The sequence below is a fragment of the Thunnus albacares genome, chromosome 20 (genome assembly GCF_914725855.1).
Source record: "Thunnus albacares chromosome 20, fThuAlb1.1, whole genome shotgun sequence".
Classification (NCBI taxonomy): Eukaryota; Metazoa; Chordata; class Actinopteri; order Scombriformes; family Scombridae; genus Thunnus; species Thunnus albacares.
This window is the reverse complement of record NC_058125.1, coordinates 6885729-6945856: the sequence shown is the minus strand read 5'-3', so window position 1 is coordinate 6945856 and position 60128 is coordinate 6885729. Positions and strand designations below refer to the sequence as shown.

Below are 60128 nucleotides of genomic sequence, written 5' to 3'. Positions count from 1 at the left end.
CTTAACAACAGTCCTCAACAGTCCTTAACAGTCTTGGATGTGTAAAGAGTCCTTCAGGCTGCTACAACAAGCCACCCTTTGCGTTAGCTAACGCAAGGAGCTATCTACTGCTCGTTCTCTACTGCTGCTACTCTGCTTTACAGTGGAGAGAATTGAAGATGAAATCTGGAAACTATCATTGGACCAACGCAATATATTATTGCATTCTGGTTGTTGATTGGTTAGGGAGGATGTCCTCCCTTGGAGCGTCATTTTATGTGTCTTGGCCAATCATAGATTGGCATGAAAAAAAAATGACGTACATTAAATTGATATAAGAGACCACACCCTGAGGAGGACAGCAGGAGCCTGTCCTCCTCTGTCCCCCACTGCCCCCCCCCACCACTTCACACACACTGCTCTGTCTTCTCCTGCACTGCACGTGTCGCTGTTGAATCATTTTAACTAGAATTTAAAAAAAACAAACAAAAAAAAACTTTATAAATAATACTGAGATTTGGTAATGGTTTATTTCAACCAAATATTCTTTTTTATATTTTGATCTCCCTCTTGCCTCTCAAGAAATAGAGGAGGAGCAACCTCCTCTGCCTCTATGGACCAGCCTCCACTGAAACAGACAAATAAAAAAACCATTTAACTACATAGCCAACTTAGCCAGAGTAGAAGCACAAAAATAAAGGAAAATGACCAAATCAACAAAATCTAAGTCAACAAAATCAGGCAGTTTAGTTGCTGCTACTGCAGTAGTTACGGTGGACTAGAGATGCTTGTTTGGCTTTGACTAGGCTGCCATAATTAGTATAGTAACAGTGCGACTGAATTTTAAAAGGTGGATGGCTTGACCGCAGTCAAAGTGCTCCGCTTCTGAAAGTCATGGAAGGACACCATGTGGAGGACGTAACAAAGCCGCATCAGAGCCGGATTGCATCCTCCACCTCTGTTGCTGTTATATCTTTAAATATTTTAACAGATTCCTAAAACAAAATACAGATTTCAGTTTTTGTCAAGTAAAGCCTTTTATTTTTCGATTACGATTTTACCGTGAAACTACATTTATATGAAAATCAAAGACTGACATAAACTGTAGTTAGTCTCTATTACAGCAATAGCCTACCAATCATTGTTCTGCAGAGCTTTAATGTTTGGAAGGGGAGCTTTCCAAGCCTCAGGCTGAATTTAGCTCAAAGATCACAAGTCCCCATTCAGCAGAGCATTTTTTTTGTTGCAGCACCAGGATTTGCTCCATCAAGTAAGCCCAGGTAGTTTATCTGTAAGAAATAAAATCATGGAAAACAGTAGTTACTAACCATTCATTACAATGATTGGATGCAGTGTGTAATCATGAAAGGGCAAGTGGCAACCAGGAATGCAGACAAAATATAAGCATTAAGGAAGAAATGGTCATAAAGAAAGGAGCGGGTAATAGATCAACTCTGACAGTGTGTTAAAACCATTAAAGGGGGATATACATTTATCAACACAGTCGAATCTTTTTTCTTAAGGGCCTTTATTTCAATTAGACAGAAACAGGTAAAGTGCAAAAATGTTACAGATTGAAAAGAAATTGCCCAGACAGCACAAATATATAGCACCAATGTTGATGCACTGTATGGGGAAAAGTAAGTGCTACGCAGTGTAGCACTTGTGTGCTCATTGGCCAGACATTGCTTACTGCAGCTTCACCGATGTTTCACCTCCCTCTGCGCATTCTTCATCAGTACAGCCCGATGGGGGAATGCTGTATATCCTACACATTGCCCACATATATTTGCACTGTAGCGCACCGTTATATAACCTTTGTCAATATGGTAATATTCATTATAGACCTATATCATATATTATGCCTGATAGGCTTAAATGGAGTGTGAAACACATAGCCTAAATGAATTAACCTGTATTATTTCAATCAATCAATCAATCAATCAATCAATCAATAAATCATGTCCAACAGGACAAAATCATAAACAATATATGAAGAAATTAAGGCCTCCTTGGGTGCAGTCTGTCACTCACCAGACGTTGCCACTCCTGACACACTGCCTCTGCCTCTAATGTCAGGGTCCTGCTGCGTGCTGCTGATGCTTTGAATATAATGATTTTTGGGTCAAATTGGGCATCAGCAACCTATAGATCAGCACAGTTTCAGAATTATGTTAGTATTTTTTTAAAACCTTTGTTTTACGCAGTACTGCTGTAATTATACAAACAGAAGCCATTTCCACTTACTGACTTACTTCCATTTGATGGCCGGGAGACTGGTTTCTTACGGTTAATTTACAAGCATTGCTGGAGATAGGTAATAAAGGTTATAGGGAGATAGGTTAATTTATCTAAAACTTGCAACCTAAGTTAACATTTCTGTGGATGTACATGGAGAGAGTTCTGTAGGATTTTTTCTGTGACGTTTGTGTTTTATCTAGGATTCACATGCAGTGTTAAGCTAGCAAGCCAGCGTATTCACGTAGCAGGTAACATTAGCTTAGTGTTGAGTTTGAATGTAACAGTTAGAGGGAGTACACATGGAAAGCAGGTAAATGGGTTTCAAAATCATGCCATTTTCATAGAGGTGTAATAACTAATGTCATATTCTGTAACGTAACCATGTGTATTTCTTGCCTCGACAAAGTTAGCTAGCTAAATATAGTTGGCTGTCAAGTAACGTTAATGAGGATCTCAGCACCAGGCTGCCAGGTTTCATGTCACTTCAAACTATCTGTCTGTTAAAAATGTTTTGAAATGTGTGAACCACACAGAAGCTAATTTGTGTAGGATAATGTGTACAATTCATAAACTTAATTAGACGTATAGCTACGTTAGGATTTAGGGAGTGCAGGAAAGTCAATTCACAGTCAAGGTGCTGAATGTCTGCTCAAAGTGTGTTTGAGGGACATGTATAATCAGATGCGTGATGATTTAGCCTACTCACAATTGTTCATTGTGTGTAAAATCTATTTTTTAGTTAATTGATTATTCATTCATGTTGCCATGTTACCGTTGATTGTTTATAGGCTATTTAGCCTAATTTGCCTGTTGCCTTACTCTGTTTTCATGAATGGGAGACTAAAAGAGAAATATATATTTGCAATATCATGTTAGAAATAAAAAAAAAGCTTTAAAGGTTACCTCAAGTATCGAAAAAGGAGCACAAACAGTTGCTTTAAATTAAGAGGCAGAGTCACTTGTGTTGATTAACTGTGATCCTTCCATAATATTGGAAGAGAGACTGAAGCAGAGACTGTTTATGTGTAGTGACACAATAACAAACCGTACCTGTAAAACACAATCGGCATGCAGAGGGTAAAGGAGAAGAGAGAAAGACAGTCACGCTGGTGTGATTTCGTGTGTGTGTGTCTGACTGCAGTGGGGGTTGAAATGTGTGAGTCTGTGTGTGCAGATTCAAGTGTTTAGAAACGGGTTTGTATCAGGGGCGTTGTTTCAGCAAAAGCCGAGGTATGGTAATGTGACATGACGTCATAGAAATACTCAGTGATGATGGAATTTGAAAAATTTGCACTTACCTAAAACTTTATTTAACAGCCGAGTCCCTTTTACTGGCCAGGTATATCCACACGTTCTGATAAATAAAGGCTAGTCTCAATTAGATGCTGGATCTAAAGTAATTGTTTTTGCAGTTACCATGGATGCAGTTTTTTTTTTGTTTTTAATCATCAGTCAGTAATGAGCAAAATTCTGAAACGCAGCAGTGAGACATATCTCCATTTTCTTTCTCACTAAATCCATTTCAGTTCAAAGGGCTTTATTGGCAATAAAGTTTCAAAGCATCAAAATACAATTGTCCAAATGACAGTACACAATAACAGTAACATTCAGAACATTCTCTCTACCTCTCCCCAGCTGATTTAGCTTGATGCACAACTTAGTGGCTCCTTTTCTGTAGCTCTCCCTCCGTCCTCTCTTGTAAAACCTCCATTCATCCCAGCTACTCTCTCTCTCTCTCTCTCTCTCTCTCTCTCTATTTGATTTGTTCTGCACAGATGATCAGTTTTAAGGTAACACAAGTGAAATCAGTTTATTTTTTTTCTTTCTTTAAAAAAAAAAAAAAAAAAAAGATTCCAAGGTACGGCAACTGCCATACTTGCCACACCCCAATTGATGCCTATGGTTTGTATTTATTTGGCTACAGAAGCTTGAAGCTGTGTGGGCACAGCCACATTGTGTTCTCGGTTGTAGGCAAAGGGGGATTTATATTGAATTATTTAAGTAAAATATTGGCTGTAGAATGACTAAGTTTCTAGTGAGGGTTTATGTTATTGATTGGTTTATAATGGCTGGCATGGATGGCTTTAAGACTGATAATTGAAATTTTCAGTGTGGTTAATGCACCCATCTTCTAAAAGCCTCTCAATTTAGTTCTAGTTCCAAATGAAAAGACCCAGAGAGCAACGTAGTGTTTAAAGGCCTCAAAGAGCTCTTACATTCAAATGACATTATCGTGTGTGTGTGTGTGTGTGTGTGTGTGTGTGTGTACGTGTGCACAGTGCACTAGTCAGAGTTGGCAGATGGAAAAGGTAGCACAAACAGGTTTCTTTAAATTAAGAAGCAGAGTCACTTGTGTTGAATAACTGTGATTGTTCCTCAATATCCTTCCTTAATAGAGACTGATGCAGTTTCCACCTGCCGCTCTTGCTTGAACTTGCTGTGTAGGTGTGACAGAATGCATTTGTATGTGTGTTTTAAACGTGTGTGTTTGTGAGTGTATAGGTGGATGTGCTTTCCTATTGTAACCCTGCTGATTGGATTGTGTTTGACAGATATGGAGTCTGGAGAGCAGCTGACCTCCCCTGCAGCCTCTTCCACCCTCTCCTCCTCCTCTTCTTTTTCCTCTTTGTCATCCCCTGCTCCCCACTCTTAAGAGCAGCCTGGCCCCAAGACCCTGAGCGCTTGAATCCACCTTCAGCACCTCTGATAAGAAACACTTTTTTTCACTTTGTCAACGCTCCATCGATCCTCCATCATCTCCCAAAAACCATATTAACAGAGGAAAAATACCAGGATGCAGTGCAAACAGTTCTCATGTAGCTAGCCATGAAAATATGCCAAATATGGTCACCTTCTTGTCTATGAAAAATTTGTTTCCTCCAGTATTAATTATAGTTATTTTGCAGCCTGTGTGAATGCTCCTCTTTCCCTGGTAAGTTTTTTTTTCCTGACAGCTTGGGTTGCAATTGAAAAGCTATTGCATTAATGAATCCAAAACAATTAGGGGGCTCTTTTGTGTGAGAAACACACACATGCTTCGCCAAGTGTGGGGAAGGAGTAGAAAGAATAAAGTAGGAAAAGCTGCACATGACAGTTCTTTGTTAAAACCTTTATAGTTTCTGTATGTCGATGTTGTACAGCACGTGTGCTGGGTTCTACTTGCTTTTATGTTCTTGGTTATCTGATTATCCGTGTGTTTTGGAAGGAGGCAGAAAAGGAAGTGATTGGATAGGAGCTGCGGGGCTGCAAACCTTGATGTTTCAAATTTTGAGAGGCATGTGCTGAGTCCATGGACCAGTCTCGGTTACGTAATTGCAGAGGTTTGCGGGCACGCGGGTGTTTGCAGAGCCTGCCACAAGAAGCATGCAGTCTGTTTAATAGTGATTGTTTCTTCATTTCGGCAGAGCAGCTTGTGTTTGTGTCTTAAATTGTTGACAGTTGGTCTGATGAAGCAAAGAGTTCAGTGATACCGTTAAAAATCCAATAATTTGGCTGATAAAATGAGGTTCATATGGGGGGCCTATGAACCAGTGATTTGAATCACTGACATTTAGGGGAGCAGCCCTAGTAATGACCAGAGGGTCAGTAGACCATCTAGCTTACAGGGGGAGGTGGGATGGGTTCTGGGATGATCTTATGAACTCTTTACGTGCCTATCTGTTTATTCCTATCTGTTGGTGGCACCTATAAGTTGTTTGATGTCCACCTAGATCATATTCTTCATTTATGTTTGAAATCTGTAATTTTGTCAACCTGATTGTTCGTATTATAAATCTACTACATGCTTGAACATCTTTTGCAGATTGTAAAGCCCCCCCGAGAGGCTATTTTCATATAATTTATGTCTATACATGGGTTTTCTAGGGTGTTTGTTCACATACAACCATCAGATATGACCCGTTCTGAATGTAGATGTGCACTTTGGGGGTACCCTTACCCTAAAATGACAAGCAAAGTCAATCAAATTAGGTTACCATTTATTATCATTGAATTTTCTGCACATACAAATTTGTCTTAGTAATATGTTTTTCCATGAAAACCATGATGCATATCAGCACACAGATTGAAACCTTAAATGAGACCAAGCTTGAAACATGCCTTGACTGTAGGCCTACATGTAATCTTTACTCCATGCCCTCATCCAAATGTAGTGCCAACGTATTCGCGCTCACACGTCTGCACTCTGAACAGGCTATCAAGTCCTTGATGACGGCATTTGCAGTGCATAGTGCCGCAACCCAATTGCAGTGCACGAGCTTCAGCAAGGATTGAGGAGCAGGCTCCTGGTCGGAATGGATGAGAATGAGGCATGAGTCTTGGATCCTCCAGCCACATTCCTTGCTGAAAGAAGTGTAACAGAAGAATGAGGAGGTCAGTGTCATCTCCAACATGGACAGTTCTTTGTATCAATGCTGCTGTCACTGCCATTTAAACTACAATCACATACATCTCCCTGAGCATTGTGAATGACAAACCCTGCAAGTTTTAGTCCCTCCCCCACAAAGTTTTTGAAATGTTGTTATTAATAATAATAATGATGATATTCATAATAATAAACTGTATTTACATAGCACCTTTCAAACACTGTTACAAAGTACTTTACAATAAAACATAACACATTAAAAACACAAAGAGAGGAAAACAAAAATGCCATAGAATATTTATGAAATCACAGAAAAAAGGGTAGAGTTGTCAAAGTAAAGCAGGGAATTGTGATTTAATTGGATGTACTTTCAAAAATAACTGAAAAATAACCTGTTGAAAATAACTGCTGTTGACCCTACAGTGGTTTGTCTCCTACCACAAATGGTCATTATCTTTGTCATTTGAGAATCATCTGAACACTGTCGAGGAAGGGTTGTGCAAGATAGTCAGCATGGCCAGGTATTGTTTATAAAAGAAACAAAATTTGCTGTGAGCAAATTTGTGCCCTTTTTGTTAGGGTGTAGCCTCTCTTTTATACAAGTCTGTCCTATTCCAAAATATATCGAAGTGATCAGTAAAGCTGAAACTGGCAGCAGAACACAGCACCTGAAGCCACTGATTAAAACCAAAAAGCAGACTAAAACCTTCACCCCCTTTTTTCAGAGTTTGAAAGGATCACGTTGTCATTGTTTGACAGAAATTCCTGCTTTTTCAACCTCGGTGATATGGTTGATGTGAATGAAACCTTCCAGCCAGTCTTTGTATTCCTCCCTTTAATGGGCACCATCCTTTGTAGATAGCTGGCTGCTGTACCCATCAGACACAATCACCACTGATTGCTCCGTATGTCTTTCCTTTCTCCCAGGATAGTCAGTGGAGGAAGATATACAGGACGTCTCTTTCCGGCACATCGTCATGAGACACAGAGTTCCATATTGCTTTTGCAATTTGGGGTTTGTTTGCTGGGAGAAGCACCATTTTTGTTTCGAAGAGGGCAGCTGGATACCCACAGAATTTGTACTTCAGCTAACTTGTCTGCTTGTTTCCCAGCAATCACTAGTCTCTGAAATGAGAGCTGCAGATCGATATGGACAACTTCTTCATTGACCAGTTTGACTGTGGATTTGGAGTCCATGGTGACTGCATGTGGTTTCCTCTTGAGCATACTGTATAATCTGTCATCTTTTCCCCTACCACGTCCTTTAAGACCCTTCTACCGGCCTATTTTGAATGGTCCACATTCACCGCATTATGGACTGTCACACCAGTGTCATAAGTGTTGAAGGTGTTCATACCCAGCAAACAGATTTTGCAACTCTACAAACTAAGAATTTTGATAGTTTCGGCATTGTCTTTTGCATGTCTTGATGTGGAAAGGTCCTTTTACTGTTCACTAGTTTCATAATTTACCACTGTCAGTTCTTGCAATACAGGTATAAGACATTAGTATATTCTCTGAAAAAAATGTTTTATTAGAAAGATTGACCCCAAAAAAGACACGAAATATGTTGGAAAGGTGGGTGTACATAGGCCCTCCAATATTAACACCATTTTACCCAGACCACGTCACTTTAAAATGTTGAAACTTTGCTTTTGACCTTGAAAAAAGTTCCACTAAATCCATGAAGGTATACTTTTAATATCCACTTACATCCGCTGGGCTAACTGCTGTTTTTTAATTTCACTGGTATATTCTGTAGTTACATCACTATGACTAGTATTTTAAATATTTTTTATGATCACATGATCTGCTTAATGAGGTAGCTTAAGCATAGGCTATAAGGAGGAAAAGTAAGGAAAGACCGGGATATGATGATAGGGGGCAACGAGACAATGATATCATCGTCCATGGAGATGTTTCACTGTGGACATCGTCATATGCCAATTCAGCAGACATTGCTCAACCCTAGTATGATCATCACAAACAAATTGGCAGAGGAGGTAAGAAGAGACAACAATTTTATAAATAATATTTTAATATTAGTTATAATGATATAAATACCATGTAATGGTTGTATAATACACACAATGTAATACTAAAGATGTAATGTTATGATACAGTGTGTCACAAACTGACTCAGGGACTGTGAAATGGAGGGAGTCCATGCAAGAGATACACTTAAATGCAGTTTATTAAAACTGAGACAGTAACACAAATGAACAATGGGATGTGGAAATCAGCAATGTCTGCCGTTAGAGCAATGCATGGATGTGTGTCGTGAGCTGCGGAGGTGTTGAATGTGCAAACCAAGAGGAGATGATGCAGGATGAATGTCAGCTGTTGGAAGGGAGATACAGAGTGAGTACATGGGCCAATATTTACAGTGTTGAAGGCCCTGCTGATGACCCATGTCAATCAGTTTCCTGGCCAGGACACCCTCCAAGATTGTGGGAGGTGTGTCACAAGTGCATATGATGTATTGCAACATAATTATTTGCTTTTGTCAACCAAGAAATTCTTCTGCCAACAGTTTTATAAATGTGACCTTCAGAGAACCACACATTTTATTAAAAAGAGTCCCACGAAAACAACCTTTAGAGAAGGCTCAAGGAACATTCACTGAAGATTGCAAAATGTAACCTTCAGAGAACCTTTAGAGAATGTTTCCTGAAGGTTAGGCTACCTGTTTGCTGGGTACTCTGTTTACTAGCTTCGAGCTTAGCCTAGCTTAGCAGTTAGCTTTGTGCATACGCAGTCAAAGCAGCCTTGTTAAAGTGATGATGTGTGATGACTATTCCACAGCTGCAGATAGGATGTCTGTACTAGAAAGATACATCTGTGAGTTAGAGCAGCTTTTTTCAGGAAGCGGTACGACATGACGGGCACTCCAAATAGCCTTAGCCCTAGCCTTCTTTCTGGGGCCTCCCTGACCTGCTGAAAGTGGACAGCCTTCACCCTACTGGGAACAGTGCTACTATTTTATCTAGAAATATAGACAGGTGTCCACGTTTAGTTTGACACTTGGGACTTATCATTTGGCAGGACGCAGATGATTAAAGAGCATGCTAGGTTTAAAGCTAGTGCAAATGTGGACTCAACTAGTACAGTTGTGTCCAGATGTCTCCCTCTCTCTCTTTCTTCCCCTTGGTTTTGTTGTATTTGGTTTGTCTTTAGTTTAATTTTTCTCTTAGTTAAGTAAAATAAGCTTTAAATCTTAATTCATAATGCATATGTTGTCACCCATGTCCTCAAACTGTCAGTATACTGAGAAACATAGTGTGTTTGTTTTTCTGCTGTGTCTGGATGTGCTACTTTGTTCTACCACTTCATATCTTTGCCAAAACTTAATTTACATGTGCCTGGTATAAACTTGACACATTGATTTATATTAAGAACAGACATCAGGGCCTGATTGATTTGTCGTCACTGATATATATAGTATATGATCCAAAAGTGAAATTGATGTTTGCTCTGAGATGTTTCTGGTGGTAACGATACTGTTTTCTGGTTTGAGGTTCAAAAAAGGTTTTTTTTTTCAAAAATCTGATCGGAATCTGTGGAATGAGCCTTTTTTCAAATTTGAATATAAATTTAAGGGAATCTCTGCAGACAAAAACAATATCCAGGTGCCTATGTCCTCTGCCTCTATTATGCATGCTTGGGCATATCCACAGACAGACAGATGGAGTTGAAAATGAGTGTGAAGCACAATACACTCTGAAACACATCTGAAAATTTCAAGTGATGAGACAGCTTCTACATGCACCATTATTATCTAATAAAAGTTTGTCTGCCACTGTAAGGCTGTGTTCAGACCAAATCAGGCAGTGTGGCGAAAATGCCAGTCCTCCCATTCATTTGACTGGGGGTAGTGCTTTTAGGCTGTGGGCGTTTTGGCCACAAAGTTGATCCAGAGTCAACTTTTGGAGAACCACAACCCAGTGTCACACTGCAGTGGCCAATCACAGCAGGCAGTCAGACTGATCAGAGCTATACAACCGTGCTATGAAGGAGTACATTATTGTACATTAGTACAAAGACATTACTAGGAGGAGGGGAGGACATTTCTCTTCATTTGATAATCTTAAAAGTAAAGTCAGGATTTACTGTCGGCTTTCCGACTCATTTTAAAAAACACCAGAAAAAAGAGAGAGAGAAAACTGAGAGCACCAGCGAGCTAGAGAAAGAAAGAGAGAGCAGCTGTGGTCGAGCGAGCAAGACAGTGAATGAAGAGAGGGAGCACTGGTAGCAAGAAAGCTGATGAATCAGATCAATAAACGTTATTTTCTGATTGTTTCACAGTGGTTATGTTCTAGAGCACAAACACGCCCACATGCCCACACACCTCTGTTCTACAATGCAGCGGAGCGCCTCACTAACTGATTTAGTCTGAATACGGCCTAACTATTAACAAGACACCAGTCCTCTTCTCTGCATATTTTCCAATTAATGAAAATTAAGGGGCGCTGAGCAGTGAGACAGAGCAGCCAATAGCAGAAAACTAAATTACAGATATTTCTATCTCATCTCCAAGACACTCAAACAGAAACCAAATGCCTCATAAAGAAATAATTATTCCCTGTCATTCTCAATGAGCTGTGATTAGCTATATTCCATGCTCCTACGCATTTCATTTGTTCCTCATTAGATGTCTTGTATAGATTTGACCATTATATCATATATCAGCCTTTACAGCTTCCTTGGAATAAAGGTAATTATAGCGGCATATGGCAACTGTGCTAGTCATCAATGTAGTCATGGGGAAAAGGATGATTCAAAACGTAAGTTAGTAGAGTTTATAATAGAGTTAAGTCTTAAACAGTTCATACTAACTTTAAGTTTTGCTTTGGTACTTTACCGCAAAATAAGTACCAGAGAAATGTGGAAAAAGTCTATCATTCTCCTGTTGAATCTATTTATTTTATATTACTGAATTTTCTTGTTCTGTATATTTAACAAGACTGAGTCTACAGCCATGCTAGCATCTCTGTGATGCTGTACTTAGGCGCAGCAGTGCTTTGAGCTAAATGCTTACATCAGCATGCTAATATGCTCCCAGTGACTATGCTAGCATACTGATGCTAGATGCTGAGCAGGTGTAATGTTTACCATCTTCACTGTCTCAGTTTACCATGTTAGCATGCTAATATTTGCTAATTAGCACTAAACACAAAGTTCAGAATTCTGACATTTTCAAAACTAAATGTGATTAGTTTTTCAAGTATTTGATCATAAACCAAAGTATTGGGCAAATTTAAATTTAAATTTTGACCTGATGATTATGCTAGATGGAAAATTAAGGGATCATCATGAACATCTGAACCAAATTTAATGCCCATCTATCCAAGAGACATTGAGACATTTTATTGAAAACCGCAAATGTGAACTTCATAATGGAAAGTCAGGGGATCACCAAAGACAGTAAGATTCATCCACTGGGCACCATAAATATCTGAACCAAAATTCACAATCCATTTAGTTGTTTGTGAAATATTTCAGTCAAGACCAAAAGTGGTGGAATAACCGACCAGCAGATCAACACTGCCATATCATTAGAGGTTTGTCCCCCCAACCTACAACCAACAGATAGATTACCATAAAATGTTGGTCCCCAGAGGATGAATCCTAGTTTGGAGATTCCCTGACGTTTCCTATAGCGCCACCATGAAGTTGACATTTTTTCTTTTTTAGTGAAATACTGAATTGCTTACCATGAAATTTCATGCAGATATTCATGGTTCAATTATCAAAGTATGTCTTCCTTCTTGGACTCTGACATCAGAGAGGGGCTTTCAGACACTTGACAGACCTGATTCAGACCTTTAATGTAAGTTCTCAAACCTCACATTTGTTTATGTCATTTGGGACTAGACTGCACTGCTGTGCAAAAAAACTTTTTTAAGGGAAGGCAGTTTTAGCTGTAAGAATGCTAAAATATCAGTCTTGGGACAAAAAAATTGCACAAAATGCAGTCATATTCTACCACTGTCTCCTTTGCTGTGCTTCCAAGAAACTGAGTAATCCTCTGTACCACAGCTGGTTCAGACTAACAGAAACAGATGAGTAGTCCTGCTGCTTTGACTGGTGAGAGATTTCCATTGGTTTTGAAGCTCAGTGCTGCCGAGGCTCTATGTGGAGTTATAAATGAACTCATTTATTACTCATCGTGGATAATTTTCTCTTATGGAAATGATGACAGTGAAGAATGGTTGTGTCTTCAATGGTGACAGAACCTAGATAGTGGCTTCACATTGCAAAATTCCATTGCAGTCATGGCTTAAAATTCATTACTCTGAAGTCTCTGTCCCTTCTAAATATGGTCAGCCTTTGTGCTTTAAGATACTGTCTGAACTTTTTTTCCCTAGCTCTTATTTCTTATACATTGTTTGCATTGTATTTATATAGTTATATTTTTATTTTCACAGATGTATACTGATATATCTAGCTTAAAATATTTGTGTCTAGCAATCTTCTTCTGCCCGGAACTTCAGTGAAATGACAAAAATGTGTAAATGCAAAATATCACTTCTCCGCCTTTACAATACCAAAGCACAGAGAACACATCAACACCTTCCTCACTCTGCACAGACAGTCCGACTCTATATTATGGTGAGCTTGATGACAGCTACAGCCAAATTGGATGAAAATCTGCTGTTGGAGTGGTTGCCAGGTGTCTCATTATATTCCCAATGGCTCTCATTCACTGTTAAATGCATTCTCTCCCAGTGAGGGGCGATGAGGGAGATAGATAAGGCGATTTTTCTCCATCATCCTGTCATGAGAGCCAGAGAAAGCCACGGGGGAGGGGGCGCACTCCTGCTGTATCTGCCCTCTCCCTAGCTGCAAAGCATCAGTCATGTCCCTTGAAATGCCCCGGGGCCTCCCCTGGGTGTCAGTCATGTAGTAAGAGTGAGTAAGCATTGATTTACCTGATAGTCCTCCAAAGTATTCAGCTACAGGTGACATTTAGGAAAAGGACTGCCCCTTTTTTGTCTCTTATTATTATGATTTATCACTTAATTTCCTCTTGCATCTTCATTTTCTCATCCTCCACTCATCTGTTTTCATCCTATTCTTATCGGAGTTCAATAAGGCCATCAGGAAATTGATGTTTGGGTTAAATAAGATTACATTTCCCTAAAGTCCTTGAGGGATGCCTGTTTACATCACTGTTGTTAGATACACAAATGAAGGCCATGAGCAAAGAGAGAGTTAGTGAACGTATCTTTCTACACATGTACACTCATACACATGGGCAGTTTTTAAGTGGTGTAGTGGTGTGCATGATCCACTCAAATGTCATGCATGCTCATTTGATAAAATAGGTTTTTATCTTCCAATTCACCAATTATGTGATGGTTTTATTAATGATTTGAGTATCTGCAAATGTTTTCTGGAGAGAAGCTGCATTTCACTATTTTCTGTAAAATCTGTCTTACTGTATGTGTTATCACAAGCTGATACAGAGGTGCATCTGTGTTTACAGGAAGTGACAAATTAAAACTCAACAACAAAATGCATCAATTATTACTAAACTGCAGGGAGTTGAAAAAAGAAATCTTAATAAACCCTAAAACAGTATGTTATACTGTTATACTTTACAATATACCATAGCCATGGAAAATACTTGTTTCTGATTGGTTGGCAGGTGTCCATCTGCCAACCAATCATACATCAAGACACTTCATACAGTACAAACAGTAGCTCCAGTCAGTTTTACCACTGTTCTAAATCAGCGCTCATGGCAGCTCAGCTTATTATATTATTAAACTAACTGTCACTTTAAAGTAAAGGTACTAACCCATGTTTCCCTTGGTTAGTGGCCAAGATAGCCATTTATCTCAACTTCATCAATGACTTTCCAGGAAACCTCATCCAACATCATTGCTTAGATACAGCTTAGATTTTATTTGATTTTGAACAGCAGCTCATTAAATGAGGCAGACTGTGGCGATGATGTCATCTAATTACAAATCCTGTAGCTTCTCCCAGTAGACAGTCAGTAATGAAAGCGGGACAGCAGCCATTCCGACTTTACTAGAGTAGTTTGTATCAAGACTGGAAGCAGGGGGAAACAGCTAGCCTGGCTCTCTCCAAAGTGAAACAATATGTCTACCAATACGCCTAGCAACAGAAAACTGAACAGTGACATATTAGTCATATTATCAAACAACATCCAGCTAACACATACAGAACAACATTAGCATTTATTTGGTGTCATGTATCTGGCCAGCCAGCTAAAAAAGTTGGATACCGAACTCTGTACTTTTAACGGTACTGACTGGATTATGTTGGTAGTACCGAGTACCAATTAATGTTAATTTTGTTAACGAAAACAATGACTAAATATGTTAGTCAACAACCTTTTTTGCCATGACTAAGACGAAACGATGACGAGACGGCACCAAAGACATAAAACACTAACTGTGACTATATAAACATGTAATATTGTTGACGAAAAAAGACAAGACTAAAATGTAGTTTAAAAATGAAAAACTTTAGCACAATTTCTTGTTATTTCATTGTCAAGAAAGAGGAGACAAAATACTCACGGTAGGCGTAGCCTGAGCAGCACGTTAGCAGAGAGCAGCAGCAGCGAGTGCTCCGTCTGTGTGTCTACACTGGAGGCGTTCAAGTGCAGTGTTGAGTGTAGGTCACCCATGTTTGGAAGCACCCAGAGCCCAATACACAATGGCTGTAGTTACAAGCATGAAACAAGCAGGTCACGTTTATGTGTATATAGTGCGAGTGAAACGTGAACCATTACACAGCCTGTCTAGACAGTTGTAGTGATTAGATCCCTATATGTCTAACGTTAAATAAAGTTTGACTAAGCTCCAACTGAGTTATTGAATATCACTGCCTGCTGTCAGAACCACACATGTAATAGCTGACATTAAAATCCTTAGCTGCACCCCGATGGTTCGCTGGTAAGTGCACATACTACATAACATTAGGATAAGTCCCTACTGCAGCAGGTTGATTCGAACCCAGACCCTTTGCTGTATGTCATCCCTTCTCTGTATATCCCATCTGTCCTGTCTCTCTCCATTATACCTGTCTAATAAAGCAAAAATGTCTTAAAAATTATCTTTTAAAAAAATCCTTTTTTTTTTGGATTAAACAAACAGGAACAGAACCAGGCTAAAAGTTATTAAGGTGTGTATGTATGTGTGTGTGTGTGATTTGTGTGTTACAGAGGAACAGAGCTGATGACAGGACAAGGACAAGAGACAAGTTTTTTAAAAGGCAGACACAATATCTTTGTTTTGCCTCCACTGATATAATTATTTAGCCAGTTCATTATATGCAACTTTTTAACTTTCATTTTCATTCATTCATTCGTTCATTCCTCATAAATTAACCCTACAAGTTATAGTATTTTTGAAATGGTTGCTTATGAAATGCAAAATATGATATAAATAGATGATCAAGTGGCCTCTCTCTCTCACATTGTGGTAGGTCACCTGTTGTGGGCTTTTTCTTTTTTTCTTTTTTTTTTTTTTGGAGAGCCAATTCGCTTCTTTTCAAAATAATCTTCCGTGTATGACCCTCTGAGGACACTCTGGCTTTCATCTCTTTCTCAATGTGATGTTCTCGTTTTCTTTCATCTGTTGAAATCTAATTAGCTACTAATACTACAAAAAAAAAAACTTTGAAGGAAAAATTAGCTTTGAAGAATAAGATATGATGTTCAATAAGCATTTAAAACACATAAAAAATGCATAAAGAATAAAGAGTATAACTTATTATTTACAGATCAAAAAAATATTTTTGCAAATGATACCTTAATGATACACATTAAATTGACACATTTCATAATAATTTTTTACTCTTTTTATGTGCAGTGGTGGTAATTATTCATCAAATCATTAAACAGAGGGAAACAGGCTTGAAACTATAATTTTTGTCCTCTTGTGTCCAGCTTACCAGCTGCTTAAAACAGATGTGATGAGTGCATGATTGATCAATGTAAATCTAGCTGGGCTATTTTTTTCTTTTTTCTTTTTTTGATCAAAATCTTGCTGTATGCCATTTCACCACATAGAGTACTGGTGACTTGAAGTGCCTGCACACCTAAAATTCTTCTCAACAGGTGCAAAACTGTGCAGAGCAGTGTGCATGGAGTTCCTCCAATGCAGAGTACTAAATAACTGAAAGTGTTATTTGGCTTAAATGTCCATCTGTCATGAATATCTGGATGAGTATGCCCTCTGTGGACAGCAGCGTACTTTTCTCGCCTATAAAGAAGATAAATCTTACTAGCACAATCACACATTGATGTTACTGTGGCTATAACAATAAATTTACTGCACATAATGAATGAGTGTACAGTTTGTCAATGTCAGTATTGACAATATTTAAAATGTATGACAATCATGCTCTTCCTGCTATGTTGTCAAAATTATGCAGACAAGCTCAGAAGGGTAATTAGCCAAAGTATATGGAAATGACTGTCAATGAAGCAAATGTAACCAACTAGCTTCTGAGAACAGAATGAAATTTATTTTCTCATTTTGGACTCATTTTTATGCCTAACTTGCTTGACAGCACCAACAGTATCTGCTTTATTCTCTAGAGCCTTTCAACTGATTCCCCTTTTAAGTAGCTTCAAAGTCCGGGGGTGGGAGAGGAGGAGAACAAAACTTTTCCAGACTGTATGAAAATGCCACATATTCTGTAGCAACATGGCTAACAATGTTAGCATGTCTGTGCTGTGCTGTGTGTAGCCCATAGACTGTATAAAAATAAGGTGTGTTTCCGGTTTTAACAGCACCATGCTGGGCAGGTGACAGGTGTGTTTACAGTTTGTGTGCTCTGAAAGACATCATATGGATATAAAGTCACACAGTTGATGGACTGTTAGCTAGGCATGTTAATCCTATGGTCCCTACAATTTGTAAACATATGGATGAGACCATATATTTATGATCTCTCTATGCATTTGTTATTACAGAGAGAGTGAAGAACAAAAAAAGGTACCAGTGCTGAATTCCAGGTACTAATGTCAGTTCAAATGTGAACGGTATCCAACTTTAGCTAATGTATGTCCATTATTAATTCTCTCAGCTCTGTTCTGGTCCCCACTGATGCCTGAGAAAAATATCTGGCTCTTTAGCTGCTGTATATTTCAGCTACTGTATAATTGATGCTGTTTGTTTTTTGTTGCTAGAGCTTTTTCCCTGAAATGTGCTTCCTACTGCAGCTGTAAAACAAGTTGACAGAAGTGAGAGTGAATCAGAACGGTAAAGTTGCAGACCAAAACAATAAGCTGAATGATGCTAAAATAGCCCACAGAGCTGAGAGAAACTGCAGAGTCTAGTAATAATTCTCTGTGGGTTCCTTCACATTCCACTAAGTCATTTGATCCATTGTTAACATAAAAATATTGATCACTGCAGCTTTAATGCACAGACAAGATTAATATGGATCTTCTCAACTGACTCTTGGAAAAAGACCAAAACATATACTTACTTTCCAAAATGTTGAATTATTCCTTTAAACTTCATTAACTGACTTTTTGGCCACTTGGGGACAGCAGAAACAAGATGTGAACACAGCATGACACCATCACCTTTTAAGCTGATTAGTTGCAATTGTTAGCAAACAGTTGCTTATTTCCACATCCAGCTTCCACCATATTTACCACATTATCCTGCACTGAAATGCAGGATAATATTGTGGAAAGGCATGGAAAATTGTGAAGAATGGAATGAATTCAGGTTTCCTACAAACATAAAGTACTGTATGTTGATCAGTCCTAAAATAAAAGTGTAATAAAACATACGGTATCCAGGGTATCTCCCTGTGTCCCCCTTCCCAAGACAAAAGGTCAAACAGTAATAAAGACTCAATTTCTCCATGCTATCAGCTCATATGAGAGGTACAGGCCAGTCCGCGTCAAAGACAATGGTGATAATGATGAGGCTTTCATGGTGGGTCCACTGTGACCCTCTGTCTGCTTCATAATAGCGTCATCAGCCTGTTTTGCTATGAAGGGACACACAGAGGCTATACCTCATAGACAGCTTTTATCATACAAACTGTTATTGTCCATGGCATACGTGTGTTGGCGCATATACAACACTCAAGAGGCAGAGATAATAGTGTCTGATATTGTTTTCTGTCTTTCTACAGTTTTTCTTTTTTTGGCATATGAAATCATGTTACAGCTCAATTTCCTTTTCTTGTTCTCTCAGGTGCAACATCTTTGCATTTTGTCATAGAAACTCTCAGGAAGGGCAATTATAGGTAAGGCTCTTTACTCCCACAGCACTCCACTTCTGGTTGCCAAAGGAAACCTGCACTCTTCAGTTCAAGGAGGAAGATGCAAACAAACACAGCAGAGTGAAACATGCTATTTCCCCTCATTGTCATTTCCTCTTAGCAAAGCACTTCTCTAAGTCCACTTTCACTGAGAAAGGACCAAAGACCCTGAAGCACCTCTTGATACCATAAACCTTCATGGCAGAGAGAAATGAACAAGTGCCCTTCTTTCAACAGGTACATCAAGAATTCATTGAAAAAGCTGAACCTGACGTATGTCTTTCATGTAAGATTTATGAACCTCAGATCAAGATAATACAGAATCGGCATCTCTAACATTATGACAAAGCCCTCTGCCACAAGTGGCACAAACCAGGACAATAGTTCAAATGTCAAATATAAAACTTATAATGTCATATCTTCTCTATCTCAAATGTTAAAGGGACTTTTGATCCTGAGCTCTAGATCAAAGGAGAATTTCTTTTAAGTTCACTGATAGGAACACAGTGGTTGCATTTCAATGAAATCCGCAGTAGGGGGAGTAAATGAGCAGCCCTACCTTGACCTGACCTGTCCAGAGACAGCTGTTATCCTGCTGAATTTGGACAGTACTGTGCACAAGATGGAAAGCAAAAAAATAAAGGAAAAGGTTGGTGCTGAGAAATTATGTGTTAAAAAGAAAATAATTCTGGAGCAGGATGCTGCCAAGTGAGCTTAATTATTAAGATATATTTCATGAAGGTGGACAGTGAAAGTACAAATGTTGTCAAAATGCTAAAATAATGAACATAATTCAATTGTTACATTTTAAATTGGATAAATGCTTCCTCACTTTTTCATTTTATCTTTTACAGCCCAGCTTAGCCATTACATTCTGTCAAATAAATGTAGGCTAAAGATGAAACTTTGTGAAAGTGGCTATAATATTTTGACAATAACCTCATAGGGGATTTAAGCAAATGAACAGACAGGGAGATACAGTTTGTTGTTGTGGCAGCTATCAGGAGAGGGCAGGATGAAGCAGAGAGACATACAATTTTCTCAACATTTTCTTTAGGTTACAGACATTGTGACAGACATTGTTTTTACTTAAGACTATAATCTTTAGCTGGTTTTTCAGTTGAATGATGTTCACTGGAGTCTCCACTGGATGCCTGGCGACCTCACGGTTACGACAAGACTGCAGGAAGTCACTGCTCCCAGCCAAAACATAGTCCCACACACACTGTAACCCCCTGCAAAACAAGTTGTCATTCTTACACTTACTAAACAACAAGACAATGAGATGTAACATGTTAGTTGGTTTGCTGTAGAAGTGATGGTATGTAGATTTATCTAGGCTACCTTTGGACAGAATCAGGCTTTTTCCCTGTTTTCAGTCTTTACACTAAACTAAGCTAATCTAACGGTCTCCCAGCTGTAGCTTCATATTTAATGGATATGCATGAGACTGGTATTGATCTAGGCAAGAAAGCAAATAAGTGTATTTCCCAAAGGACGTTTATTATAGGCCTAAGCTCTGATACACACACAAAATCTCTAAAAATCATTAGCCAGCTCCCAAAACAAACCAGAGTGTGTGGTATGAATGTGTTTGAACCTGCAGCTGTCTTTGTCTACGTTTGTCTTTCAAGACTAGACTAATCTTTCAGGTGTAACAGGGGCTGGTTTTGTTGGTAGAAAACCTTTTTATCTCCAAATCCTACTTCAACAGGAATTTTATTTTTAGAAGTGTAGTTGCTTTATTAGAAAAGACTGATGGATTTTGGAGGCCAAATTGAAGGCCATCAGTATAAGAAATATTCTACTTCCTTAGGCGATTTTAAAAAGCAAACTGTTCCAGCTGGGATTTGTAGTGCTTTTATAGCAACTATATTTCTCACTCTCATTCTCTCTCATGCACAACCTACTTCACATTGCAAACACTTCTGTAGAAATCCTCTTTCCTGTCATCTACTTGCAATTCCAACTGCTAGGACACACTTCTCAATTATGCACAAATGATGTAATGGACTCCAATGAAACAGCTTACTTGAACCTTTCACCTCTTTACAGTGAGATGTTCTCAAACGACACTTATTTACATGAATAGAGAGTAACAGTTTTAATAGGAGTGGGTAGGAGTAGCTGGATTAAAATGCCACTGAGCAAAGGGAGGCAAAGTAATGTGATCAAATGTAATTAAGAAAGCAGTAGTGCTTTGAATCAAAAAGACAGAATCAATCTAACTAACTGAATCACAGAGGAGATGGTGTGGGTCAGCACTTTTATTCTTTCTTCTTGTACATACAGTAGTATATCTTACTGAATAAATATCATTGGCTAAATAACTACAGTTTTTTTGTAGCCAGAGGAAAATAAACAAATGTATTACCTACAAAATACAACCTGAGGATCCTACAGTGAGATAAAGATACAGAATCCTTATTATCATAAAGAATTGTCATACCATGCTTTGGAAAGACAGTGTCATACAATAAAAATACTTTCATTCAGTCAGTGCACAGCTCCTGCAACATATACAACAGTTGTTTTTGCCTAAAACTCAACATGGACAGATGCTTTTGGGGATAGAGGGTGATTCTGACTATTTGTCATGAAATATATATATACACACACACACACACACACACACACACACACACACACACACATGTATATATATATACACATATATATATATATGTTATTATCTTCATCAAAAGGTTCTTTAATATAAAATAGCCTAATGGATATCTCCTGCCTCTTGGTTCATTTTAAGAAATAATCAAGTGGCATATAGGCCGATGAGGAAATATACAGAAGCCATGGCAGATGGCATGCAGAAGGCTTGCAAAGGGTTGTCAGCTGGCAGCTGTTGAGTTTAAATGTGTCATCTTCTCCTGGGTGTCACATCTGTCATTCATTTTTGATATTATGCTGATTTACATTTGAGCTCAGAGACTAGAGCAAGCAAAAAGCAATGACAGTGGCGACATCTACTGGCTTTTTTGCAGAGCTGCATTTATAAATCAAGTACATGACCACCAACATTTGAGGAGGTGGTTAAATCATGTTGCTAGGAGCACTTTGGTATTGATTAATATGGTTCAAGTATAGTCCAGTTGATGCATAAATAACAAATACCACCACAAATTATAAAGGCCTGTCATCCTGGGAAATTACATGAGTAGACACTCAAGCTGCCAGGGTTAAGGAAATATCCCTGCTTGTGTCCCTGAATGGGAAAACATGTAAAACATGTATTTTTATCTACTCAGTGCAGGAGTGTAGAGTTACAGTGGGCAACCATTTGATACATTCAATTCAAATGATTTCACACTCTGCTACAAACATCTCTATTATTGTTAAGACATTCAGGGTGGGTATGCCTAAGTGTTATGCAGCTTTGTTATACAGTAATTCAAAATCGGGATCAAAACTTTGGCAGAGAACTAGAATGACAGCGGTATGCAGTGATAAAAAGTGCATTGATTAGTGATTGGTTCCCAAATACATGAATCAAAGAATCCAAAGTGGATGTTTCTCTCTAGGTAGTGGGTGAATGGATAAACGTTAATCATGTTACGTTTTTTATTATTGAGCCTGACAAGTGTATAATTTATGGATGACACAAAATCAAAGAGGTGCCGTACTCTACTTCTACTTTACTTTTATTTAAGTATATTTCTGTAGTAGAATTTTTTATAATGAAGATTTGTACGGCAGTTTTTTGGAAAGTTTGACACAGTTACGGAGAATTTCTGTTTCATTCAGCTTTGAATCTTTTTTTTCCTTGAAAAGTAATCTATAGAGGGAAAAGATTGTCATCACTTGACAAGAGCATCAATGAACTGTCTGGACCCCCTTCCCTCCTTCATAGTGATCATATGGTAAGTAATTAACAGAGTCTCTTAAAAGATGACTCTCAGTTATACTTGAGTACTTAAAGTCCAGATACATTACTTCTGCATGAGCAGGACATCCTAATACTCATGAAACCAGAATTAAATTGAATTATCAGTCATTACGCAGAGATCATCTTTCACAAATAAAACTTCAGATTACAACTCTGAAAGCGCATAAAGTGACCACAAAGGCACTGCCTGTGTCACTTATACTCTTACTGGACAATATCAAATTTCAGTCCCCATTCTTAAGACCAGGGTCAGGATCTTGCGTTAGATTAGTGAAGGAGCAGGCTTTACCCAGCTGGTAGTGATCCTTTATGGGCTCATCCAACTGCCCGTCCGGCCTCTCCTCCTTCCCTCCATTCTTTCTATCAAATTCTGCAGTGATCTCAGCCAGCGTTTTGCCTTTTGTCTCTGGTAAGGTGAGCCACAAAAACACAGCAGACACCACACACACAGCCAAGAATGGCAGGAAGCAGAAGTTCCCCAGGCTGTTGACGATGAAGGGGAACAACATTCCCACCAAGAACAGGTTGATCCACATGAGCGATCCAGCAACCATGTATGCTGCCGGCCGAGCCGACTGGTCAAAGATCTCAGCCGGTAAGATCCCTGTCACGCCTGCAGGGCCCAAGCCAAAGCTAAGGATGTAAGCGAACACACATGCCATGCTGAGGTAGGGCATCCCCGCGACCTCACGGCTTTGGAGTGTGAGAGCTACAGTAAAGACTACAGTCCAGCAAGACATAAGACTGTATCCTCCAACAAGAAGATACTTGCGGCCCACTCGTTCAATCAGGAGGTTACTCATTATAGACGCAGTTAGCTCACTTGCCCCAGTGCCAATAGTGACGTACTGGATTTTCTCTGGAGGGATCCCTGCCTCGAGAAAGATGTAGGAAGCATAGAAGTAGATAGAGTCATTGCCACAGAGCATCATGGCACTACTAGCAGCCATGACCGTTCTGAGCTGGAATCGCAGGCCACGATCCTTAAAGAGAGACCACGGTGTCTTGGCAGATGGTGCACATCCAGAATTTAAGGCTGTGGATTCTTGCTGCTGCTGCTCCTGAAGCATCTCCTCCATCTCCAAGACAGGAGCCTCCCCACCACGGAGTCTCCCAAGCGCACGGACACATGCCTCCCTGTCTCCCCGGTCAATGAGAAGGTATCTGGGGCTTTCAGGGAACCAGGGTAGGGTGAGCAGCTGGATCAACCCTGGCAAAGAGTTACTAGCTAGTAAGTAGGGCCAGAGAGGCTCTGTTCCCAACAGCTCAGTGAGTCCCACAACCTGACCCAAGAAAATCCCAAATGCAGTGAAAACGGCGGATGAAAACGCCACAGCACCTCGAAGGTGTTTGGGGGCGCTTTCCCCAAAGTACATAGGCTGGACGTTCATACTGACACCTGAGTTAATCCCCACTAGAAATCGAGCGAAGATGATCATCTCAAATGATTTTGCCACCCTGCTCATTAGCACAAACACAGCACCAACAAACAGAAAGGAGTTGTTCAGAAGCAGCGAGTTCTTCCTCCCAAAGCGGACTGCCATAGGCCCTGCTAGCAGGGCCCCTAGCAAACCTCCCAGTGAGAAGGCTGATACGATAATAGTCCATGCTAGGGTCACCTGGGGTGTGTCCAAGCCTGTGCCCCAGCGCTCCATATAGGTATCATTAATGAAACCCTGGATGTGGTTGGTGGGAGCGTTAATGACTGAGATGTTGTACCCATACTGGAAGGTGCCTCCGATGGCAGCAGAGCACACAGTCAAAGCAAGAGTTCTGGCACTGCTGGAGGGTTTGCTGGTGTCCTCTGGCTCAGTTTCTCCTGTGGAGTTCATCTGAAGCATGGCAGTCAGACCCTCAGGAAAAGCAAACGATTGTGACCTTCCCTCTGTATGTGTGCCTGTCACCTGTCACTCCTTAAGAGCACTACAGTTAGCTATTGCTAGCTTAAACTGAAAATAAAATATGGTATATTGGAAATGTCTTTGCTCATTTGAAACCAAATTACTTGAAAAGGTAGAGAAATTGATATTCCACTGATAAACGGCTTTTTATTATGGTTAAATGTATTCCCTCAGTAAGAATTGTCAGGCAACTTGCCAATCAGTGATCCAGACACTAAACCGAGCAAACTGCATCATATGGCCGTCCTACGCGATTAAAAAGTTCTAACGGTGATATTGTAGGAGTGTTTGTGTGTTCAACTAATACCATTCAACTTTTTAATCAACAGGGCTACATAACTAGCCCGTTTAGTAGAGAACTATTGTCCTGACAGTCCTAAAAAAGGGAAAATTTACCTCAGTTTTTGCCTGTCTCTACCCGTGTGCGTTTGGTGTTTTGATTGGTTTACACCGAACTACAACAATACGTCATCTCTGTGAGACTGTTCCGTCGCGCATAGGTGAAAATATGTAAGTAAACGGCCCCATTTTCATGAGCGTTTGTTATAAGAATAATATGTAAGTGTGGCCAATAAGTAGCAACGAAATAATGTCGTGATAAGTACAGTATTTTGGTTGCAAAGACGCATATTTCACTATCTGCAGAACGTATGAAGCTAATATTAACCCACCAGCTAACGTGCACGAGTGTGTGTCAAGCTAACTAACTGTTAGCATTAAAATGTTTTCAGTGTTAATTCGCTGCGAGTTGACAATATACTTTATTGCTCTGCAAATGTATTTTGATATCTTTGATATCGCGAATGTGTTAAATGTCAGGACTGTTTCATAATAATGTTTTCAAATTAATCTTATGACGTATGATTATGCACAATTAATTATTACAGCCATGGTATTAACATGTTGGACCATCTTGGGTTTCACAGCATGCTCATTCTAGGAAAACAACCCTATCTTTCGTTTATATTTTGTGTTTTAAAATTAGTCGTTTTTGATAGATATTGTATTCTCACTGGCATACACATACATGGCCCAAACATAGGCAGATAAAGAGCTGAAACGATGATTTGATTTATTGATTTTTATGCAATCAGACCTCTACCAAGATACAATAGATACCCACACATCAATTTGTGCATATTGTGAAAGTGTCAGATTTCATCTCGGCTAAGTGATGTCTAGTGTCTTAAAGGCTAACTCGTCTTCTTTACTTCCCCTCCAACAGGGCGCCTTCACCAACAAAGAGGAAGGAGGATGAGAAGAGTAAACAGCGAGGTAAAGAGAAATCAGGAACCTCAAAAGAAGGGGCTGACAAAGACCGGGGCAGAGAGAAGAACCGTTCACGACGCAGTGCTTCCAGTGGGAGCAGCAGGTCAGAGCCTATTCTTACAAAATAATACTAGATGCTGTCATGTTCCATTGAGCTTGTTCCATGTCCCACTTTTCCATATTGCTTTACTTTTCATTCAATGAAAAGAAAATGTGGCCCAATTTCAACAATGGGTCATCGATCTGTTCTGTATTGTCTTTTATGTGCTGACTTGTGCTCCTGTTTATCTTTAGTATTTACTTTGTATAGAGAAAGATAAACACTTTAAGTTCAAAGTCCCAAGTCTCTTCAGCCAGTTCTTCCCATCCTGAAACCTGCTGTCATTTAGGTCCAGCTCCAGCTCCAGCAGCAGCTCAGGTTCCAGCTCGGGCTCTTCCAGCGGCTCCAGTTCCTCTGCCTCTAGCCACTCGGGCTCCTCCAGCTCCCGCTCATCTTCCTCCTCCTCCTCATCGTCCTCGCCGAGCCCCAGCCGGCAGCGCCACAACAACAGACGACGCTCACGCTCAAAGTAAGGAATTGATTTCTATGAAATAGTTCGAAAAATTGAGCTTGTTTCTTTTATCTGACTCCCTCACACACAACATTCAGGAAGTACTATAATTATTATTATAATGAGGAAGTGCAAACTTATTATGCTACTAACTGTAGGTCTAAATCAGCAAAGAAGGATGACCGGGACCGACGACGGAGGAGTCCCACTCCTAAACCCACCAAGGTCTACCTGGGCCGGCTGACCAGAAATGTCATCAAGGTAAATACTCAACAACACTACTGACCTCAGAGCACATTGCTGTAAGGCGACTGCTCAAGAAAATCAGGACTTGTACAGGTTTACAGTGCTTGGTTACAATTTAAACTCGTTTACAGTAGTGGCCTAAACTGCATAACTGACTGATCCAAACATGAAACACATGTAACTTCTGACAAAAGGCCCTAAATAAAGTGTCAAGGATTAGGAAACAACATTTTCTATAAATCAATGTTTTCCTTTTTTTAATTATCTTGTGATCACAGCTCCTCAGGAACCCCAGAACAAATAAAAGTGTATTTGAAATAATGAAAAGTAACAAACAAACATCTTATGAGGGTGCAAACTTGTCACCTTTTAACAAAATTCACAGTTTTGAACTTCCCATTTATTCAATGACTTTGATGGTGGAAAAAAAAACAGCTGTATCCAACCAGATGTTTTTCTTGGCCGATTGTTACACCCACAAGCCAATGGGATTGTTTACAGCATGTGTGCGTGTGACACAGACCAGCGCGGAATATCTAAACACTGAGCATTGCTCAACTTTAGCTCATAGTTGCAATTGACAGATCAAACACTGAAATTCCACATGATGGAAGAAGAGCAGTAAGATTTGTGTTATTGATTAATATAAATCTAGAAGGTTTGCAGGTTGGCAGGTCACAGTTAAAACATATAACAGCACAATAACAAACAGTACAAAACAAAAAACACACAGGACACATAATACAAGATACAAAGCCACACACAATAGCGCATATCATACACCCACAATGTCACAATTTATGCCCTCAAAGCCTGTTGCTCATTGTATAGAAGGGGGCCAATAGAAAAACAATTAGTGACACAGTAAAAGAGATGAAAGATGAAAATATAGGGACTGTTGTGGGATGATTTCAGGTTTCTTGTTTGTCCATGAACATGAATAAAAGTCTAAAAGAAATAAGTCACAAGTGTTTACATGCATGAGCAATTATAAAAGACATAAATAACCCAGCTTTGTTACTTGTGTCATGCAGTAATGTTATATCTTCATTCTGTTGCAATCTATTTATTAGAGTACTTGAAAAATTGTGTAGAGTAGAAAATCACTCCTAACTGGCCAAAAATTCTCAGAGCTTCTTTGAGGATGAGCAGTAAGAGCATTTTATAAACTTTCTTAACTTAAGGAATAACTCCCAACTCTGCCAATATTTAGGAGAGCTACAAATCTCCTCTTTACAACTTCATTACAACAAGTAAAAAATGTTGATAAAGTCTTAAATCTTAATCATTTTTCCCCCTCATGTTGGGAACATAAGGTAACATGAGGACAGAAGAGATACATAGAGAGGTGAACAACAGCACATGGTTTGCAACATGTGCCTGTGCAATATCTGCAAGATGCTGCAATATTATAGGAATTGTAAAATAATGTGGTTGAAAGGGGCTTCACATTAGGCCTAACTACTGTTCTTAATAGGCTACATTTATTTTATGTTGTGACTGAAATCTACCTAAAGCTGTTGGTCCAACTTCCCTCATATTCCACTCACAGTAAAAAGAAATGACACTCTGGATAAAACTCTCATTTGAATACATATAATTGTGTCAAGATGTAGATTGTGTGGAAGGTTTCAAAGCAATCTCTTGTTGTGTCTTTGAAGGAACACATCCAGGAGATCTTCTCCACCTATGGCAAGATCAAGATGATCGACATGCCCATGAACCGCGTCCACCCTCACCTGTCCAAGGGCTACGCTTATGTAGAGTTTGAGACCCCTGAGGAGGCAGAGAAGGCGCTTAAACACATGGACGGAGGTAAGTGTAGTGTAGAGGAGACTAGAGTGGCACTTATATTTATGTCTCAAAATGAATGTGATTATTTTTGATTGTTTTTTTTTTTTTTTTCCCAGGTCAGATTGATGGTCAGGAGATCACAGTCACAGCTGTACTGGCTCCTACAGTGCGCCCTCCACCTCGCAGGCTGTCTCCTCCTCGCCGGATGCCTCCTCCACCTCCGATGTGGCGACGCACTCCACCTCGAATGAGGAGAAGGTAAGCAGCATGTGATGAGCGCCAGTGCTGGAGAAGCAGCGCTGCGTTTCGGAAACAAATAATGTAGATTATCCCAGAGATGCACCGATACCGATAATGATATCGGATATCGGCCCGATACTGACTCAGATAGTGGTGACAATGGGCTGATCTGGTATCGGATACCGTTATTTTAATAAATAACAATTCAGTAAATTTATATTTATGAATTTATTTGTTACATTTTGCCTTACACATAAAAGAATGATCCCAGTCTCTTCCACACTGTGAGGCATACAGTTTATTAATTAAACACTGGTACCGGATCTGTACTTGGTATTGGCCAGTACCCAAAGCCCAGGTATCAGTATCAGGACTGAAGAAGTGGGATCAGTGCAACCCTAGATTATCCCACACATATATTTACTGTTTGTCACAACACAATGACATTCAAACTCTAAAATGTGTATAATTTTTTTTTTTTAAATGTTCAGTAGTAATTTTCACTTTCACTATTTCTTCTTCTGCCTTTGTCTTGCTCTCCCTCTGTAATCTACTGTCCTAGATCTCGGTCTCCACGGCGACGCTCTCCGGTGCGTCGCAGGTCTCGATCACCCGGCCGCCGCCGGCACCGGTCACGCTCCAGTTCCAACTCCTCCCGCTAGAGATCAGGAAACCCCTCCTCCTCCCTTCTGGATCTGTTCGTCTGCTGTGTCCTTTTGTTTAAAACAAACATGAAAGAAATATTTTTATGGTTAACCGTCACACATCCAAACCACTACTGTTTACCCTGGGTAGATTGTTAGAGCCAGTGTTTTATGCTCATTTAAAACTGAGAAAAAGGTGCTATATGTACGAATTGGCCACCTGTCAAATTCATACTTCACATTCCAAACCAATTAGGGGCAGCATATCACCAGAAAGTTGGGATGTCTGTTCCATTACACTACGTGAGCACCGAATCAATAGTGCTTTATCAGTGCTCTGTTAGTTAGCAAACAAAGTTACTAGGACTAAGACTAAGTATGATAGCAATATCAATTCATTGCTAACGTTTGCTTGAATGAATCTAATCTAGAAGAAGTAACGCTACCCTCTCATGTTGGACTGAGGGCAGACTGCATGCTAACAGTGACCTCTTGAGGGACAAAGTGGTATTATGAGACAAAACACCCGGGGCCGGGGCTAGCTGGTTAGCATGCTAACTTCAGTAGACTGTATCTCTACAACATAATAGATAGACGTCTTTGACATAACGTCAAAACTGTTATGTCTTCACATTCTGTTGATAATGTGTTAATTTTTGGATGTTTTATACTAAAATTCTTACATATATCCCATTTAAAGCAGCTGTAAAGGTAAATGGCAGTTTTCTGGTGGAGACTGGAGAAACTCTCCAACTGTACTCCACAAGGCAGCTTCCTACACCCACTGTCAATGTTAAGTAGAGGTTCTTTGTTGAGAATGACAAATATTGGGATTTTCTGACACTATCAGTTGACAAATGGAAATATCTGTTACCTCTTTTTAGTAGTAGCCTAGTTCAATTTTTTGATTCAAAATGGGTAGATTTAGGCAGTCAAATGCCAGAAAAACAAAATATAGTTGAAGACTAAAAATATACTTTGTCAAAAGTTATATAATGTCCTTGCTTTAAAAAATTGCTCACACAAATTTGAGTTCAATCCACTACTGCATCTTGTTTTTATACTGATGGTCTGTCATGTATTTTAGTGTTTGCATGGAGTCATGGAGCAAATCAGCAACTCCTGGGAACACATAAATAACTCTGTTTTCTCATCACTAAACGTTACTTAAAATAATCCTACAGTACAATCCATCTGGCACTACATGTCCACTTTTGGGGCTGTCTAGGGTCATTTTTTTAATTAAATTACAGATTTTAAATGGTGCTAATGGTCATAATTTAGGTCTAAATCAGTCCTTTTTTTAAAAAAAAAAAAACAGTTCCTACTGTAACCGTCCTTTTCAATTTAGAAATCACACAGTGAATCTGATACTATGGCCATAAAGAGTCAAGAGGAGGTTGGACAAAAAGACAGAAATATCACATAATACAGTAGCCCTGCAGTAAATGGCAATCTGGTGATATTTATGCTGTTCATCTTTTGTTTACACTCTCAGAAGCAGGGATGGGATGGGGCTGGAATGCTGTAACAGCTGTTGTCTTAATGGTCTTTCCTTGGACGTGACATATGCTGTCATTTTGCAGCTTTCCCCCTCATCGTATGATAGAATTAGCAGGAGTGTGTGAGTGATGCTGCAGCGTCATGGCTTACAGTAAATCCCAATTACAAAGGCAGCTATACAAGTGAGTCATATTAAGATAAATACCAGATAGAAGTGTGTTTCTGCTTTAATACACTGTAAGTCTAAAAATGACAATGACTGTTGTATTGTCAGATTCTTTAAAAAGAGCCCAAATTACTGGTACATCAGGAATTTCTGTTCTTTTTTCCACCTGCTTTTTGTGTATCACACTGTGATCTCCTGATCCAGACGTTTGCGGTTTTAGATTTGGGAGTGAGAGTTGTGTTTTTTTCTTTCTTTTTTTCTCTGTGGTGGACTGATAAAACCAGCGTGACCTGTGTGTGTCTGTGTAATTATATGCGTTTTCCACAAATCTCATTTTGTATAGCTAGCTAAGTGTGTGGTTCAACTTGCGGCTTGACAATAAAGGTCTTGGTTTGAACTTAAATAAACATTTTTTGTCTGTCATTTCAATATGTCACACCGTTACTGAATCTGTTTTAGGGAGGAACATTGAGCAGCCAGTCACAAAGACACCTGGTGTTGCTTTTATCTCTACATGAGCAATGAGGGGGTGTGTGTTTCCTCCTTTTTGCTACATTTATACCAAAAAATGTTCGTCTAGAAAGTCAGAGATTAACCGCTCTGTGACTGGACAATATAAGAGTTTCATGGTTCATTATTACCAGATCTTTACTGTACACACACGTTGACCATATTGGACCCAGGATGGCTTTCTCTACTGGCTTTGGACTGACTTGCATGTGTTTCATCATGCTGCTTTTTCTACCTGGACAAGGTGAGTGTGGCTTTGACTGCTAGTGAGTAAAGTAGCTTTTGAAGGATAACTGAAGATATGCTTATAAACTGTCTGACCATGAAATAACATGTTTTAAGGCACAAATTGAAGTCAAACATGAATAGCTGATGAGAGGCTTTATTATTAGTTATCACTGTTAATCACATGGTTCTATGTTCTTGGTTACTGTGTGAATTCAAAACTTAAACTGAGGAAAACAAAACATCCTTTAGACATATTGGTTAATGCATTAGCAAGTTGTAAGTTTTGGATGATTTAACCCACATACCATAGTGCCTATTGGTGAGTTCTTATAGATGACAAATGCAGCTAAATGGCATTTGTAAGTCTATGCCGCACTAATTTATTTACAGTATTTTATTACTATACTAATGTTTTTCTGTGTCTGTATGTGCTGCATTGTAGGGCAACGTCAGTGTACCACGAGTAAGCCCCCAAAAGTGGGATACATCCCGTTTGCCTGCTGTACCGAAACCTCAAATGCCACCATCGGGGAGATTGTTGACGCCTGCTTTGAACAGAAGAAAGACCTCTTGCCTTGTAAAGTACATGCTTACATGTAAGGGAAAGTATTCAATGACACACAAGCTTCATTTTCTGTATTTGTGGTGCGTTGTGTTTGATCAGTTTTCCTTACAAAGCTTATCATGAGCAGACGAACCAGATTTAATGTGAAGAACTTTCAGAATCACTTCTAGGAATCACGGTGAAAGTTAATTTAGTTAGTTTAAGAGGACGACATCTATACAATACTGTATATACACGATATTCAGCCTTCATAGACTGTAAACAAAGCTTCTGTTTACAGTTCAGGGCGGCTGTGGCTCAGGAGGTAGAGCAAGTCATCCACTAATTAGAAGATCGACGTTTTGATTCCCAGCTCCTCCAGTCCGCATGTCCTTGGGCAACATACTTTACCCCAAATTGCTCCTGATGACTGTGCCATCAGTGTGTAAATGATTAGATATCCTCAGATGGGCAGGTTGGGACCTTGCATGGTAGCCCCTGTACCCATTCAGCGTATGAATGTGTGTGAATGGGTGAATGTGATTCGCAGTGTGAAAGCGTGGTCTGAAGACTAGAAAGGCGCTATACAAGTACAGTCCATTTACCATTTACTCACATGGGTTGAAAAAATAAATGAAACGTTTGGTTGACCTGTGTGAAATCGGCCCCATTCAACTACATTGCTTTTACATTTCCTATAATATTGCAGCATCTTGCACATATTTTTGAGATACATGTTGCAAACTGAGTGCTGTGGTGCAACACTGTATTGCATCTTCTCTTCTGCTGTCCAGTTCCCCTTTAATTACACCTCCAGTTACCTTATGTTCCCGATATCAGAGTTACTTCTGCAACATCACACAGTCTTGGAAAATGCACCATGTGAACATAATCTATCTATAGTTGAGATTCAGTAGCCTATCCAGCCAGGAGGACCAGGACTGTGTTCATATAAATTTTAGTCCTGCACTGTGGAGCAATGTTTTCAAGAGCAGGTCCTCATTTGACACAATGCACAATCTTCTCACTGGATTTATAGTATTTCACTGATCTACATGTGGAGGTAATGCACTGAAATATTGAAATATGCAGCAATGTACCAGCAAAGGCAGTGAGGAATTAGACTGCTTGCAAGTAAACAGATGTAAACAATGCAGGTTACAATTTCTTTTTTCCTTTTTTTTTTTTTGAAAAATCAGCTTTGGAAATGCTTTATGAGAGAGAAAATACATTCAACACAACATTCAGCTAGTCGGGCTAGCTGTTTCTCCACACCTCCACTGTTTATGCTAAGCTAAGCTAATCATCTCTCAGCTTTTGAACTATACTTAATGCACAGACATGAAGGTGGTATCGATTCTTTTCTTCTAACTCTCAGCAACAAAGTAAGAAACATTAAAATGTCATACTATGCTTTTAAAGTTAATGCTGTTTTCATGGCTTGGGGCAAATTGGTTTCATGAAATATACATTTTTTTCTCTTATCTGTATTTTTAACTCTACAGCTTTGTCACCAAGAGTAACAATTATCGGTGCGTGGACCCTAAAGCCAGCTGGCTCAAGAGAAGACTTGAAATGTTAAAAAAAGTAAGTCTGGAGAACACGTGTTTAAGTTGAAATTTACAACTGAAAGAAACATAAACGAGGAAATCTTGTTGATCTTGATGGTTTTGTATTTCTATATTGATGTTTTCTTTTGTCAGACTGTCCAAAGTCAACAATAATCTTAAGGATGTTGTTCATTTGATAACACATTGTCAGGTGCAGTTTGAGGGAACATACCCAACCTCTACACTATTAACAAGTTTTAATGTGTGTTGTCTTATTTGCATTTAGGAATTTTAGTCTGTGACTTCAAATCAAATGCAGCATATATGTGAAAATCTTAATTTCTATAATGTTGGACTTTTAACTTTCCAAGCTGAAGTGAACTGTTTCTCTCCACAGAGAGGAATAACTTGTGAAGACCTTGTGTAAAGCCTTCATCAACCAAAATGAAGATGATGCATCATGACCTTCTGAGCAGAATGCTGGCGCTAATTTCTGTTAAAGTTTTCTACTAACTAAGATAAAATGTTTTATTTCCTCTATTTCGAAATACATATTTTACTAATGGCTTTGCAGGAATCATGACATCTTATAAACTAATAAAGCAAGCATTGAAAAACGTCTTGGTGCCGTTGCTGTACTGACATGCTGTATTGACAGCTTGGGACAAAAACATCCCTGAAAATCTGTGAAAGATTGTGAAATTGAGGAAAATTTCATAAAACCTCCCACATTTTGGGAAATACACGTATTTACTTTGTTGCTGAGAGTTACTCTCATGTCTGTAGGATTAAGTTACAACCAACACTGCCTAGATTATAGTATAAAGACTGCTGGGAAACAGCTAGCATGGCACATACTCTCCAATGCTGAAAAATCCACCTGCCAACACCTCTAAAGCTCACAAATGAACATGTATCTCATGTTTTTAATTCGTACAAAACAACTATTTTTGATTGTATGGGGAGTTTGTTTGGGTTTTATGTGGAGTTGGACAGAACTGGAATAACTGTATTAAAGATAACATGCTAAATTCCCATCGTCATTTTTCACCAAAGAAGACAATGAAAGTCATTGAATAGTAGCTTAACATCCTGATTATAAAATATTTATTGACATGCCAAAACTGCATTAAGGTTTTAGCACAGATAGAAAATCACCTAAAAAGTTGATTTACATTTCTCAGTCTACTGTATTCCAAAAGCAGCTGGCTTTTATCAGAATTGCAATGTATTATCAACAGGTGAAAGTAGAAATACTTAAATACAAAAGCAGTATATGACTGATAATGTTATATTCACGGTGAGTTTTACTGGTATTCTGACTTTCTTTGAATTTTTCATCTTGAATTTGACCTATCCAACATTCAACATGAGCAACTTGATTTTTTGTAGATCTAAACTTTAATTGGGGCAAACGAGGGGAGTTTAAGAGGGGAGCCTAATGCACCTTAACCATTAGGCTACCAGGGTTTCCCAAGCACTCTTGTGCACTAAATATGAAGCTAGAGCCAGGAGAGGGTTAGCTAGGCTAACTAATGTCTGCATGTTAAATTCAGACTGATGGTGTCAAAATAGTTAATAATGAAATTTTATTGCTATAAATACAGTGGTGTTTCAATATTTCAATGTAACTGGTACATTTCATTGTTACGCATTTTTTCCTTCCACATTTGTGGTTTTAACATGGAAATATTTTTTGTCTCATAGCAGCATCAACATATCACACCAGTACTGAAGACAATATATCTGCTTACATATTTTTTTAATCCCTTTAGGCAAGAAACATGTTGTCAGAATCATTGAGTAACCACTCAGAAAGACAGCAGTGTTCCCCTTTCTCTAGAAAGAGGGGTTGTGTGTTCTATGTAGAAATGATTTTTCTTCTCACAAGTCACTGCTTTACTGTTGAACCAGCTCTTCATCGTTCACTTTCACCAGATTTCTACTGTACAGAGACACAAACTGGGACACAGGATGCCTTCCTCTCTTAGCTTTGGAAGTCTCTCATGTTTATATGGTTAAACATTGAAAGATTTCCTTTCTGTCGGCAATGAAGTTCAGGACACATCATTCGATGTGTCCTGAACTTCATTGCCGAGGGCTGTAACATTGTGGACACACTTTAATGCAGCATATACAAAATAACAGTAAGTCAAATTTATTTGATGTATACGATACAATTTGAGATGATTTTCTTATCCTACCTAGACAAAGCTACACTCACCTCGGACAGAAAGGAAATCTTTCAATGTTTAACCATATAAACATGAGAGACTTCCAAAGCTAAGACAGGAAGGCATCCTGTGTCCCAGTTTGTGTCTCTGTACAGTAGAAATCTGGTGAAAGTGAACGATGAAGAGCTGGTTCAACAGTAAAGCAGTGACTTGTGAGAAGAAAAATCATTGCTACATAGAACACACAACCCCTCTTTCTAGAGAAAGGGGAACACTGCTGTCTTTCTGAGTGGTTACTCAATGATTCTGACAACATGTTTCTTGCTGTACAAAGGCCTAAAACTTTACCATTAAACAACCTGTCAATGCCTGCTTTGAACAGAGGGAAAACACATTTGATAACTGTAAAATACGTGCTTATATGTAAATAAAAGTACACTCACACAATGGTCTGTGTTTGTGGTGTGTCAGTGTCCCCTACCAAGCCAATAATGAGTGGGCAGACCAAGAATGATATTGGGAAATATATGTTTTTGTTTTCTTGCAGAGTTAAATAAGAAGGTTCGCTCTTTCATGTATTTTTTTTTTTGGGGGGGGGGGGGTCACTTTGCCTTTATTTGACAGTCAAAGTGTGGAGAGAGACAGGACATGTTGCGTTATGTGGTACGCACCTTAACCATTAGGCTACCAGGGTTTCCCAAGCACTCTTGTGCACTAAATATGAGGCTAGAGCCAGGAGAGGGTTAGCTAGGCTAGCTAATGTCTGCATGTTAAGCATGGGCTACAGCTGGGAGGTGGTTAGCTTAGCTTAGCCAAAAGACTGGAAGCAGCTATCCTATGTAAGACCCAAAGTGTAATTTTTACATTTTGTTTTTTGTCAGATTACAAGCAAGATACAATGTGTTAATTTGTGACCTTTCCAGGTACTTGTAGACTTTTTTTTGCCTTTGGAAAAAGCCAGAATAGACTGTAGCTTAATATATACTGTACAGGTATTGATCTTCTCATTAAACTCTCTGCTTGTTCTTTCTGTAAATTCTAAACAAAAAGTATATCAGATTACTCAACACTCTCTGGTCCAGCTTGTTTTTATTTATTCTAAACTTTTGATTGGAGTGCATATTGGGTATGCTCACATCTGTTGCAACTACAACGGCCAATCCAGATGTTTTCTTCATTCTGTGCAGCTTATCACTCTCAGCACACATCCCACTGCACTCTGTCCTTATATACAGTAAGTAGTTCACTAAAAGGTTGTTCATCCGCAAGTCCATCTCACTATACTTTAAAGTCCAGTCAAAAATATTATTATTCAAAGTAAGTATATCCATATGTCTTAAAACATATCTGGAGGTCATCTTTAAGAGTTCAGTACACAAACACTATGAGTCATGATCACTTCATTTCATCATGAATTTCGGTTTCTGAATTTGACTGATATAATTTGAGCAACTTGATTTTTTTTTTTTTTTTTTACTTAACTTGAATTTTTACATCCAAACTTCAATAATTGAATTTGCAAAACTTGAAAATGTTTTTTGAAGTCACAACTTGAACACTGAGTGAAGAGTCAAAGAACAGATGGTGCTCATCTTTCTCTGGAAGGAGGATGTGCTTGTTCTTTTAGGGATCAGAGCTTTAACATTCCTCCTCTGTGACTCTGGTGGTGGACTCGATCGAGTGAGTGATAAGAATCAGACTCTCCATCACTCACTTTTACCAGATGTGCTACTGCACAGAGACACACTTGGACCCAGGATGCCTTTCTCAGTTAGCTATGAACTGTCTCTCGTGTTTCATCATGCTGCTGATCTTCCCTGAACAAGGTGAGTGTGGTTTTGACTCAGATCAGAGTCTTTATCACTCCAGTTATATCTCTAGTTGAAATGTATCCTATAAAACAAATTGGATTATACAGTAGTGAACTCTTGGTTACAGGCAGTGGAAGAAGAAGTACTCAGATCCTTTACTTTAGTAAAAGTACCAATACAGCAATGTATAAATACTCCATTACAAGTAAAAGTCCTGCACGAAAAATCCTACTGAAGTAAAAGTAAATGAGTATTATCATCTTGATGTAGTTTAAGTATTGCAGTAGTGGTTTGGTTCCCTCTGACTGATATATTATTATATATAACATCATTAGATTATTAATACTGAAGCATCAGTGTGTAAGCAGCATGTTACTGTTGTAGCTGCTGGAGGTGGAGCTAGTTTCAAGTACTTTTTATACAGTTAGCTAGTTTAGTCCAGTGGTTCCCAACCTAAGGGTCGGGCCCCTCCAAAGGGTCACCAGATAAATCTGAGGTGTCATGAGATGATTAATGGGAGAGAAAAGAAGAAAATACAAAGGTCTGATACAAAAATCTGTTTTGAGTTTTTGGATTTTTTCTCTAATCATTGATTTTTGGTGAAATATCGGATCATTTGAACATTTACTGAAATGAACATGTGAGAAGTTTAAAGGGAAAAATCACTATTTGGTGGAGCTGTTAACAACTCATAGACATCTGAAATGTGACCCCGACTACACGCTGCTTTTTGTAAGACGTCAAAAGCCAAAAAGGTTGAAAACCACTGGTTTCATCTTTAACAATGTGTTGTATTTTAAAAGCTTGTCATATTACCCATTGTATCAAATCTTCATCTGAAAAGTAACTAAAGTTGTTAAATAAATGAAGTGGAATAGAAAGTACAATATTTCCCTCTAAAATGTAGTGGAGTGGAAGCTAAGTTAAGCTAAATTAAGTTAAGCTAACATCCAAACATACTAGATAGCATGAGAAGGATGACAGGAAAAGGTCATTCTCTCTTTCTACAAAGAAATGCTTATGTAGTTGAAGGCAAATCTCATTTTGTATAGCTAGCTAAGTGTGTGGTTCAACTTGCGGCTTGACAATAAAGGTCTTGGTTTGAACTTTAATAAACATTTTTTGTCTGTCATTTCAATATGTCACACCGTTACTGAATCTGTTTTAGGGAGGAACATTGAGCAGCCAGTCACAAAGACACCTGGTGTTGCTTTTATCTCTACATGAGCAAAGAGGGGGTGTGTGTTTCCTCCTTTTTGCTGCCTTTATACCAAAAAATGTTCGTCTAGAAAGTCAGAGATTAACCGCTCTGTGACTGGACAGTATAAGAGTTTCATGGTTCATTATTACCAGATCTTTACTGTACACACACGTTGACCATATTGGACCCAGGATGGCTTTCTCTACTGGCTTTGGACTGACTTGCATGTGTTTCATCATGCTGCTTTTTCTCCCTGGACAAGGTGAGTGTGGCTTTGACTGCTAGTGAATAAAGTAGCTTTTGAAGGATAACCGAAGATATGCTTATAAACTGTCTGACCATGAAATAGCATGTTTTAAGGCACAAATTGAAGTCAAACATGAATAGCTGATGAGAGGCTTTATCATCACTTATCACTGTAAGTCACATCAAATTGTATCAGATGAAAAGAAATTGGATACAATGACATTAACAGCTAAAACCAGATATTTATCTCTTGGTTACTGTGTGAACTCAACACTTAAATTGAGGAAAACAAAACATCCTTTAGACATATTGGTTTATGCATTAGCAATTTGTAAATTTTGGATGATTTAACCCACATACCATAGTGCTTATTGGTGAGTTCTTATAAATGACAAATGCAGCTAAATGGCATTTGTAAGTCTATGCAGCACTAATTTATTTACAGTATTTTATTACTATACTAATGTTTTTCTGTGTCTGTATGTGCTGCATTGTAGGGCAACGTCAGTGTACCAAGGGTAAGCCCCCAAAAGTGGGAAACATCCCGATTGACTGCTGTACTGAAACCTCAAATGCCTTCATCAGTGAGCCTGTTGATGCCTGCTATGAACAGAAGGAAGGCATCCGGCCTTGTAAAATACATGCTTACCTGTAAGGGAGAGTATTCAATGACACACAAGCTTCATTTTCTATCTGTATTTGTGGTGCGTTGTGTTTGATCAGTTTTCCCTACAAAGCTTATCATGAGCAGACAAACCAGATTTAATGTGAAGAACTTCTTGGAATCACTCCTAGGAATCACTGTGAGCGTTAATTTAGTTAATTTAAGAGGACAACATCTATACAATACTGTATATACACGCTATTCAGCCTTCATAGACTCTAAACAAAGCTACTCACATGGGTTTTAAAAAAATGAAACCTTAGGTTGACCTAATTTGACCAAGCTGTGTAATATCAGCCCCATTCAACTACATTGCTTTTACATTTCCTGTAATATTGCAGCATCTTGCACATATTTTTGAGGTACATGTTGCAAACCGAGTGCTGTGGTGCAGCACTGTATTGCATCTTCTCTTCTACTGTCCAGTTCCCCTTTAATTACACCTCCAGTTACCTATGTTCCCAATATTAAAGTTATTTCTGCAACATCACACAGTCTTGGAAAATGCACCATGTGAACATAATCTATCTGTAGTTGAGATTCAGTAGCCTATCCAGCCAGGAGGACCAGGACTGTGTTCATATAAGTTTTAGTCCTGCACTGTGGAGCAATGTTGTTTTCAAGAGCAGGTCCTCATTTGACACAATGCACAATCCTCTCATTGGATTTATAGTATTTCACTGATCTACATGTGGAGGCAATGAACTGAAATATGCAGTAATGTACCAGCAAAGGCAGTGAGGAATTAGACTGTTTGCAAGTAAACACATGTAAACAATGCAGGTTACAATTTCTTTTTTCCTTTTTTTTTTTTTTTTTTTTTTTGGAAAAATCAGCTTTGGAAATGCTTTATGAGAAAGAAAACACATTCAACACAACATTCAGCTAGTTGCGCTAGCTGTTTCTCCACACCTCCAGTGTTTATGCTAAGCTAAACTAATCATCTCTCAGCTTTTGAACTATACTTAATGCACAGACATGAAAGTGGTATTGATTCATTTCTTCTAACTCTCAGCAACAAAGTAAGAAACATTAAAATGTCATACTATGCTTTTAAAGCTAATACTGTTTTCATGGCTTGGGGCAAATTGGTTGTATGAAATATACATTTTTTTCTCTTATCTGTATTTTTAACTCTACAGCTTTGTCACCAAGAGTAACAAGCAATACTGTGTGGACCCTAAAGCCAGCTGGCTCAAAAGAAAACTTGAGATGTTAAAAAAAGTAAGTCTGGAGAACACGTGTTTAAGTTGAAATTTACAACTGAAAGAATCCTAAACGAGGAAATCTTGTTGATCTTGATGGTTTTGTATTTCTATATTGATGTTTTCTTTTCTTAGACTTTCCAAAGTCAACAATAATCTTAAGGAAGTTGTTCATTTGATAACACATTGTCAGGTGCAGTTTGAGGGAACATACCCAACCTCTACACTATTAACAAGTTTGAATGTGTGTTGTCTTATTTGGCATTTAGGAAATTTAGTCTGTGACTTCAAATGCAGCATATATGTGAAAATCTTAATTTCTATAATGTTGGACTTTTAACTTTCCAAGCTGAAGTGAACTGTTTCTCTCCACAGAACGGAATAATTTGCAAAGACCTTGTGTAAAGCCTTCATCAACCAAAATGAAGATGATGCATCATGACCTTCTGAGCAGAATGCTGGCGCTAATTTCTGTTAAAGTTTTCTACTAACTAAGATAAAATGTTTCATTTCCTCTATTTCTAAATACATATTTTACTAATGGCTTTGCAGAAATCATGACATCTTATAAACTAATAAAGCAAGCATTGAAAAACATTGTATTGGTGTGGTTGCTGTACTGATATGCTGTATTGACAGCTTGGGACAAAAACATCCCTGAAAATCTGTGAAAGATTGTGGAATTAAGGAAAATTTCATAAAATCTCCCCCACTTTGGGAAATACACGTATTTACTTTGTTGCTGAGAGTTACTCTCATGTCTGTAGGATTAAGTTACAACCAACACTGCCTAGATTATAGTATAAAGACTGCTGGGAAACAGCTAGCATGGCACATACTCTCCAATGCTGAAAAATCCACCTGCCAACACCTCTAAAGCTCACAAATGAACATGTATCTCATGTTTTTAATTCGTACAAAACAACTATTTTTGATTGTATGGGGAGTTTGTTTGGGTTTTATGTAGAGTTGGACAGAACTGGAATAACTGTATTAAAGATAACATGCTAAATTCCCATCGTCATTTTTCACCAAAGAAGACAATGAAAGTCATTGAATAGTAGCAAAACTGCATTAAGGTTTTAGCACAGATAGAAAATCACCTAAAAAGTTGATTTACATTTCTCAGTCTACTGTATTCCAAAAGCAGCTGGCTTTTATCAGAATTGCAATGTATTATCAACAGGTGAAAGTAGAAATACTTAAATACAAAAGCAGTATATGACTGATAATGTTATATTCACGGTGAGTTTTACTGGTATTCTGACTTTCTTTGAATTTTTCATCTTGAATTTGACCTATCCAACATTCAACATGAGCAACTTGATTTTTTTGTAGATCTAAACTTTAATTGGGGCAAACGAGGGGAGTTTAAGAGGGGAGCCTAATGCACCTTAACCATTAGGCTACCAGGGTTTCCCAAGCACTCTTGTGCACTAAATATGAAGCTAGAGCCAGGAGAGGGTTAGCTAGGCTAACTAATGTCTGCATGTTAAATTCAGACTGATGGTGTCAAAATAGTTAATAATGAAATTTTATTGCTATAAATACAGTGGTGTTTCAATATTTCAATGTAACTGGTACATTTCATTGTTACGCATTTTTTCCTTCCACATTTGTGGTTTTAACATGGAAATATTTTTTGTCTCATAGCAGCATCAACATATCACACCAGTACTGAAGACAATATATCTGCTTACATATTTTTTTAATCCCTTTAGGCAAGAAACATGTTGTCAGAATCATTGAGTAACCACTCAGAAAGACAGCAGTGTTCCCCTTTCTCTAGAAAGAGGGGTTGTGTGTTCTATGTAGCAATGATTTTTCTTCTCACAAGTCACTGCTTTACTGTTGAACCAGCTCTTCATCGTTCACTTTCACCAGATTTCTACTGTACAGAGACACAAACTGGGACACAGGATGCCTTCCTCTCTTAGCTTTGGAAGTCTCTCATGTTTATATGGTTAAACATTGAAACATTTCCTTTCTGTCCAAGGTGAGTGTAGCTTTGTCTAGGTAGGATAAGAAAATCATCTCAAATTGTATCGTATAGATCAAATAAATTTGACTTACTGTTATTTTGTATATGCTGCATTAAAGTGTGTCCACAATGTTACAGCCCTCGGCAATGAAGTTCAGGACACATCATTTCCTCCTGCTGTACAAAGGCCTAAAACTTTACCATTAAACAACCTGTCAATGCCTGCTTTGAACAGAAGGAAAACACATTTGATAACTGTAAAATACGTGCTTATATGTAAATAAAAGTACACTCACACAATGGTCTGTGTTTGTGGTGTGTCAGTGTCCCCTACCAAGCCAATAATGAGTGGGCAGACCAAGAATGATATTGGGAAATACATGTTTTTGTTTTCTTGCAGAGTTAAATAAGAAGGTTAGCTCTTTCATGTATTTTTTTTTTGGGGGGGGGGGGGGGGGTCACTTTGCCTTTATTTGACAGTCAAAGTGTGGAGAGAGACAGGACATGTTGCGTTATGTGGTACGCACCTTAACCATTAGGCTACCAGGGTTTCCCAAGCACTCTTGTGCACTAAATATGAGGCTAGAGCCAGGAGAGGGTTAGCTAGGCTAGCTAATGTCTGCATGTCAAATATGGGCTACAGCTGGGAGGTGGTTAGTTTAGCTTTGCCAAAAGACTGGAAGCAGCTATCCTATGTAAGACCCAAAGTGTAATTTTTACATTTTGTTTTTTGTCAGATTACAAGCAAGATACAATGTGTTAATTTGTGACCTTTCCAGGTACTTGTAGACTTTTTTTTGCCTTTGGAAAAAGCCAGAATAGACTGTAGCTTAATATATACTGTACAGGTATTGATCTTCTCATTAAACTCTCTGCTTGTTCTTTCTGTATATTCTAAACAAAAAGTATATCAGATTACTCAACACTCTCTGGTCCAGCTTGATTTTATTTATTCTAAACTTTTGATTGGAGTGCATATTGGGTATGCTCACATCTGTTGCAACTACAACGGCCAATCCAGATGTTTTCTTCATTCTGTGCAGCTTATCACTCTCAGCACACATCCCACTGCACTCTGTCCTTATATACAGTAAGTAGTTCACTAAAAGGTTGTTCATCCGCAAGTCCATCTCACTATACTTTAAAGTCCAGTCAAAAATATTATTATTCAAAGTAAGTATATCCATATGTCTTAAAACATATCTGGAGGTCATCTTTAAGAGTTCAGTACACAAACACTATGATTCATGATCACTTCATTTCATCATGAATTTCGGTTTCTGAATTTGACTGATATAATTTGAGCAATTTGATTTTTTTTTTTTTTACTTAACTTGAATTTTTACATCCAAACTTCAATAATTGAATTTGCAAAACTTGAAAATGTTTTTTGAAGTCACAACTTGAACACTGAGTGAAGAGTCAAAGAACAGATGGTGTTCATCTTTCTCTGGAAGGAGGATGTGCTTGTTCTTTTAGGGATCAGAGCTTTAACATTCCTCCTCTGTGACTCTGGTGGTGGACTCAATAGAGTGAGCGATAAGAATCAGACTCTCCATCACTCACTTTTACCAGATGTGCTACTGTACAGAGACACACTTGGACCCAGGATGCCTTTCTCAGTTAGCTATGGACTGTCTCTCGTGTTTCATCATGCTGCTGATCTTCCCTGAACAAGGTGAGTGTGGTTTTGACTCAGATCAGAGTCTTTATCACTCCAGTTATATCTCTAGTTGAAATGTATCCTATAAAACAAATTGGATTATACAGTAGTGAACTCTTGGTTACAGGCAGTGGAAGAAGAAGTACTCAGATCCTTTACTTTAGTAAAAGTACCAATACAGCAATGTATAAATACTCCATTACAAGTAAAAGTCCTGCATGAAAAATCCTACTGAAGTAAAAGTAAATGAGTATTATCATCTTGATGTAGTTTAAGTATTGCAGTAAAAGTAATGGTTTGGTTCCCCTGACTGATATATTATTATATATAACATCATTAGATTATTAATACTGAAGCATCAGTGTGTAAGCAGCATGTTACTGTTGTAGCTGCTGGAGGTGGAGCTAGTTTCAAGTACTTTTTATACAGTTAGCTAGTTTAGTCCAGTGGTTCCCAACCTAAGGGTCGGGCCCCTCCAAAGGGTCACCAGATAAATCTGAGGTGTCATGAGATGATTAATGGGAGAGAAAAGAAGAAAATACAAAGGTCTGATACAAAAATCTGTTTTGAGTTTTTGGATTTTTTCTCTAATCATTGATTTTTGGTGAAATATCGGATCATTTGAACATTTACTGAAATGAACATGTGAGAAGTTTAAAGGGAAAAATCACTATTTGGTGGAGCTGTTAACAACTCATAGACATCTGAAATGTGACCCCGACTACACGCTGCTTTTTGTAAGACGTCAAAAGCCAAAAAGGTTGAAAACCACTGGTTTCATCTTTAACAATGTGTTGTATTTTAAAAGCTTGTCATATTACCCATTGTATCAAATCTTCATCTGAAAAGTAACTAAAGTTGTTAAATAAATGTAGTGGAATAGAAAGTACAATATTTCCCTCTAAAATGTAGTGGAGTGGAAGCTAAGTTAAGCTAAATTAAGTTAAGCTAACATCCAAACATACTAGATAGCATGAGAAGGATGACAGGAACAGGTCATTCTCTCTTTCTACAAAGAAATGCTTATGTAGTTGAAGGCAAATCTCATTTTGTATAGCTAGCTAAGTGTGTGGTTCAACTTGTGGCTTAACAATAAAGGTCTTGGTTTGAACTTTAATAAACATTTTTGTCTGTCATTTCAATATGTCACACCGTTACTGAATCTGTTTTAGGGAGGAACATTGAGCAGCCAGTCACAAAGACACCTGGTGTTGCTTTTATCTCTACATGAGCAAAGAGGGGGTGTGTGTTTCCTCCTTTTTGCTGCCTTTATACCAAAAAATGTTCGTCTAGAAAGTCAGAGATTAACCGCTCTGTGACTGGACAGTATAAGAGTTTCATGGTTCATTATTACCAGATCTTTACTGTACACACACGTTGACCATATTGGACCCAGGATGGCTTTCTCTACTGGCTTTGGACTGACTTGCATGTGTTTCATCATGCTGCTTTTTCTCCCTGGACAAGGTGAGTGTGGCTTTGACTGCTAGTGAATAAAGTAGCTTTTGAAGGATAACCGAAGATATGCTTATAAACTGTCTGACCATGAAATAGCATGTTTTAAGGCACAAATTGAAGTCAAACATGAATAGCTGATGAGAGGCTTTATCATCACTTATCACTGTAAGTCACATCAAATTGTATCAGATGAAAAGAAATTGGATACAATGACATTAACAGCTAAAACCAGATATTTATCTCTTGGTTACTGTGTGAACTCAACACTTAAATTGAGGAAAACAAAACATCCTTTAGACATATTGGTTTATGCATTAGCAATTTGTAAATTTTGGATGATTTAACCCACATACCATAGTGCTTATTGGTGAGTTCTTATAAATGACAAATGCAGCTAAATGGCATTTGTAAGTCTATGCAGCACTAATTTATTTACAGTATTTTATTACTATACTAATGTTTTTCTGTGTCTGTATGTGCTGCATTGTAGGGCAACGTCAGTGTACCAAGGGTAAGCCCCCAAAAGTGGGAAACATCCCGATTGACTGCTGTACTGAAACCTCAAATGCCACCATCAGTGAGCCTGTTGATGCCTGCTATGAACAGAAGAAAGACTTCCGGCCTTGTAAAATACATGCTTACATGTAAGGGAGAGTATTCAATGACACACAAGCTTCATTTTCTATCTGTATTTGTGGTGCGTTGTGTTTGATCAGTTTTCCCTACAAAGCTTATCATGAGCAGACGAACCAGATTTAATGTGAAGAACTTCTTGGAATCACTCCTAGGAATCACTGTGAGCGTTAATTTAGTTAATTTAAGAGGACGACATCTATACAATACTGTATATACATGCTATTCAGCCTTCATAGACTGTAAACAAAGCTACTCACATGGGTTTTAAAAAAATGAAACCTTAGGTTGACCTAATTTGACCAAGCTGTGTAAAATCAGCCCCATTCAACTACATTGCTTTTACATTTCCTGTAATATTGCAGCATCTTGCACATATTTTTGAGGTACATGTTGCAAACCGAGTGCTGTGGTGCAACACTGTATTGCATCTTCTCTTCTACTGTCCAGTACCCCTTTAATTACACCTCCAGTTACCTTATGTTCCCGATATCAGAGTTACTTCTGCAACATCACACAGTCTTGGAAAATGCACCATGTGAACATAATCAATCTATAGTTGAGATTCAGTGGTTTAGTACAGTAAGTTTTAGTCCTGCACTGTGGAGCAATGTTTTCAAGTGCAGGTCCCTCATTTGACACAATGCACAATCCTCTCGTTGGTTGCATGCTATTTCACTGATCTACATGTGGAGGAATAAGACTGCTTGCAAGTAAACACATGTAAGCAATGCAGGTTACTTTTTTTTTTTTTTTTTTTTTAGAAAACTCAGCTTTGGAAATGCTTTATGAGAGAGAAAATACATTCAACACAACATTCAGCTAGTTGGGCTAGCTGTTTCTCCACACCTCCAGTGTTTATGCTAAGCTAAGCTAATCATATCTCAGCTTTTGAACTATACTTAATGCACAGACATGAAAGTGGTATTGATTCATTTCTTCTAACTCTCAGCAACAAAGTAAGAAACATTAAAATGTCATACTATGCTTTTAAAGTTAATGCTGTTTTCATGGCTTGGGGCAAATTGGTTGTATGAAATACATTTTTTTCTCTTATCTGTCTTTTTAACTCTACAGCTTTGTCACCAAGAGTAACAAGCAATACTGTGTGGACCCAAGAGCCAGCTGGCTCACAACAAGACTTGAGAAGTTAAAAAAAGTAAGTCTGGAGAACACGTGTTTAAGTTGAAATTTACAACTGAAAGAAACATAAACGAGGAAATCTTGTTGATCTTGATGGTTTTGTATTTCTATATTGATGTTTTCTTTTCTTAGACTTTCCAAAGTCAACAATAATCTTAAGGATGTTGTTCATTTGATAACACATTGTCAGGTGCAGTTTGAGGGATCATACCCAACCTCTACACTATTAACAAGTTTTAATGTGTGTTGTCTTATTTGGCATTTAGGAATTTTAGTCTGTGACTTCAAATCAAATGCAGCATATATGTGAAAATCTTAATTTCTATAATGTTGGACTTTTAACTTTCCAAGCTGAAGTGAACTGTTTCTCTCCACAGAACGGAATAATTTGTGGACCCCTTGTGAAAAGCCTTCATCAACCAAAATGAAGATGATGCATCATGACCTTCTGAGCAGAATGCTGGCGCTAATTTCTGTTAAAGTTTTCTACTAACTAAGATAAAATGTTTTATTTCCTCTATTTCTAAATACATATTTTACTAATGGCTCTGCAGAAATCATGACATCTTATAAACTAATAAAGCAAGCATTGAAAAACATTGTATTGGTGTGGTTGCTGTACTGATATGCTGTATTGACAGCTTGGGACAAAAACATCCCTGAAAATCTGTGAAAGATTGTGGAATTAAGGAAAATATCATAAAATCTCCCCCACTTTGGGAAATACACGTATTTACTTTGTTGCTGAGAGTTACTCTCATGTCTGTAGGATTAAGTTACAACCAACACTGCCTAGATTATAGTATAAAGACTGCTGGGAAACAGTTAGCATGGCACATACTCTCCAATTCTGAAAAATCCACCTGCCAACACCTCTAAAGCTCACAAATGAACATGTATCTCATGTTTTTAATTCGTACAAAAAACTATTTTTGATTGTATGGGGAGTTTGTTTGGGTTTTATGTGGAGTTGGACAGAACTGGAATAACTGTATTAAAGATGACATGCTAAATTCCCATCGTCATTTTTCACCAAGGAAGACAATGAAAGTCATTGAATAGTAGCTGAACATCCTGATTATAAAATATTTATTGACATGCCAAAACTGCATTAAGGTTTTAGCACAGATAGAAAATCACCTAAAAAGTTGATTTACATTTCTCAGTCTACTGTATTCCAAAAGCAGCTGGCTTTTATCAGAATTGCAATGTATTATCAACAGGTGAAAGTAGAAATACTTAAGTACAAAAGCAGTATATGACTCATAATGTTATATTCATGGTGAGTTTTACTGGTATTCTGACCTTCTTTGAATTTTTCATCTTGAATTTGACCTATCCAACATTCAACATGAGCAACTTGATTTTTTGTAGATCTAAACTTTAATTGGGGCAAATTAAGGTTTTTTTGGAATTCCTCAACTTGAAAGATTCCACTGGAAATTTCAAAGAGGGGAGTTCAAACCACGTAAATTCAGACTGATGGTGTCAAAATAGTTAATAATGAAATTTTATTGCTATAAATACAGTGGTGTTTCAATATTTCAATGTAACTGGTACATTTCATCGTTGCGCATTTTTTCCTTCCACATTTGTGGTTTTAACATGGAAATATTTTTTGTCTCATAGCAGCATCAACATATCACACCAGTACTGAAGACAATATATCTGCTTACATATTTTTTTAATCCCTTTAGGCAAGAAACATGTTGTCAGAATCATTGAGTAACCACTCAGAAAGACAGCAGTGTTCCCCTTTCTCTAGAAAGAAGGGTTGTGTGTTCTATGTAGAAATGATTTTTCTTCTCACAAGTCACTGCTTTACTGTAGAACCAGCTCTTCATCGTTCACTTTCACCAGATTTCTACTGTACAGAGACACATACTGGGACACAGGATGCCTTCCTCTCTTAGCTTTGGAAGTCTCTCATGTTTATATGGTTAAACATTGAAACATTTCCTTTCTGTCCAAGGTGAGTGTAGCTTTGTCTAGGTAGGATAAGAAAATCATCTCAAATTGTATCGTATACATCAAATAAATTTGATTTACTGTTATTTTGTATATGCTGCATTAAAGTGTGTCCACAATGTTACAGCCCTCGGCAATGAAGTTCAGGACACATCATTCCCTCCTGCTGGGGTTAGCTAGGCTAGCTAATGTCTGCATGTCAAATATGGGCTACAGCTGGGAGGTGGTTAGCTTAGCTTAGCCAAAAGACTGGAAGCAGCTATCCTATGTAAGACCCAAAGTGTAATTTTTACATTTTGTTTTTTGTCAGATTACAAGCAAGATACAATGTGTTAATTTGTGACCTTTCCAGGTACTTGTAGACTTTTTTTTGCCTTTGGAAAAAGCCAGAATAGACTGTAGTTTAATATATACTGTACAGGTATTGATCTTCTCATTAAACTCTCTGCTTGTTCTTTCTGTAAATTCTAAACAAAAAGTATATCAGATTACTCAACACTCTCTGGTCCAGCTTGTTTTTATTTATTCTAAACTTTTGATTGGAGCGCATATTGGGTATATCTCTTGCAACTACAACAGCCAATCCAGATGTTTTCTTCATTCTGTGCAGCTTATCAATCTCAGCACACATCCCACTGCACTCTGTCCTTATATACAGTAAGTAGTTCACTAAAAGGTTGTTCATCCGCAAGTCCATCTCACTATACTTTAAAGTCCAGTCAAAAATAATATTATTCAAAGTAAGTATATCCATATGTCTTAAAACATATCTGGAGGTCATCTTTAAGAGTTCAGTACACAAACACTATGATTCATGATCACTTCATTTCATCATGAATTTCGGTTTCTGAATTTGACTGATATAATTTGAGCAACTTGATTTTTTTTTTTTTTTTTTACTTAACTTGAATTTTTACATCCAAACTTCAATAATTGAATTTGCAAAACTTGAAAATGTTTTTTGAAGTCACAACTTGAACACTGAGTGAAGAGTCAAAGAACAGATGGTGCTCATCTTTCTCTGGAAGGAGGGTGTGCTTGTTCTTTTAGGGATCAGAGCTTTAACATTCCTCCTCTGTGACTCTGGTGGTGGACTCGATAGAGTGAGCAATAAGAATCAGACTCTCCATCACTCACTTTTACCAGATGTGCTACTGTACAGAGACACACTTGGACCCAGGATGCCTTTCTCAGTTAGCTATGAACTGTCTCTCATGTGTTTCATCATGCTGCTGATCTTCCCTGAACAAGGTGAGTGTGGTTTTGACTACTACTGACTAGTTTTGAAGGGCCACTGAGGATTGGTGACTAAACTGAGTGTGAAAATGCACAGATTGAATTTAATTCAGATCAGAGTCTTTATCACTCCAGTTATATCTCTAGATGAAATGTATCCTATAAAACAAATTGGATTATATAGTAGTGAACTCTTGGTTACAGGCAGTGGAAGAAGAAGTACTCAGATCCTTTACTTTAGTAAAAGTACCAATACAGTAATGTATAAATACTCCATTACAAGTAAAAGTCCTGCACGAAAAATCCTACTGAAGTAAAAGTAAATAAGTATTATCATCTTGATGTAGTTAAAGGGGCCACAAGTTATTATTCAAAGTAAGTATATCCATATGTCTTAAAACATCATCAAAACAACATCTGGAGGTCATCTTTAAGAGTTCAATACACAAACACTATGAATCATGATCACTTCATTTTCATGGTGAGTCCTCTGAGGGTGTCCTAGTTTTCATCTTGAATTTCGGTTTCTGAATTACTCAGATCCTTTACTTTAGTAAAAGTACCAATACAGCAAAGTATAAATACTCCATTACAAGTAAAAGTCCTGCACGAAAAATCCTACTGAAGTAAAAGTAAATGAGTATTATCATCTTGATGTAGTTAAAGTATTGCAGTAGTGGTTTGGTTCCCTCTGACTGATATATTATTATATATAATGGATCTGAAGAAGTACTCAGATCCTTTACTTTAGTAAAAGTACCAATATAGTAATGTATAAATACTCCATTACAAGTAAAAGTCCTGCACGAAAAATCCTACTGAAGTAAAAGTAAATGAGTATTATCATCTTGATGTAGTTAAAGTATTGCAGTAGTGGTTTGGTTCCCTCTGACTGATATATTATCAGGAATTGAGGAAAATATCATAAAATCTCCCCCACTTTGGGAAATACACGTATTTACTTTGTTGCTGAGAGTTACTCTCATGTCTGTAGGATTAAGTTACAACCAACACTGCCTAGATTATAGTATAAAGACTGCTGGGAAACAGCTAGCATGGCACATACTCTCCAATGCTGAAAAATCCACCTGCCAACACCTCTAAAGCTCACAAATGAACATGTATCTCATGTTTTTAATCCATACAAAACAACTATTTTTGATTGTATGGGGAGTTTGTTTGGGTTTTATGTGGAGTTGGACAGAACTGGAATAACTGTATTAAAGATAACATGCTAAATTCCCATCGTCATTTTTCACCAAGGAAGACAATGAAAGTCATTGAATAGTAGCTGAACATCCTGATTATAAAATATTTATTGACATGCCAAAACTGCATTAAGGTTTTAGCACAGATAGAAAATCACCTAAAAAGTTGATTTACATTTCTCAGTCTACTGTATTCCAAAAGCAGCTGGCTTTTATCAGAATTGCAATGTATTATCAACAGGTGAAAGTAGAAATACTTAAGTACAAAAGCAGTATATGACTCATAATGTTATATTCATGGTGAGTTTTACTGGTATTCTGACTTTCTTTGAATTTTTCATCTTGAATTTGACCTATCCAACATTCAACATGAGCAACTTGATTTTTTGTAGATCTAAACTTTAATTGGGGCAAATTAAGGTTTTTTTGGAATTCCTCAACTTGAAAGATTCCACTGGAAATTTCAAAGAGGGGAGTTCAAACCACGTAAATTCAGACTGATGGTGTCAAAATAGTTAATAATGAAATTTTATTGCTATAAATACAGTGGTGTTTCAATATTTCAATGTAACTGGTACATTTCATTGTTACGCATTTTTTCCTTCCACATTTGTGGTTTTAACATGGAAATATTTTTTGTCTCATAGCAGCATCAACATATCACACCAGTACTGAAGACAATATATCTGCTTACATATTTTTTTAATCCCTTTAGGCAAGAAACATGTTGTCAGAATCATTGAGTAACCACTCAGAAGGACAGCAGTGTTCCCCTTTCTCTAGAAAGAAGGGTTGTGTGTTCTATGTAGAAATGATTTTTCTTCTCACAAGTCACTGCTTTACTGTAGAACCAGCTCTTCATCGTTCACTTTCACCAGATTTCTACTGTACAGAGACACATACTGGGACACAGGATGCCTTCCTCTCTTAGCTTTGGAAGTCTCTCATGTTTAACCATATACTGCTTTTCCTTTCTGTCCAAGGTGAGTGTAGCTTTGTCTAGGTAGGATAAGAAAATCATCTCAAATTGTATCGTATAGATCAAATAAATTTGACTTACTGTTATTTTATATATGCTGCATTAAAGTGTGTCCACAATGTTACAGCCCTCGGCAATGAAGTTCAGGACACATCATTTCCTTTTGCTGTACAAAGGCCTAAAACTTTACCATTAAACAACCTGTCAATGCCTGCTTTGAACAGAAGGAAAACACATTTGATAATTGTAAAATATGTGCTTATATGTAAATAAAAGTACACTCACACAATGGTCTGTGTTTGTGGTGTGTCAGTGTCCCCTACCAAGCCAAGAATGAGTGGGCAGACCAAGAATGATATTGGGAAATACATGTTTTTGTTTTCTTGCAGAGTTAAATAAGAAGGTTAGCTCTTTCATGTATTTTTTGGGGGGGGGGGGGTCACTTTGCCTTTATTTGACAGTCAAAGTGTGGAGAGAGACAGGACATGTTGCGTTATGTGGTATGCACCTTAACCATCAGGCTACCAGGGTTTCCCAAGCACTCTTGTGCACTAAATATGAAGCTAGAGCCAGGAGAGGGTTAGCTAGGCTAGCTAATGTCTGCATGTTAAGTATGGGCTACAGCTGGGAGGTGGTTAGCTTGGCTTAGCCAAAAGACTGGAAGCAGCTATCCTATGTAAGACCCAAAGTGTAATTTTTACATTTTGTTTTTTGTCAGATTACAAGCAAGATACAATGTGTTAATTTGTGACCTTTCCAGGTACTTGTAGACTTTTTTTTGCCTTTGGAAAAAGCCAGAATAGACTGTAGTTTAATATATACTGTACAGGTATTGATCCTCTCATTAAACTCTCTGCTTGTTGTTTCTGTAAATTATAAACAAAAAGTATATCAGATTACTCAACACTCTCTGGTCCAGCTTGTTTTTATTTATTCTAAACTTTTGATTGGAGCGCATATTGGGTATGCTCACATCTGTTGCAACTACAACGGCCAATCCAGATGTTTTCTTCATTCTGTGCAGCTTATCAATCTCAGCACACATCCCACTGCACTCTGTCCTTATATACAGTAAGTAGTTCACTAAAAGGTTGTTCATCCGCAAGTCCATCTCACTATACTTTAAAGTCCAGTCAAAAATATTATTATTCAAAGTAAGTATATCCATATGTCTTAAAACATATCTGGGGGTCATCTTTAAGAGTTCAGTACACAAACACTATGAGTCATGATCACTTCATTTCATCATGAATTTCGGTTTCTGAATTTGACTGATATAATTTGAGCAACTTGATTTTTTTTTTTTACTTAACTTGAATTGTTACATCCAAACTTCAATAATTGAATTTACACAACTTGAACACTGAGTGAAGAGTCAAAGAACAGATGGTGCTCATCTTTCTCTGGAAGGAGGGTGTGCTTGTTCTTTTAGGGATCAGAGCTTTAACATTCCTCCTCTGTGACTCTGGTGGTGGACTCGATAGAGTGAGTGATAAGAATCAGACTCTCCATCACTCACTTTTACCAGATGTGCTACTGCACAGAGACACACTTGGACCCAGGATGCCTTTCTCAGTTAGCTATGGACTGTCTCTCGTGTTTCATCATGCTGCTGATCTTCCCTGAACAAGGTGAGTGTGGTTTTGACTACTACTAACTAGTTTTGAAGGGCCACTGAGGATTGGTGACTAAACTGAGTGTGAAAATGCACAGATTGAATTTAATTCAGATCAGAGTCTTTATCACTCCAGTTATATCTCTAGTTGAAATGTATCCTATAAAACAAATTGGATTATATAGTAGTGAACTCTTGGTTACAGGCAGTGGAAGAAGAAGTACTCAGATCCTTTACTTTAGTAAAAGTACCAATACAGTAATGTATAAATACTCCATTACAAGTAAAAGTCCTGCACGAAAAATCCTACTGAAGTAAAAGTAAATGAGTATTATCATCTTGATGTAGTTAAAGTATTGCAGTAGTGGTTTGGTTCCCTCTGACTGATATATTATTATATATAACATCATTAGATTATTAATACTGAAGCATCAGTGTGTAAGCAGCATGTTACTGTTGTAGCTGCTGGAGGTGGAGCTAGTTTCAAGTACTTTTTATACAGTTAACAAGTTTAGTCCAGTGGTTCCCAACCTAAGGGTCGGGCCCCTCCAAAGGGTCACCAGATAAATCTGAGGTGTCATGAGATGATTAATGGGAGAGAAAAGAAGAAAATACAAAGGTCTGATACAAAAATCTGTTTTGAGTTTTTGGAGTTTTTCTCTAATCATTGATTTTTGGTGAAATATCGGATCATTTGAACATTTACTGAAATGAACACGTGAGAAGTTTAGAGGGAAAAATCACTATTTGGTGGAGCTGTTAACAACTCATAGACATCTGAAATGTGACCCCGACTACACACTGCTTTTTGAAAGACGTCAAAAGCCAAAAAGGTTGGAAACCACTGGTTTCATCTTTAACAATGTGTTGTATTTTAAAAGCTTGTTATATTATCCATTGTGTCAAATCTTCATCTGAAAAGTAACTAAAGCTGTCAAATAAATGTAGTGGAGTAGAAAGTACAATATTTCCCTCTAAAATGTAGTGGAGTGGAAGCTAAATTAAGCTAAGTTAAATTAAGCTAACTCTGGTGCAGTACATCAAATGTTAATGTTTATGTTTAAAACTGTACATGGTCCCCATAAATACATTTCAATCAATCCAAAGACAAATCAAACAGATGCCTGCAGAGGACTTTTGGAAAGGTGCGGATATTTCCACACATCCAAACATACTAGATAGCATGTGAAGGATAACAGGAAAAGGTCATTCTCTCTTGCTACAAAGAAATGCTTATGTAGTTGAAGGCAAATCTCATTTTGTATAGCTAGCTAAGTGTGTGGTTCAACTTGTGGCTTGACAATAAAGGTCATGGTTTGAACTTTAATAAACATTTTTGTCTGTCATTTCAATATGTCACACCGTTACTGAATCTGTTTTAGGGAGGAACATTGAGCAGCCAGTCACAAAGACACCTGGTGTTGCTTTTATCTCTACATGAGCAATGAGAGGGTGTGTGTTTCCTCCTTTTTGCTGCCTTTATACCAAAAAATGTTCGTCTAGAAAGTCAGAGATTAACCGCTCTGTGACTGGACAGTATAAGAGTTTCATGGTTCATTATTACCAGATCTTTACTGTACACACACGTTGACCATATTGGACCCAGGATGGCTTTCTCTACTGGCTTTGGACTGACTTGCATGTGTTTCATCATGCTGCTTTTTCTCCCTGGACAAGGTGAGTGTGGCTTTGACTGATAGTGAGTAAAGTAGCTTTTGAAGGATAATTGAAGATATGCTTATAAACTGTCTGACCATGAAATAGCATGTTTTAAGGCACAAATTGAAGTCAAACATGAATAGCTGATGAGAGGCTTTATTATCAGTTATCACTGTAAATCACATGGTTCTTTGTTCTTGGTTACTGTGTGAATTCAAAACTTAAACTGAGGAAAACAAAACATCCTTTAGACATATTGGTTAATGCATTAGCAATTTGTAAATTTTGGATTATTTATTCCACACACCATAGTGCCTATTGGTGAGTTCTTATAGATGACAAATGCAGCTAAACTGCATTTGTAAGTCTATGCCGCACTAATTTATTTACAGTATTTTATTACTATACTAATGTTTTTCTGTCTGTATGATCTGTGTTTTAGGGCAATGTCAGTGTACCACGGGTAAGCTCCCGAGCGTGGGAGACATCCCGTTACACTGCTGTACCAAAACCTCAAATGTCACCATCAGTGAGCATGTCGATGCCTGCTATGTGCAGAAGAAAGACCTCTTGCCTTGTAAAGTACATGCTTACATGTAAGGGAAAGTATTCAATGACACACGAGCTTCATTTTCTATCTGTATTTGTGGTGCGTTGTGTTTGATCAGTTTTCACTACAAAGCTAATCATGAGCAGATGAACCAGATTTAATGTGAAGAACTTTCAGAATCACAGTGAAAGTTAATTTAGTTAATTTAAGAGGGCGACATCTATACAATACTGTATATACACCCTATTCAAAGCTACTCACATGGGTTTTAAAAAAATGAAACCTTAGGTTGACCTAATTTGACCAAGCTGTGTAAAATCAGCCCCATTCAACTACATTGCTTTTACATTTCCTATAATACTGCAGCATCTTGCACATATTTTTGAGATACATGTTGTAAACCGAGTGCTGTGGTGCAACACTGTATTGCATCTTCTCTTCTACTGTCCAGTTCCTCTTTAATTACACCTCCAGTTACCTTATGTTCCCAATATTAAAGTTATTTCTGCAACATCACACAGTCTTGGAAAATGCACCATGTGAACATAATCTATCTGTAGTTGAGATTCAGTAGCCTATCCAGCCAGGAGGACCAGGACTGTGTTCATATAAGTTTTAGTCCTGCACTGTGGAGCAATGTTGTTTTCAAGAGCAGGTCCTCATTTGACACAATGCACAATCCTCTCATTGGATTTATAGTATTTCACTGATCTACATGTGGAGGCAAAGCACTGAAATATGCAGTAATGTACCAGCAAAGGCAGTGAGGAATTAGACTGTTTGCAAGTAAACACATGTAAACAATGCAGGTTACAATTTCTTTTTTCCTTTTTTTTTTTTTTTTTTTTTGGAAAAATCAGCTTTGGAAATGCTTTATGAAAAAGAAAACAAATTCAACACAACATTCAGCTAGTCAGACTAGCTGTTTCTCCACACCTCCACTGTTTATGCTAAGCTAAGCTAATCATCTCTCAGCTTTTGAACTATACTTAATGCACAGACATGAAAGTGGTATTGATTCATTTCTTCTAACTCTCAGCAACAAAGTAAGAAACATTAAAATGTCATACTATGCTTTTAAAGCTAATACTGTTTTCATGGCTTGGGGCAAATTGGTTGTATGAAATATACATTTTTTTCTCTTATCTGTATTTTTAACTCTACAGCTTTGTCACCGAGAGTAACAAGCAATACTGTGTGGACCCAAGAGCCAGCTGGCTCACAACAAGAATTGAGAAGTTAAAAAAAGTAAGTCTGGAGAACACGTGTTTAAGTTGAAATTTACAACTGAAAGAAACATAAACAAAGAAATCTTGTTGATCTTGATGGTTTTGTATTTCTATATTGATGTTTTCTTTTCTTAGACTTTCCAAAGTCAACAATAATCTTAAGGATGTTGTTCATTTGATAACACATTGTCAGGTGCAGTTTGAGGGAACATACCCAACCTCTACACTATTAACAAGTTTTAATGTGTGTCGTCTTATTTGGCATTTAGGAAATTTAGTCTGTGACTTCAAATCAAATGCAGCATATATGTGAAAATCTTAATTTCTATAATGTTGGACTTTTAACTTTCCAAGCTGAAGTGAACTGTTTCTCTCCACAGAAAGGAATAATTTGCAAAGACCTTGTGAAAAGCCTTCATCAACCAAAATGAAGATGATGCATCATGACCTTCTGAGCAGAATGCTGGCGCTAATTTCTGTTAAAGTTTTCTACTAACTAAGATAAAATGTTTTATTTCCTCTATTTCTAAATACATATTTTACTAATGGCTTTGCAGAAATCATGACATCTTATAAACTAATAAAGCAAGCATTGAAAAACATTGTATTGCTGTGGTTGCTGTACTGATATGCTGTATTGACAGCTTGGGACAAAAACATCCCTGAAAATCTGTGAAAGATTGTGGAATTAAGGAAAATATCATAAAATCTCCCCCACTTTGGGAAATACACGTATTTACTTTGTTGCTGAGAGTTACTCTCATGTCTGTAGGATTAAGTTACAACCAACACTGCCTAGATTATAGTATAAAGACTGCTGGGAAACAGTTAGCATGGCACATACTCTCCAATGCTGAAAAATCCACCTGCCAACACCTCTAAAGCTCACAAATGAACATGTATCTCATGTTTTTAATCCATACAAAACAACTATTTTTGATTGTATGGGGAGTTTGTTTGGGTTTTATGTGGAGTTGGACAGAACTGGAATAACTGTATTAAAGATGACATGCTAAATTCCCATCGTCATTTTTCACCAAGGAAGACAATGAAAGTCATTGAGTAGTAGCTGAACATCCTGATTATAAAATATTTATTGACATGCCAAAACTGCATTAAGGTTTTAGCACAGATAGAAAATCACCTAAAAAGTTGATTTACATTTCTCAGTCTACTGTATTCCAAAAGCAGCTGGCTTTTATCAGAATTGCAATGTATTATCAACAGGTGAAAGTAAAAATACTTAAGTACAAAAGCAGTATATGACTCATAATGTTATATTCACGGTGAGTTTTACTGGTATTCTGACTTTCTTTGAATTTTTCATCTTGAATTTGACCTATCCAACATTCAACATGAGCAACTTGATTTTTTGTAGATCTAAACTTTAATTGGGGCAAATTATGGTTTTTTTGGAATTCCTCAACTTGAAAGATTCCACTGGAAATTTCAAAGAGGGGAGTTCAAACCACGTAAATTCAGACTGATGGTGTCAAAATAGTTAATAATGAAATTTTATTGCAATAAATACAGTGGTGTTTCAATATTTCAATGTAACTGGTACATTTCATTGTTACGCATTTTTTCCTTCCACATTTGTGGTTTTAA

At 37.9% G+C, this 60128-nt stretch overlaps 4 protein-coding genes and 1 long non-coding RNA gene across 12 annotated transcripts; 3 read left to right on the top strand and 2 right to left on the bottom strand.

Moving 5' to 3' along the window:
* Positions 1–1012: 1012 nt before the first annotated feature.
* On the bottom strand, positions 1013–5147 carry LOC122971992. Of its 2 annotated transcripts, none has more exons than XR_006399612.1 (4): positions 3124–5147; positions 2227–2286; positions 2014–2124; positions 1013–1268 (listed from the first exon to the last, which is right to left on the bottom strand). It is a non-coding gene; the product is annotated as an uncharacterized LOC122971992 (long non-coding RNA). The 2 variants fall into 2 exon arrangements; XR_006399613.1 differs by having other exon boundaries at positions 3271–5147.
* A 17444-nt stretch (positions 5148–22591) lies between these two features.
* Positions 22592–30758, top strand: LOC122970724 (RNA-binding protein with serine-rich domain 1-like). Of its 3 annotated transcripts, none has more exons than XM_044336890.1 (7): positions 22592–22725; positions 25878–26024; positions 26311–26490; positions 26631–26733; positions 28380–28533; positions 28629–28770; positions 29315–30758. In XM_044336890.1, the coding sequence occupies exons 1-7, from the start codon at positions 22682–22684 to the stop codon at positions 29412–29414; spliced, it is 870 nt and encodes a 289-aa protein (XP_044192825.1). In that variant the 5' UTR covers positions 22592–22681; the 3' UTR covers positions 29415–30758. The 3 variants fall into 3 exon arrangements, with proteins under 3 accessions (XP_044192825.1, XP_044192827.1, XP_044192826.1); XM_044336892.1 differs by lacking the exon at positions 22592–22725 and adding an exon at positions 25063–25162; XM_044336891.1 differs by lacking the exon at positions 22592–22725 and adding an exon at positions 25146–25210.
* Positions 22741–24809, bottom strand: LOC122970722 (solute carrier family 2, facilitated glucose transporter member 11-like). The gene has a single exon (XM_044336889.1). It carries the CDS (start codon positions 24590–24592, stop codon positions 22976–22978), a length of 1617 nt encoding a protein of 538 aa, XP_044192824.1. The 5' UTR covers positions 24593–24809; the 3' UTR covers positions 22741–22975.
* Positions 30759–31630: 872 nt separating the features above from the next.
* LOC122970725 (C-C motif chemokine 2-like) lies at positions 31631–59122 on the top strand. 5 transcript variants are annotated; one of them, XM_044336895.1, is made up of 4 exons: positions 31631–31819; positions 32246–32399; positions 33853–33934; positions 48454–48641. In XM_044336895.1, the coding sequence occupies exons 1-4, from the start codon at positions 31750–31752 to the stop codon at positions 48502–48504; spliced, it is 357 nt and encodes a 118-aa protein (XP_044192830.1). In that variant the 5' UTR covers positions 31631–31749; the 3' UTR covers positions 48505–48641. The 5 variants fall into 5 exon arrangements, with proteins under 5 accessions (XP_044192830.1, XP_044192833.1, XP_044192832.1 ...); XM_044336898.1 differs by lacking the exon at positions 48454–48641 and adding an exon at positions 34295–34516 and having other exon boundaries at positions 31641–31819; XM_044336897.1 differs by lacking the exons at positions 31631–31819; positions 32246–32399; positions 33853–33934; positions 48454–48641 and adding exons at positions 46084–46309; positions 46791–46944; positions 58458–58539; positions 58901–59122.
* LOC122970727 (C-C motif chemokine 2-like) lies at positions 39109–41795 on the top strand. Its single transcript, XM_044336901.1, has 4 exons — positions 39109–39345; positions 39827–39980; positions 41136–41217; positions 41574–41795. The coding sequence occupies exons 1-4, from the start codon at positions 39276–39278 to the stop codon at positions 41601–41603; spliced, it is 336 nt and encodes a 111-aa protein (XP_044192836.1). The 5' UTR covers positions 39109–39275; the 3' UTR covers positions 41604–41795.
* Positions 59123–60128: the final 1006 nt, after the last annotated feature.

Coding starts and splice junctions, on each gene's coding strand:
- LOC122970724 (XM_044336890.1), top strand. CDS start 22,682: ATGAACTGTCTGGACCCCCTTCCCTCCTTCATAGTGATCATATG. Junction 22,726..25,877: donor TCCTTCATAGTGATCATATG/GTAAGTAATTAA, acceptor CCCCTCCAACAG/GGCGCCTTCACCAACAAAGA. Junction 26,491..26,630: donor AGACGACGCTCACGCTCAAA/GTAAGGAATTGA, acceptor TACTAACTGTAG/GTCTAAATCAGCAAAGAAGG.
- LOC122970722 (XM_044336889.1), bottom strand. CDS start 24,592: ATGCTTCAGATGAACTCCACAGGAGAAACTGAGCCAGAGGACACCAGC.
- LOC122970727 (XM_044336901.1), top strand. CDS start 39,276: ATGGCTTTCTCTACTGGCTTTGGACTGACTTGCATGTGTTTCATCATG. Junction 39,346..39,826: donor GCTTTTTCTCCCTGGACAAG/GTGAGTGTGGCT, acceptor GCTGCATTGTAG/GGCAACGTCAGTGTACCAAG. Junction 39,981..41,135: donor TGTAAAATACATGCTTACCT/GTAAGGGAGAGT, acceptor TTAACTCTACAG/CTTTGTCACCAAGAGTAACA.
- LOC122970725 (XM_044336897.1), top strand. CDS start 46,240: ATGGCTTTCTCTACTGGCTTTGGACTGACTTGCATGTGTTTCATCATG. Junction 46,310..46,790: donor GCTTTTTCTCCCTGGACAAG/GTGAGTGTGGCT, acceptor GCTGCATTGTAG/GGCAACGTCAGTGTACCAAG. Junction 58,540..58,900: donor GAATTGAGAAGTTAAAAAAA/GTAAGTCTGGAG, acceptor TTCTCTCCACAG/AAAGGAATAATTTGCAAAGA.